We start from the raw sequence: 68,440 nt of genomic DNA on the forward strand, positions 1-68,440 counted from the left end.
CGTGTGGATTAGGCCTACTGGGGATACCACGATAAAAAAAACGCGCCACGTACTCTACCTCATGGTGGTGTGGAAATGAGTTTTTGGCACAAACGAATGTTGAAGTAGACTTTGCGGCGCCCGTACGCTAAAACTATTAATTTTACTGGGCTAATAACCGTTTTTGAAAATTTTCGAATTTAGGGGCCCCAAACTTGATTTGCGCCAGGGCCCCACTGAAGCATAATCCGCCACTGCATCACTATAGTGTCAAAACAAGCTTTCACCCCGGTAGACAAAGATGAAATAAACCGCGTTATCAATGAAAATCATTCAAAGTTACTAAATGGTCACGCAGGTATCTAGGCAACGTATCGAAGAGTAAAAGAAAATTATTTTTGGCAAGGTATGAAAGGCGATATACGAAATTTTATTCACAAATGTAAGGAATGTAATGAAAACAAAACAAATCGCCATCCAATCAGAGCACCGATGCAAATAACATCTACCGCATCTAAACCATTCGAAAAAATCTTTTTAGATATTGTCGGTCCATTACCCTTAACTGTAACAGGTGATAGGTACATTCTCACACTACAGGACGATTTAAGTAAATTTTCGTACGCCTATGCCATTCATAACCAGGAAGCAGGAACAATTGCTGATAAATTTTGCAACTTCGTTTTTAAGTTTGGAATCCCATCATGCATCGTTACCGATAACGGTACCAATTTTACATCACAGTTACTGAAAGAAGTAAATAAACTATTCAAGGTTAAACATGTAACAGCTACTCCATATCATCCACAAAGTAACGGAGCTTTAGAAAGATGTCATTCAACACTAAAAGATTATCTAAAACACTTTGTTAACAAACAACAAAACAATTGGAATAAATTTCTCGAAACTGCAATGTTCGCATATAATACTCGCATACATTCGACAACCCACTTTTCACCATACGAACTCATTTTTGGCCACAAAGCCACATTACCTAATGCAATTAAGGAAAACCCAAAGTTCAGTTATAGTTATGATGATTATCACAAGTATTTAAAGTTGAAATTAAACATATCATTTGAACACGCGAGAGAGAATATAATTAATTCAAAACAACAGTCGAAAAAACAATACGATAAGAAAGTAAATGATCATAAATTTCAGATAGGAGATTTTGTATATCTAAGAGATAACCGAACGACACCCGGTCTAACAAAAAAGTTAAGTCCAAATTTCAAGGGTCCGTTTGAAATAGTTGAAGTTCATGACAATGAAAATGTTAGCATTAAAATTAGAAATAAAAATGTACGCTACCATAAAAACTTAATTAGGCCCATTGTTACGGATGAAGATCCGAACTAGTCTTCTGCACGTAGTTTGGAGTTGGATAATTGCCATCGCAAATAGCAAACCTAACTATGCAATCACTCCGTTAAACAAGTCAGGCATTTTCTTTGAAGATTTAAGCATTGTATAGCCATTCTGTCTCCGTCGGATTTTCGGGCGAAATTGAATAAAATCCGAACATTACAGTACCACAAATTACCCGTACAAATATATATCGGGAATTATTACAAAATCTGCGACACGCCCGTGGTACTTGCTAAAGATACGCTAGTTTTTGTAGTCAGGGTTCCTTTGGTAAATAAAGTAGACTTCACCCTATACAAAATGATCCCAATTCCTCACCAACTCTCAAATCACACCTTTTTTCACATTCGAATTCCGTACATGTATTTAATGACAAGCATTGCGGGTGATGAATTTGTGTTGGGAGCGAGTTTGGACGGTTGTATTAGCATTGAGAAACGATCACGGATATGCGAAGGCCTCTCCATCCACCACAGTAGAAATGATGCACCCTGCAAAGTCCAGCTTAGAAACAATGAAACTCCAGATAACTGTGAGGTACAGCAGGCTCGAAATCACGCACCGTATGAGTCCCACCAAATGGTTATACGTGTTCACCTTACCAACTCGTGCAGTAGTAACCTGCGACAGGCAGGAACCAGAAGAGTTCAAACTCCTAGGATCTGGGTTGCTCAAGTTATCACCACATTGCAGATGTTATACATCAAGAATAACATCGACAATCATAGAAATGCAAGAGCAACTCAACCTACAGAAATGTAAAGTAAACTTTATTTAAATATGACAAATTATTAATTTCACTATTAAGTTAATGTGAAACATCTACCTCTTCTAAAATAAAAGGCTATGCCAACTCCTAAGGGGGAGGGGTGTTATGACCCGAAGTAACTTTCATTAATTTTCTTGTATTTAATTATATTTTTACTTAGTCTTATCTTATATTTAGTCTAAGAACTTTAGTCTATGTTTAGTCTAAGACCTTTAGTTTATGTTTAGTCTAGGAATTCCTTGTGCGCCCTAATGAAACGGTCTTTGTGTAGGATGGCATATATAAGCCATCAAATTGTAAATAAGTTCTGTTCATTAACCAGAGGCCGAAAGACTGGTTGTCTTCATGCCAGTACACAACATAAGTTCAATCATAAGCTCTGCCTTAATAAATATCATCCTAATAGTAAAAACATATTATTGCCGTGCAACCAAGTGGTCATCTCCAAAGGTCCAGCAACATCATCCCGCTTGGCAGCACTCAACATCAGAGCGGCTTTTCGTGAATCAATTTAGAAACATAAACTCTCACAAGATTTGTAATGGGATTTGCCCTTGCATATCCCTACTTTGGTGCTGCGGGGGTACAGATGTTACAGTCCTCTGGCTACTTCGTCGCTTCGCAAAATTTTGATATAGTTATTCACCTCTCTGGTGTTTTCAACATGCTTGGAACTGGTAGAGTCCATGTTGATGTCTGATGAAAATGTGCATGGTGTTAAATACCTTGTGTTGTGCTTGCTCAGCAAGAACCTGGTGTACCTTTTTGCTTGTCCGACTTTCCTTGCCAAACTGTTGAGGTGTTGCTCAAGTCTCATGATATAATTCTTGCTAATGTGTTTGGCTGTTTCGGCAACAGTTTCGGTGTTGGTGTAGTTGATGATAATTTTCTGGCATCTGTCCATTATTGCTGAGCCCCAGAGTTGCAAACGGTATGTCCAGATCGGTTTCAATACCGCTTTGTAAATGATTATCTTTAGCTCTGTTTCGAGTTTGGAGTGCTTTTGTAGTAACCAGTGGAGCATTTTGTACACGATAATTATTTGGGTTTTTTTGTTGTAGATGTGATTTCTCCATATGAGCCTTTTATCCAAATGTATACCGAGATACTTGAGGCTGGTGTTAATGCGAATTTGAACGTTGTTAATGGTGATAGGAGGACAAGTTTCTTTTTTTAGTGAGAAGGTTTTTTGAGTGAACATAGTTTCGTTAAGTTTAATGTCCCATTTAGAGCACCAATGTGTTATTTTGGTTTGGTGGGATTGGAGGGTTTGCCGGATTTTAATGATGTTAAGGTCCGCTTTCCCTGTTGGAAGGTCGCTGGTAAAGAGAACGTATAGATTGGGACCCAGGACACTTCCTTGAGGGACACCCGTTTGAATGGGACGAGTTGTGCTGATGTGGTTGCCGTATTGGACTTGGATGGTTTGGCCCTTGAGGTAGCTGCAAAATAGTTTGTGATATTTTATTGGAAGGATATAGTAAATCTTTTGAAGTAGTCTATTGTGATTGACTTTGTCAAAAGCTTGAGCTACGTCTAAGAATATACCAGTGCAGTATGCTTTGCTTTCCAGCGATTGCTTGACTTCGTTAATCTTGTGGACTTGCTCGATAGTATTGTGCTTTTCCCTGAAGCTAAATTGGTGCGTAGAGATTAGTGATAACGCTTCGATGTCTTTTTTCAGGTATTGGAGGAGGAGTCTTTCGAAGATTTTAGATAGGATTAGAAGTAGACATATAGGCATGTAGGAGTGACTTTGATAGGGTCTTTTTCTGGCTTGGGAATTAGGATTACTGTCGCTTTCTTCCTTTGCTTTGGCACGTAGTTGAGGCGGGTGATGGCATTCATTAGGTGTAAGATACCTTTGTACCCTTCCAAGGGTAGTGATTTGATGGATCTTCCTGTGATTTTTTCTGGCCCTGGTTCATTCTTGATCTTTATGGCATTTATTTGGTTTGAGATGTCTTTCAGCGTGTAGATTATTCGATCGGTTTTGTTGAGTGGTCCTTGGCCGTCTTAGGGAGATCTTAGATTGTATTTGGTTTGAAAGTGTTTTCGAGAAAGTTGGCGAATTCTTCGCTTTTAGATCTTTCATTTGTTAACTACATTCCTTGAGCGATCTTAATGCAGAGAATGCTAGTAATGGTTTTTTGGACTTTCTTACTCTCTTCCCAACCGGATTGTAGGAATCTGACTGATGAATAAGCTGGGAGAGTGTGTTTTGAATTTTGTGGTTTTCATTCTTGCTTTACTCCTGCTTCGAGTCTTTATCATGGTGGCTAAAGAAATGGATTCTAGGATTAAGCCTGCTAGATATTTAACACCGTTGATCAGATCGTCAGGAGTGTCCACTTTGATTTTGGGGCAAAATTTGGTTTTGAACACTTTTTGGAAGTGTTTCCAGTTAATCCTGGTGGAAAGTTGTGGCGTCTGCTGAGTAGAGGCAGCTTTAAGTTCAATTATTGTAGGTGAAGGGATGAGAGATCCATATGTGGTTTAGCCTTTAGTCTGATTTATATTTTTCGGGATCACAGAGTCGAAAACATCAGGAATTATCCATCTGTCAACTTAAGTGCAACTTAAGTTTTCCTTGCGCATTACTTCTAATAGCTCCCTACTTCTTGGGTTGGTTAGACGGGATCCCCATTGCGGCGATTTTGCGTTAAAATCCTCTGCCATGATAAAGCGTGTGCTGAAACAGTCAAACATTTTTTTTAAAGTGCTGGACCTTTATAATGTATTTGGGAGGGTAGTAAGTGGAGATGATAGTGAGTGTGGGTTTTGTTTGGTACTTTAAAAGGGACATATTTCGGATTTGGTATTTAAAAAGTACAGCTGTCCCTCCACATGGTTTATTTTCTGGGTGGTTATTGTAGTATACAGTGTATCCAAAAGTCTTGAAATTACCTTTTGAGATGAGTTTCCGAGATCAGCATGACATCTATGCCCTCTGAGTTTAGAAACAGTGCTAGTGTTTATGTTTGATTATACCGTTATACCCTTGGCGTTCCATTGAGCAATAATGAGTTGGTTTATCATGGTTTGAGTAGTTTTGATAGAATTTTCATTTGCTGTTTTTGTAGTTCTTGCATTTATTGTATGGAAGTTGTGAGTTGTTGGATTGTATTGAGTATCATCATCATTATTTGCAATTGATTTTCTTCTGCGGGAGGTTGTTTTTGGTGGGGTTTTTACTGCGTTCGCGTATGATGTATGATGGGTTTTGTGCTGAGATAAGTCAGGTTTGTGGTTTGGGAGTATTGGGTAGGTTCGAGTTGTAGTAATATATGTTGTTTATAAATGTATTTTCACTGAGAGCGTTTTTCGTCAATTTGCACTGGTTTGATTAAAGAATCTACAATTGTTTCGCCGGTGAGAGCATCGTCATGACAATCAACACGTCAAATACATTGTTTAAATACTATTATCGGGTTTAAGTTGGGTTATATTTTGAGAAGAGGGGATTTATTTAGATCTAACATTTCTTTTATGACCTGTACTGCGGGGTTCCCAAATGACTTGTGTATTTCCACTACTTCTAATGCATTCATGAGCGCGCCTTTATTACACTTGCATGCAATGGAAAAATTATTAAATTTTACGCGGTGATTAAGACATGAAGAAAGATGGTGGAATTAGAGTCGGGTTTTTCATGTTCTTGGAACCTAAGTTGAAAATTTCTACCAGTTTGCCTTATATATCTGGAGTTGCAAAGCTGGCAATCATACCTATAAATACTTGAATTAAACATTTGGGAGACCCTATCTTTGTTGTTGAATAAAATGGTTCTTAATTTCGAAGTTGCTTTTTGTGCGGGATAAAAATTGAGTTGTCTCAGATAGTTAATAAATTTCATGTTGCCTGACGAATACCGGAGAGAGAAATAATAGGGATTTGTTTCATCACCTAAAGAATTGAAAAATGATTTCCTGGCTAAATTTTCTTTTGTTTTATAAGTGATGTTGTCTACAAAATTATTATTGGAAGCAATTTGCTTCAATGTATTCCTTTCTTTCTTAAAATTGTGTTCAGGTAGGGAGAGGCTTAGGGCACGGAATATTAGCGATTTGAATGTAGACACGTTGCATCGGGCAGTAAGAATCGAACAGAATTATGTTATCTGAGAATGTGTCTTTCCTATTTATTCCGAAAAAACCTACAAAGATGTCATCTACATATCGGTGCCAGAATACGATATGTTTTTGGGATGACGGATTATTTAAATTTTGAGTGTTGTCTAGATGGCTCATGAATAGGTCAGCGAGTAGTGACTAATATAGTGGAACCTCGATAAGATAAACCTTACTAAGTTCAAAACCTTTGTAACTTAATAATTTTTCTGATTTCTTTCCCTTGACAGCATACAACCTCTATTACTTAAAGTAAGAAACCTCGGTAACTCAAAGAAATATTTTGAACATTGCCCTTGATAACTTCAAAAAAATATTTTTGTAACTTAAAGTTTTTTTATTGAGCAGCTCTTTGATAATAATCTCACTACGAACCGATAAACAATTATTTACACCCCGCTTTAAGGAACACAACCCCTCAATCGAATTAAATAAACAGATCAAACAATATCCCTTTTTCACTCACATTCCCGAAATCCATGAACCTCGTTACATTAAAAATTTATATATTCCCGTAACCTCTCTAACTTCAACTCTCGATAACTTCAAACCTTGATAACTTAAATTTTTAACCGCTTTTCTTAAACTTTAACTTATCGAGGTTCTACTGTAATAGTATTTAAGCAATATCTTTGTGCCGTGTTGATTATCCCGACGATACCCTCACCAGCTAAACAATTGTAAGTTCTTTAATCACACCAGTGCAAATAGACTAAAAACGCTCTCAGTGAAAATACATTTCTAAGTTATAAATGTTGCATAACCCAAGTATTCTTGAATAGTTGTAGTTGGTGGATAAGGAAATGGTTTCGGTGGGTGCTGTTTGCCCTTTGTCCTGTAGGAAATCTACAGTCCTTGTAGACTGGGTAGCCGCGGTAATTGGCGATATGATTCTTCCCGCAGTTGCTACATTTCTTGAATAGCACGTTGGTGTGATCGTTTGTGCATTCGGAGTTGCTGTGGTTGCAACAGCAAACTATTAAATAAACAATTTTCCTCTGGTTGTTTTAATAAATCTGTAAATCTTTAGAGTACGGCACTTACCTTGACACAATAAGAATGTCAAAAATAATCGAATTTTTAAAAAAATATTCACATTTAAAAGTACAACCCTGGTAACTGACACTTCAAAATAAAGCCGACCCTGACTATATCAATCACGGCGCGAGCGTCCTGCATATAATTATATTGAACACTCGGATGAGTTTAAAATAAAACGTTTATTATTACTTGTGTTTTTAATTATAATTTGACAAATGTCTTATAATACTTGACTTATCTAGTCGAGTTGCTAATAATAAGTGACGCTGCTTTGCAGTGCGCGCCATAAGTAGTCGCGAAGAATGCTGACTCTACAACTTAGAAGATTGTTGTCTAATTCTATAGCCGTTTTGAAATTGTTTTTCACTGACGCAAAAGCGTACTGTTCTGGATTTTCTAGTAAGCACTTGTCACTTTTGGGATTTTCAACACACAACACTTCAGTTTCAATTTCGTTGCACGATTCGTCCGTCCACATTTCTTCTGTTGCTCCAATGAGGTGGTACTGCGGTGGTGGCACAAGTACTTGCATGTCGTCGTTAGGGATCGGATAAATTTGTTGGTATAGGTAAGTATGTTCTTTGATAATAGGGTTACACAAAATGCATACAAATGTTTTTTTGTTTGAGATTATTTTAAATTTGAAAAATTCGAGCAATTCTAAAGGGTGAGTCCGATCCAACTTCAATAATTTGTTTGGTTTTTTGTGTTAATGCAAGATGATTTGTAATATTTAATAAATCAGATGTTGATATTAATTCTAAATTGAAGATATCGTTAAAAGCGAGACTTATTGTTCGTTCGATTGATTTTAGGGTTTCCAGAATTTGTAGGCTTAAATAAATTTCATATTGTAAAAGAGAGTGCAATTCATACTCGTTTTGAAGATTTTGAAGTGCTGCGAAAGAGTTATTAATGTTGCTTTCGAATATATCCAAATTTTTAGCGTACTTGTCAGTCAGATGGTTGGCGAAAGATATACATATGTCGATAGATTTAATAATTGCATTTTGATTTTTGAAAAGTGCGTCAAGATTTTTGTTAATTTCTTGAAGATTTTCATCATTTAAATTTCCGGTTATGAACTTAATTCCCGTTCCTAGTACGTTTGCAAGTCCTCTTTTGTTTCTTTGGTGTAAATTGAATTTTGTTAAAGTATCCTCAATCTGTTCGCAATTTGATTTCAGAATGTTCATGATTTGCAACGCATTATTGATGTTAGCTGATTTTAACTCGGCTATGTATACATGACTTAACAACTTATGATACTTAGATTCTATTTCGCTAATATTAACATAAAAATAAAACATATGGTATCTATTCAAAATTTTGGCTTTTCCATGATCATCTAATAGCCAACCGTTCGTTTTAATCGGTTCTACCTGAAGGGCCTGGTTGCGGACTGCCAGGATCATCAAAGTCCTGCAACGTAAAATATTTTTTATGTCGTTTTATTTTCTTTTGGTCTATGTTTGTTGGTTTGTTAGAGTTCTCACGAATCCCTTCAACTTTATTATTATTACTGATTCGCGTAACATTCAGTTTGTCAAAAACAGGATCGGCTTTTCTTATTTTTTGTCGTCTGATATACTCTTCTGGTTCAATCGTTAGAATATCGTTTTTATTTCGTTCATTTTGATCATTTTTAGTCGTTGTTTTCTTTTCTAACTATTTGTGATATAACAACTCATAGAAAGGTAATATTTCGTCTTTTCTCCTGTTATTATAATCTTGATATTAAGTTTTATCTAATTCAAATTGATGAGCATTAAGATTGTCATAAGGACTATATAAAAGTGAAAATGATGTAAATCATGTAAATGAGTAAATTGTTTGATTGTACATTGTTATTCTTGAAATCATTAAAGCTTGTGAGGTGTCGTTTTTGCTTTTGAGCTATGCAATTCTGATTTTTTCAAGAATTGTGGAATAAAAACGCTTTAGCCGTGAATTCGAACTGGGATTATAATTTGTGGTAAAATGTAAATCAATTTGGAAAAGTTTGCAATATTCCTGAAACACGCTGTTTAAGTATGGTTATTGCTGTTAAATCAGAAACATAATAAGCTTGTGCGTATTTTGAGAAAAGGTCTATTATGGTAAGAAATTTGCTTTTGTCAAATGAGAAAGTGTCAATATGAATGACTTCGAATGGTTTTTTAGCAGGCATCGGACCTAACATTGGAATTTTGTAAGGTTTTCGTTGAGAGTTGGCTTGAAGACATAACTCTTCATAACTTCCTCCTTCAGGTGATTTACGGTTTCTGTCGTACCACTGTGATTTTGCATGTGGTATTTCTCAACGATTTTATGTTGATTACTAGTGTTTGTAATGCCTTGACAAATCGTGTTAGATTTAACAATTTTGAGTTCGTCATTCGCCAATTTCTTGGCAGGCTTGTTTACGAGGCAGGCTCGTAAATGGAATTTCTAGTTTTTTTCTTTAAATTAAATTCCGTAAAATGTATTTGGAATTAAATATTGCTGCTAAATGTTTTTAAAAACTTCTTCTTCTTGTCCTGCTCTTACCGTTGCATAAAAATTTTGTTTGTCAAATGTTTTTGATATTTTTACACTGAATTCGTCAGCTCTATCGATAATAATGCGATTCATGAAACAATTTACGATTACACTGGAAAACAGCATGTCTGTTGCATGAGATTTTTTACATGAATCTGGATAGTTTTTCCACGCTGATTTCGAAAATATATGCTGTATTTATGTAGCAGCTCTAGTTTTGGAGTTATGAAGTGACAGGGTTTTTCATTGAAAATGCATATAGTTTAAGTTTAAAAAAATTATTAGATTAATTATTCTGAATGAAATTTCCTTTTTTTGGATTTTCTAGAGTGAGATGTATTATGAGTACTATTTTGAATGCTCCAAGAATAATCAGCCATCATATGTTCATTTCAGTATCCCTGATACCTCGCCTCCATAGTGCAAACATCCTGGTGGAAGCGCTCTCCTTGTTCTTCGCTTAGGTCACCGAGATTTTCAGGAAAATGGTCTAGATGGCTGTGAAGGTAGTGAAGCTTGATACTCATGTTGCATCCAAGCAGCTGGAAGTGTATCAGCAACTGTTCAACGTGCTGAATGTAGCCGTCAGACTTCCTATTGCCCAAAAAATTCCTCACTACCCAAACAAACTCTTTCCATGCACATTTCTCGACAGCTGACATATGGTTGACGAAATTTTTATCATCTATCAACTTCCTGATTTGTGGGCCATCGAAAATACCTCCTTTGATTTTCTCACTACTCAATTTTGGAAACACTTTTACAATGTATTTGAAACATTCGCCATCTTTGTTAAGAGCTGTATCTCACTAACTAGAGCTGCTACAAAAAATCTAAGGGTAGATTTGAAATCAGCGCACCCAAATTAATAAACAGCAGTAGAAAAACTTCATGCAACAAAAAAAAAGTTTTATTTTGTTGCCCTGTGTTATCATTTCAACACGTGAATGAGCATCTGCGACTAGATTTTCTTTTCCCTTTTTATAGTTAACTTCGTAATCTAATTCTTCTAATTTAAGTCTCCATTTAGTCAGACGTGAATTTGGATCTTTAATGGAAAATACCCATACTAAAGGTTTGTGATCTGTCTCAATCACGAAACGTCGTCCAAAAATATAAGGTCGAAAATGTTTTGTACACACGACAATAGCAAATACTCGTAGTTCGCGTTCGATAGTTGAATAATTTCGTTCAGCGGAATTTAATGTTCTGGAATAGTAAGCAATTGGTTTGTTATCTTGAAATAGTACACCTTTTAGCACCTCCTGTATTTGAGGCGTCGATGGTTAAACAAAGAGTTTTGTTAAAGTCTAGATAGGTAAGTATTGGTGCGTTACTTAATAAATCTTTGCATTTTTGAGATGCTTGAAGATACTCTTCATCGTCAATTTGTATTTTTGAAATTTTCTTAAGACATTTTGTGAATGGTTGAACTATTCCTACAAAACTTTGAATAAACCAACGATAATATCAGTTCAGCCTCAGAAATGACTTAATTTCTTTTACTGTCTTTGGTATTGGGTAATTTTGAATAGCCTGAATTTTGGAAGGATTTGGTTTGATACCTTCTGGTGTTATGACATGACCAAAAAATTGAACTTCTTTTCTTAAAAACTTGCATTTATCTATTTGTAATTATTATTGAATTATCGTAATTTTTCAAAAATAATGCGTACGTGTAATAAATATTTATTCAAGGATTTTGAGAAGACGACGATGTCGTCCATGTAAATAAAACAGAATTTATATAAGTATTCTCTAAAAATATGTTCCGTAGCTCTTTGGAATGTACTTGGTGCATTTTTTAACACGAGCGGCATGCGTAAAAATTCAAAATTACGGAAAATGCAGTTTTTCTATGCCTGGGTCCATTTCTATTTGGTGAAAACTTTGAGCTAGATCTAAAGTTGAGAAATAGGAACATCTTCCTAAATTGTCTAGAATTTCCTCTACTCTTGGAAGTGAGTATTTATCTTCAATAGTTTTCTTATTTAAGTTTCTGTAATCTATGTCAAGGTGCCATTTCTTTTTCCCCGATGTGTCTAGTTTTTTATTTTTAGTTTTAATTAATTAGCAATAAATATAACATTTTGAAGTTTCACTTCTAGTATACCCACACATAATTTTTAATAATTACGTAATGAAATAACTAATATATGAATAATTGTAAATTTGTCAATCTCCTTAAATATTGCATTATTATTCATTGTTTTTTAATAAATATAAAAAAAAATTAAATAGTGAGCATTTGTCCATGTGCGCAATTGTCCGTGTGAGTAAAAGTCCTGTGAGCAATTGTAAATGTGAGCAAAAGCCCTGTGAGCAATTGTCCGTGTGCGCAGTTATGACTGTGGGCAATTGTCTGTGAGCAGTTGTCCTGTGAGCGATCGTCTTGGGGGGCAAATGTCCGGGAACCCTTCCTCGCAGGGGTAGATGCCCTCGTTTTAGTAAAGTTTATGTCTTCGAAAGTGAGACACTCTGGTGTAAGTGGAATCGGTCAAAGATTTGATAATCACGGATTTTTTTGGTTTAATTAACACTGCCGTACCGATTATCCTACCGGCTGCGCCAATTATATTGAACACTCAGATGAGTTTAAAATAAAACGTTTATTGTTACTTATGTTTTTAATTATAATTTGACAAATGTCTAATACTACTTGACTTATCTAGTCGAGTTACTAATAATAAGTCACGCTCCTTTGCAGCGCGCGCCATAAGTAGTCGCGAAGAATGCTGACTCCACAACTTAGAAGATAAGGCGAGATGCGCATAATGTAATTATATGCCACTTGTAACTTCAAGTCTGACGGATGCGATTGCGCCCATTATTTTATAATATTATAGCACTGATCTGTATAGGTACTCTCCAGTGTTGAGTATATATATCCGAGTATCTTTCCAAACCTATTTTGGCACATCCATCAATCCAGGGCAATATACAGATAAGTGTATATAAACGATATTCCTAATAAGCTGGCTAATTTCAATAACTTGAAGAAGGCTTCACTGCTTTACAGTGTCGTGATAGCAGACCATTTTCATCATAACATAAATGATCTGGCACATAATGTATATGATTACACCAGTCTACAGCATTTTTGCGCACGGGGTACATACCTTATTTTTATTACTTTAATACTTAGAAATAAGAATAAGAACAAAACAACGTTCTGAATTTGCTTTTATGTGTACAAAATGGAAAAACTCAAATCAAAGAACATACATAAAAATTGACATAGAGATGATTTATTAGAAGGTACCGAACGCTCATTTATGATCTATTCTTATAATAGAAGTTTTAAAACAGAATCAACATATTTAAAAATGAACAGCTTTACTTTTCCTGTTATGTTCAGTAGAAGTTTCTCTTATTAACCCTCAAATATAGTCCCCCATCATGCTTTCAGTTAAAACCGCTACAACTTCGTACAAAGCAAATATTTTCGATTCGTAATCACACTTTTTTATATATATTTGATAATCAGAATTAATTAAGTAAAACCCATGGCCAGAAAATATTTTTTTGTTGACCGGTGTTATTTGAAATTTCGCGCACGTCAACCATGGCTTTGTGTTTACAAGTTTGGACTGGACAGCTTTTTAAGGTTATTTTCATCCGTCATCTAGGGAAATATAGGTACGGTTAAATGCTCCACATAAAAGGATTTTGCCCGGTGATAGGTACTTCGGATTTTAATCATAGTTATGGGTTATAGCCTGGAGTTTGCTATGCATAGAAGAATTGTAAGATATAGGTATGTAGTATGCTAATGTATATACCAAGTAATTTATGAATTTTTTCTGTTTTTAGCGCCATTAAAATATACTGACTGAAGTGTTTTTAATGGCAGGTTATTTGTCAAGCCTAGAAGTGAAGGTTATCACAGATGGTGAATCTTGTGAAAGCCCACCAAATAGTGATCTTGGTTTTACGGATGACCTTTCAGGATCTGAGTATGCTGATGTTCATATAAAATCTGAACCAGAACATGGTTCTGACTGCTATGAAGAATCTACAATAAGTTATGGCTATGAAAATGAAACAGAACATGGAGATAAAAGCAGAAAATTCCGAAGTTCCATTGACTTGCCACAAGTTATCATTAATGGCCATGTTATGGTTCCAAAGACACCTCAAGAAATTAGAAATAATTTTATATCAAGCAATACTGGACAATTTCAGGTGACTTATATTTATAATAATCATTATTTAACTAATTATTTTAAAATTAATTTTCAGAATAATAGAAATGATGGTGTGGGTCAAACGACATTGCAATCATGTAAAGCTGAAAAAGGAGGTTACAAAAAAAATAAATGTATAGCCAAGCACAAAAAAGTTAAAAGAAAAATACGTTTTCCCCAGATAACGGTTAATGGTGTTGTTATGCCGCCATTGATACCTCGCAAATTAAGTATTACTCAAGAACCTGCTTGTTTTATGGGTTTTGCAAGTGGAGGTATGCAAACCCCAAACTACCAAGTTGATACAACACCATCACAAGAACCAGGGCCTTCAAATATTCGGATTCCCACCAGTAATACTTTGTCATGCCTAGAAAATGTAGAGATCAAGGAAGAATTTATGTACTAGCAGTTTATAATCAAATATATACTTTGATTAATATTCCAAGAATATATCTAATTTTGCTCAACCTAGAAAGCTAAAATCTTCTGCACCAAAAAAAGCATTAAGTTTACTCTTATTCCTTCAGACATAAAATATTACTGCTTTACAAAGTATAAAAGTTTGTGTAAAAAATTCTTGATAACATTAGTTTTATGAGAGGGCTGAAAGGGACTTCTAATGGTCAAAATAGCTATCTACATCAGGTTTGACTTGACTTTTTTTTTACGTCCCGCTAGAATTACTTTAAAGAAGTGGTGAGAAAATTTTCAGTTTATGAATATTCTACAATTTTACTGTACATATGGCAACGGTAGTCTCTAATCTCAGGTGTATATATAACCTGCAAATTTTAAATAAATAACTTAATTCTTCTGTGAGTGCAATCAAAAATATGAACACAATGCTAAATTGTTCGAAACGATTGTATTGCCAACGAGTAGCCCAGGCACTAAGAAGTAGGAAATCAAGATCACAAAAGGAACAGGTATATAATTAATACTTCTGTAGATAACTAAAACATGCATCTTTGTAACTTTTTAGGTGCAAAGATTTATAGATTTTAAACGAATAAAAACCCAAGGTGGTTCTGGTGGTAATGGTTGCATCTCATTTCTTCATTTATGGAGCAATGATAAAGCTGGTCCTGATGGAGGTAATGGTGGCAATGGTGGTCATGTAATTCTTAAAGCAACCCATAGCATAAAGGACCTCAATCATGTGAACACTGTGATCAAAGGTACTGATGGTGTGAAAGGTTCCAACAAAGATTGTGATGGAGAGTGTGCAGATCACTTGATTGTTAATGTGCCAGTTGGGACCATAATCAAAAAACAAAGATGGCACTATTATTGGAGATTTGGATAAAGAGGAGGTCATGTTTGTTGCTGCAAGAGGTGGTGCAGGTGGTAAAGGTAATCACTTCTTTACCACTGACACTGAACAGTCTCCTGAGATCTGTGAGTATGGTGCACAGGGAGAAATTATGGAATATACTCTGGAATTAAGAAGTATGGCCCATATGGGATTGGTAAGTGTGCATACTGTAATTATCAGATTCATAATTGTTTTATTGATCAATAGATTGGTTTTCCAAATGCTGGAAAAAGCACATTACTTCGTGCAATTTCACGTGCGAAACCCAAGATTGCACCATACCCATTCACCACATTGAAGCCTCACATTGGAGTAGTGCAATATGAAGATTATGAACAATTGGCTGGTAAGCAAAATCACCAAGTTAAAGGCTTTGAAAATAATGTCATATTTTATAGTTGCTGATTTACCGGGGCTAATACCTGATTCGCACAAAAATAAAGGTTTGGGTATACAATTTCTTAAGCATGCTGAACGATGCTCTGGACTGCTATTTATAATAGACATTTCTACGCCGCAACCATTAGAACAGCTAGCAACTCTTCAATATGAACTGAAATCGTTTAGTTCTGATCTTATCCAGCGACCACAACTTATTGTAGCGAATAAAATTGATCTGCCTGGTGCCGAGGATAATTATCATGAACTTAAAGAAAATACGGCATTGGAAGTGATACCAATTAGCGCAAAAGTGGGAACTAATGTTGGATTATTATTGCAACGACTGAGACAAATGTATGATAATGAAAAATATTCAAAATAAGTACACGAGCGTAGATTTTTAAATTTTTTATCTTTTCGAAATTTTAGAAATTGTTTCTGGTAAATGTATATAAATATGATACGTACTTGTAAAAGTAACAAGTATCAACCAGCACTTACATGTCAAGTTAAAATGCAGCTGGTTCAGTTGAGTTTGCTTTGCGCGAACTTCTCTGCCAATGCCAGAACCTCAGAAACGCTACCAGCATTACTACCAGAAGCCTGAGCGGCGTCAGGCTTACCACCACCCTTGCCACCCATCGTCGGTGCGACTGACATCACCCATTCGTTTGCTTTCAATCCTTTCTCTTGCGCTGGTTTGGGAACGGACGTGAGACAGAAAATTTTATTAGTGTCTGGATCGACACTGACGAACATCGCAGCTGTTTCAGGACTGAGCGTCTTTACTTGTTTGAGAGCAGAATCCAGCGCCTTGGTGTTAGAGAAGGCGTTTAATTGCTTAACCAAAATAGGCTGGTTGGGTTTCTCGGTAACCAAATTCTTGATCTCCTCTACGACCTTATTAGCAATTGCAGCTTTGTCGGCGCGTTCTTTATCGTCTAAGGTCTTCTTCATGTTCTTCAACTCGTTGCGGAGTTCGTCTTTGCGCCAGTAAGAGATCGTGGCATGGGAGACTTCTTCAGTCAAGCCTACGATTGACTTCACTAACTCTTTATGTTTAGCACCAGCAGAATCGGCTTTGATTGCGTTTTTAATGTTCTTTAAATCGTTGTCCAAAACTTCATAACGTTTCAAAGCTTTGGCAGCTTCCGGGCCGGTTAGGGCAACAATACGCCGGATGCCCTTGGCGATCGCTTCCTCGCTAGAGATGACAAAATCACCGATGTGGCCAGCGAATTTTAAGTGCGTACCACCACAAAATTCAATTGATGTATTAGCTCCAGCCGGCCCTGAAGGATCAGCTTCAAGTTTTTCAACAGGAACACCAACCGAGACAATTCTGACCGGATCAGGGTAGGTTTCTTCAAAGACAGCGCGCAAACCTTTGATTGTTTTTGCTACCACCAGGCTTGATTCTTTAGCGAACACCTCGTGGTTTTTACCGATTAAATCGTTTGAGCTCAGCTCGATGTTTTTGACCTGCTCGGCAGACAGAGCTCCTTTGTTGGTAAAATCAAACCGAAGACGGTCGGGGGCTACCAGAGATCCCCTTTGGTCTGCTTCGGTGCCCAAAACTTTACGTAGCGCGTAATTCAAGATGTGCGTCCCAGTATGATTGTTCATAACTAGTCTACGGCGAGAGTCATCCACATGTAATGCAACTTTATCGCCTACTTTAAGTGTTCCCTCGATGTTACCGATATGAACAACATATCCTCCACGAACCTGAACGTTCTTCACAGAAAACTCAACCGTATCATCGCCCACTTTAACCATGAAACCAGTATCAAATATTTGACCACCTTGTTCCGCGTAAAAGGCTGTTTTATCCAACAAAACGCCACATTCCATTCCAGTGGTGACTTCCTGAACAAACTGCTTATTGTACCTCAGACCAATAACACTGCCTTCGCAGTTTTCGAAATTGTATTCAGCATTGACATCCTGTTCAGCCATATATTTATACTTAGGCGAGTCATCTGTAGCCGGCACGCCTTTATTCTGCAATTCAGTAATAGCATGCACGTCCAAGTTGACAGTGTCTTCCACACCGGTTCCTTTACCTTGGGATGCCAATTGCGCTTCTTTCTTAGATTCCTCATACGAAGGCATATCAACGGTGAGGCCCTTTTCCTCAGCCATTAATTGAGTAAGATCAACAGGAAAACCATAGGTGTCGTAGAGTCGCCAAGCGACATCACCCGGAAGTGTTTTGTTATCACCCAGCTTGCCAATGGTCCTGTTGAGCAAATTACGACCACGCGAAAGGGTTTTCAAGAACTGCTCCTCTTCTTCGTTAATTGTATCGATGATGGACTGGGGATCCTTGCGGACTTCAGGGAATGTTTCACCAAGGATTTCTACCACAGTGTGAACAAGTGTTGAAAAAAATCCTGGCTTTGCGTTAAGTTTTTCAGTCGCATAACGAACAGCACGACGGAGAATACGACGTAGGACATATCTATACGAAAAAAAAAAACGTTGCTGATATTATTAAAAACGTTATACCAACTATTACCCTCTTCCAGTGTTATCGGGATTCCCACCATCGCTAAGTGCAATGGTTAAAGTTCTAGCATGATCAGCCAGAACTCGATAAGCCATGTCAATACCATCGGCATCCGCATCCCCAACGCGTCCCTGATAAGCTGGAGCGTTGGTACCCTTCTGAATAGCGTCGAACAATGGACGGAACAAATCGGTGTCGTAATTAGAACGTTTCTCTTGAATTACAGACACCAGTCGCTCTAGACCCAAACCACAATCAATGTGCTTCTTAGGCAACAAATTCAAGCTACCATCAGATTCTCTATTGAATTGGATAAAAACCAAATTCCAAATTTCCAGCACATCTGGATCATCCATGTTAACCAAGTGTGGCACATCTCTCCCACCAATTCTATCAAAATGCAATTCTGAGCATGGACCACAAGGACCAGTTTCTCCCATCTCCCAGAAATTGTCTTTCATATTGCCAGGTATGATGTGAGATGGAATGATACCCAAATCCAACCAAATCTGAAATCATTTTGATATACAATTATTTATAAAAAAATATATATATGAAAAAATACCTGTTTGCATTCCTCATCAGGTTTCAATCCAGATTTTTCATCACCACCAAAATAAGTAACATACAAACGGTCTTTAGGAAGTTTAAAAACTTCAGTCAACATTTCCCAAGCCCATTTACAAATCTCCTTCTTGAAGTAATCACCAAATGACCAATTTCCCAACATCTCAAAAAATGTATGGTGATATACATCCTTGCCTACATCATCCAGATCATTATGCTTGCCACCAGCTCTAATGCATTTCTGTGTGTTCACTGCACGAGTCCATTTAGCCATATCACTGTTTGGATCAACAGTTCCCAGAAAAATGGGTTTGTATTGATTCATGCCAGCATTGGCAAATAGCAATGTAGGATCATCCAGTGGAATAGTTGATGAAGAATGTACATAAGTATGTTGTTTATCTTTGAAGAAATTGATAAATGCATCTCGGATCTCCTTTGCAGACATTTGAGAATTCATTTTAGCTGGAACAACAAGTTGGGATGAAACAATTTATAAAAGAAAGTTTGCTCCTGATGACAACATATGGTAACTGACATATAGATAAACTAAATCTTTATTGGCCATATATCTAAGAAATCATAACAAGTAACTATTTAATTTCTCTTAAGACAACTTTGAAGTTAATTTTTTATATGTGAGAGAGTACTTACCGGCTTGAACTTTAACCTGACGTTCGAAGATGACTCAATTTTTGTTTGGATTGTGCAATGTCGCAATGTGTATCAAACACGTGCCACGCGTGAGCGCAAAAGGTCGGTAAGAGAAAAGAGTTTCGGCACGATTCACGATGTGTCGAGCTAACCAAATCCAAATCAAGTAGGATTCAGTTAGATATAGGCAACTTTATATACAGTATAAAAATTATTTCAAGTAGATATTATGTACTTCAAGTAATTGTCTGCGTTAATAATTAAAGTAAAGCATTATTTTTGATTTTGTTTCGTTTGTTTTGCTTTCATTTACATCATTTAGGGCAAAAATTGCATTGTATGGTAGTCTTTAAAATAAGAATTTAACTAAAAACTCATCAAATGTTTGCAAAAATAAAAACAATTACAAAAAATAAATATGAATTATCTTGTCATGTCTTATATAAAAAATTACTTTCCTATTGGTGGCTTATCAAATTCTAATTACAAATAATCTTTCGAAAAAGTTGACAGTTTCTACGAAGTATATGGCACCAACCAATAGGCAATTTTGATTACTTACTTAAGTAAATATTGAATTTTCCAAAATGTGTTATCGCGAGTTTTTGCGGTGAGCTTGGGTTTATTTATCATTGAGTGTGTCATACATCCTCCAGAGTGGTAACGATATGATAACTTTATACTTTTAATTCACTCAGAATACGCGTCGAAGAACGATCACAGTCAGCATGGCGCATTTTGCAAATGCCATTAAGATCTTGTCGGCTTTTGCTCTTATAGTTTCAATATGTAAAGCAGATTTCTGCGATAATAAACAAACGTGCGATGAGTGTTTAAAATCAATTGAGTGTGCTTGGTGCGTAAAAGAAGATTCAGTAAGTTGCATTACAAATTCTAAAATTATAGTTATCAATTGTTTGTCAGTTAAGTTAATGCCTACGTTTTTGAGTGTAGTCTATAACAAGTTAATTAGGTCTTATTTTACTACTTGAGACACGTCTATTTTTAGAATTTAGGAATACATTGTTTTAACAAAACAATAATAGGGAACAAATGCGACCTAAATGATATAATCAATCCTGCACCGACAGAAACTATCGATCCAAATAAAAATCAAGACATTCAAACTTCCATGAAGAATAACAATATCGTACAAATTAAACCACAAAGCATGTCATTAAAGCTACGGAAGGATGAAGAACATACCATCAATTTTAAGTACGGACAGTCCACAGATTTTCCAGTCGATTTATATTATTTAATGGATCTGTCTGCCTCGCTTAAAGAAAGCAAAAATAACTTGGCTCGAATTGGCACCGTTTTAGTAGAAACAATGCAAAGTATCACACGAGATTTCAAAATTGGATTTGGGAGTTTTGTTGATAAAACCGACGCACCATTTATTAGCAAAAAAAAGGACAAGTAAAGTCCAATTTAATTAAATTGGAAGATTAATAATAATAAATCTTTTTTAGAATTGAGCATCCTTGTGAAGAATGCGCAAAAGCATATAGTTTCAAAAACCATCTATCTTTAACTGACAATGGTAAAACATTTTCAAACGAAGTAGAAAAAGCAAAGATATCGGGTAATCTTGATGTGCCCGAGGGTGGTTTTGACGCACTTATGCAAGCAATAGTTTGTCACGAAGAGATTGGCTGGAGGAACAGCTCTACACGTATTATTGTGTTCACAACCGATGCTGCATTCCATGTTGCAGGTAAGTTATACAATTTTGATGTTATGTATATAATGGCTTTTAAATAAAATAATACGTTTCAGGGGATGGAAAGTTGGCCGGTATAGTTATTCCAAATGATGGAATGTGTCACATGAAAAACAACGAGTACACACATGCGTTAAAGTATGATTATCCTTCGATTTCGCATATAAACCATGTTGCCAAAGAACACAACGTTCATGTGCTTTTTACAGTAAAAAAAGTTGAGAAACTTTACAAAAGTCTGGAGAAAGTCATTGATAATTCAAAAGCAGTAGGTTTGGATTCGAATGCAATTATCAACGAAATTCAAAATTTTTATAGGGTACGCTGATAAAAATCTTATTTTCTTTTAAATTTATTAATGTATATTATAGAATATTTCAACATCAGTCAAATTTACATCGCCGCAATCTCAAAATGTTCATGTAACATTTGCGTCCAATTGCAAAAGTGACCAGCAATTTGCTAAAACTATCGAGTGTTACAACGTGACTGCCGGTCAAGTGCTAGATTTTCAAGTGAAAATAAAACCGACCAAATGTTTCGATGGTGAAGAAATTATTCGTATCAAACCGAGCACCCAAGACTCCACGCTTGAAATCCGTTTATCGGCAACATGCAAGTGCGAAAACTGCGGACCGGATGTTATAAACTCGCCTAGCTGTAACAATCATGGCAATCTTCATTGTGGCGTTTGCGAGTGTGCCAGTGGGTTCAATGGCAAAGAGTGCGAGTGCGACAAATCTTTGAATGAAGATTTTGAAAAATTCGACGAATGCAAAGAGGGCAATAATACCGAAATTTGTTCGGGGCGTGGTTCTTGTCGTTGCAACGTTTGTAATTGTAATTACCATCGGAATATATTGCAATAAGATATATTTTAAAAGTAATGTTTTAAGGTGATCGGGATCAACGTGGAATAATTTCTGGTAAGTATTGCGAATGTGATAACTTCTCCTGCCCGAAATCAGGCACAAATATATGTAACAACAATGGCGAGTGCATATGTAGCCAATGCAAGTGCAATCCCGATTGGAGTGGAGACGCGTGCGAATGTCGAAACGATTTTTCAACTTGCACCTACGATGGTAACGTGTGCAACAATCACGGGACATGTAAATGTGGTAAATGTATATGTGAGAAGCATTACTTTGGGCAGTACTGCGAAGAATGCACGACCTGTTATGGTGGAAAGTACGTTAAAATGTCAAATGTCTGCCTATTGCTGTTAATTGCTGTTTTTCGTTTTTATTTGTACAGATGTGACGAATTAAAGCCTTGTGTGGAATGCAAAGTACACAACAAAGGCAAATACAAAGATGACTGTGACATCAAATGCACACAGTACACAATCAACATTGTTGATTCAATCGACGACGAGGAAGTTGACGATTCGAAGATTTGTAGGTATATTGAAGAAAACTGCAAGTTACTATTTACCTACATATACGAAAATGATAAAATTATCGCATCGACGTTGAAAGATCTACAATGCTCTGAGCCAATCAATCTTGCTGGTAAAAACCTAATCGATGTATGAATAATTCCATATTCATAAATATGAATACTTGCAGGTTTGATTATTGGAATTATTGTTGGCATTCTGGCCATTGGAATTATAGCGCTGATTGCGTGGAAGCTTTGGATGAATTACAAAGATAAAATCGAATATGCCAAATTTGAGGAAAGCCGAAACCGCGCTCGATGGGAGTCGGGCGACAACCCTTTGTTCAAATCAGCCATCACCACATTTCAAAACCCCACATATGGCAAGCGCCAGAGTTCAATATATAAGAGAAAAACTCAACAATCATAATCAACTAAATCACACGTATAAATATCTACAAGAAACTTTTAACCATTTTATAAGTATTTTCTTATGAGAGTAGTATGATCAGTCATTTTTGAATTTTATTTATTTTAATAGGACTTATCAATAATTGAACAGTTAGATGTATTTTCTTTGGTAACAAATTATTACAATTCAAAGCCCGTTCAATATAATACACAATTATTAAATACCTTTCTATTTTACTTAACTAAGTTATCAGTTGATTTTTTACGACTTTTAATAATAATAGGATAATTCAAACTCCTATAAAACACCATTAATTATAATGACAAGTAGTAACATAAATAAAACGAATAGTACTATATGCCATAGACTTTTCTGTATAGAAATATTTACTAATTTAATACTAGAGGGTAAAAATCAGAATAAAATATATAAATGCACATCAATAACAATTAAAAGTGTATAAGGTTCACAGTTACACATCAGACATGACAAGAATAAATCATTTACTGCCTGTTGACAGCCTGTAAGATACGCAAAATGTAAATGAACAAGTTGATTATGTCCATATACAGGTTGATGGTCGCAAGAATATACTCTTCGGGCGACAATGTCTCCATCATCATTTGCGTATCGAATACGATAAACAAGCTGAAAAGGAATGCACCGCCCAAACCAATAAGCAATTCGAATACATTTGATTGTATGAATATTTGTAGAAAACCGCCGACGATTAAAATGCAGAGCCCAGCAAATAATCTGAAATTCACATATATTCAATTAATTTCTACTTAAATATTTCAACTTTTGCACTTACGCTGAATGCATAGACGAGAAGTCACGTTTCGTTTGGAAAGTGTACAGTGTTAAACCAGCTAACACAGTCAAAGTTAATAGTAATGCTTCAAGAACGATTGCTTGAGAATAGAAGGTACAGATTACACCAACAGAATATGCTTGGACCACAGTCTAGAAAGAAATATCAGTAAAATAGAATTAAACATTATCATAGCATGACAGTTTTTCATAAAAAATAATCTTCTTTTAACTGATTAATAATGTTTTTGTGTCATATCACATAATTTGAACTATCCTAAAACTTACAAATGCAGCCAACAGGATCAAGTTCGTAGGGGACTCCCGACGTTTCACAAAAAGGGCAAATAATAGAGCAAGACTTCCAAACATTGCAACCATCATTAACCAATCACTGAAAAAATTGAACATTTACCAACATTGCCATCATTTGCCATTTACAGCATTTAATCAATTTCTAGCAATCATCCAATTAACATGAAGACATACTTGGTATGAATGAATTCCTTAATTGGAGGTGTGAACATCATGACACTAGCCACAATTACTGTTATAAATAATTGGATGCTCAGTAGACCATAAACTTTACGAATAAACCCCAATCTCACAGCCTTAGTTGCTTGCAACACATTATTTCTGTATGCAAAGTCATCCTCAATTCCATCCTCATATTCCTTTCCACCCTGTTCTACATCCTCCTGGTTGATGATCAACGGCGCCGTCGCTGATGTATTCATTGTTGTGCTAAAACTATGTACCCTGGATTTTAGAAAAGCTGTTTTACTTTCTTTAAATATATTGTGCAATAACAGTATGTTTATAGACACTTAATGCACATGTATTAGTGATGGTATCAAAAACAAGTTGATTAGAGGTAACACAACCGTACCAGTGTTATCTATGTACAATTTAGTACATAAGTAATGAGTTGTCACGGCCACGGACCCCCGTGGAAACTTGAATTTTTGTTAATTTTATATATGTTATCAGTGACGTTTTGCCATTAACGGTGTTTGCTATAGTGTTTACCAACGTTGTCAAGTGTGTCAATGTCATATGAACGTATTTGTGGAGCGGGTTGAGCGTATACACCATTTACTTCAGACAAAAATTATAAATTGCTTGCTAACAATAAAAAAAATTTGTAAATTTAAATATATACCTGTTATAATTTGAGTTTTTATTATTATTAACTGTAATATTTCTCAAATGTAATTGAAAAATGCTATTGGATAACTTTTTGTGTGAACTAGACATTAGAAAGATTAAGTCTAAAAATGTCATATTCAAATTGAAGTATGTTTTACTTCATTCAAAAATTAAAATTAGTAGTTTAATCATGGTATTAATAGTTTTAAATAATTATTAGTAATATTTATTTAAATTATGTTTATTTACTTTGCTCGTATAACTTTAAAGTGTAGAACGAATTGTGTAAACGTTGCAGCTCAGTGTAACTGACAGTACAGCCAACTATTTCACTATAAATCACTAGAGTTTAAAGCTATCATGCAAACTTTCAATTGCAAATTAATAATGGATCAATATTTATGAATGAAACTTGACGTGTTAATACTAAATAATCAAAACGTACTAAATACTTGGTTTAGAGTTAGAACATTGTAGACTGACTGTTCAAATAAGAAATCATTGGGAATATTTCATATGGTTATGTTATTTATTATCATATTGGTAGCATGCGTTTTGAAATCATTTTCATTGGTTCATGGCAATAATCAACCTCCCCCTGTCTCCCCATACACCGCTGCAGCCGGGCGTCTTGTGTACTACAAATCCACTTTATGGCTACCGATGGCTTCGTAGTAAAGATCAGCCGCCAAAATATTTACCTGTGAGATAGAAAGCGTATTCTGAGTGAAGGAACGATCAAAAATCTTTGAAAATGCCGAGAGTCAAAGCATCGCCGAAGAAGTGCATCAAGTCGAATGTGCAGCAGCCCACAAACAACTGGTTGTTTATGCTGAAGGGTAAGTTTCTTTTTGAGCTTTTCCTTCATGCATTTGCTATTAATTAATATATAATATTAATACAATTTTTATAATGTTTTTTTAGGTGAAGCTCTTGAGTTGTCTGAGCAATACACTGGCAGTGGAACTCCAGATATTGTTACATTACGACATCCAAACACAGGAGATACTGCAATATTTTTGTTTTCACCAGCAAATAATTCAGTTCAAGAGGTGCTCACATTCAGTGAGGGTAAAAGATCATGGTTTATCGATGATAATGTAAAGAGTGATGGGAAAATGCATTTGTCTACTCCAATTGATCCAATATTCTTAGGTAAAGTTTCATCTGAATTTCTTACTTATTTATAAATATATTAATTTTTTATTATTGATTTTAGTAATTTATTGGTTGTCATGTAATAACTTTTTTCTTTTTTTGATTTTAGTATTACCATATTTAAGAAAACACACAACAACACATGCAGTGCCATTAGATCAACTATTAATGGATGATGACTTCCCAGAAACACAAAGATTGCTCAAATCTAGTGGATTAAAATATCTCAATTTGATCGCTGACAAAAAGGTATTTTTTGTATGATAGTAATAAGTGCATTTAAAATAGTAATACCTGCATCAAATTGTTAAACATTGTTTGTTATTTTTTCAGAGTGAAGAATTAAATGCATTTAAATACAATGAAGAAAAGACATTGCTATGGCTAAAAAAGAAGACTGAACGTGTCGCAGATATTCTCAAACAAAAAAATATTCATGTTTCTGGAGGAGCTGTGTCAGCTACTTTCGTGAAATCCAGCAAGAACGAAACCCAAGACAGTGATGCGTACTTACGTTATGCTGCGGGTATTGTCTCCGAGTACTTAATGGACGATCTGAGTCAGAAACTTTTCAAATATTTAAACCTCCCTGAAGAAGCGCAAATCTCTTTAAAGAGAAAGAGCATGCCAGGTGGCGAGCCAGATTCGAAGAAGGCGAAGACAGAGGAGGAGAACAAAATCGGTTCGTCCAATGTGCTCGACCTGAGCAAACCTGACGGAAAGCCGGCCAAGCCGACGAATACAAGTGCCAAAGAAAAGTCCAGAGCCAAAGCTGCTGGTGGTAGTAAAAGCATAACTTCGTTTTTCAAAAAGGCGTAATTCGCCCAGCCGCCAGTACAACACAAACACTAGATTTTATGAACATTCCGTTTTATTAATTATTACTTTTTATATGAATGTAAGTTTTATTCATGTGTTCGATTTAAACAGGTAAGGAATGGTGGTACCGGTGAAACAGTATAGCATTTCGATAGTGTAATGTTAGAAACGTGTAAAACAACTTCCAACTTGATTATTGTGCTCTGTACGTTTTATACTCAACTCAAAAATTACGAAATGCTAGGCATTGTACTTAGTACTGATTGAATCTCATGTTTAAACCTACTCTCGGAACGGAAAAAGCTGATGAGAGCACCGCGGCGAATATTTTTACACTAATGAACGTTCAAGACGAGTGATGGCGGAACACCACAAACTTGTACATTACTTGTATCATTCGAAATGTTCCGTGTGTTTCATGAGCTTTCCTATGGTGTGTGTTTCTCTTAATAGGATATAATACTGTAAGACTTGTAAGACATTGTAAGATTAGCAGACTGAAGTCTACTCTTGCGCTCGCAATAATTCCTATTATGTAAACGAAGCGACTGTTTTTTTTTTTATTCCAATGGTTTTTGAAGCACTGTCATGACATTACATGTTCCTCTTTGTTTTATTACTGTGAAAACTTTTAGAAGAAGTTTATAAACGCGTTTTTCTATTGTATTCATATTTTTGATATTATTTATGGCTGTTTACTTTTGTACAAGGATAACTTTGAAATCAAAAAAGCTTTGATATGCCTATGTTCAAACTTCGAATACTTAATAATAAAAAGGTAAATGAAAAGCAACTAATACCTTCATATGAATTATTTTTTGAAGGTGCGTTTGATATTCTAATTTAAACGATAGCAATTTTATATTTCAGTGTGCGAGCGAATTTCGAAGATTTAAATACAAAAACCTCAACGTGGAAATAAAAAACATTATATATAAATTTATAAAATTTCATTGTATAATTATTTACCAATTTAATATTTTCATATCACTTTTCTAATTATCATAAGTAGTGTTTATTAGGATTGTACGTATTTCTTATTTTAGATGTACACTAAGCGCATGTTAATGTTTCAATCATAACCTCATAGTTTGACGATTTCGTTGGTATCAGTTCTTGGTACAAATTTTTAAAGGAACAGTTTAATCAAAGCATTCTATAATAATGAATGAAGTTAATACAGATAATGAACCTGGTACGTCCACAAATAAAATTATGAATATTTCCAAGATTAAAAAGCAACCAAAAAAAGGAATTATTTACTTGTCTACCATTCCACCCTTCATGAATGTTACCCAAATCACTGAATTTTTCAGTGATTTTGGTAAAGTTGGAAGAGTATACTTACAACTAGCTGATACAGGTAATTTTTTCTTAAACCTATTTTTTAGAACTACCATAATTTGTAAAATTTTAGAACCTAAGCCTGGAGAAAAGACAAAAAAACGAAAAATTGCTAAAAAGTTTACTGAGGGATGGGTGGAGTTTCAACGCAAATCCGTTGCAAAAAAAGTCGCCACATTATTAAACAACACACAGATTAGCAATCGGAAAAAATCGAAACATTATGATGTTATGTGGAATATGAAATACCTATCCAACTTTAAATGGACACATTTGCATGAAAGATTGGCATATGAAAAAGCTGCAAGAAGACAGAAACTGAGAACAGAAATTGAATTAGCTAAAAAGAAGACTAACTTCTTTACTGTTAACCTGGACAAGGGGAAAAAGAAGAAACCATTTGTTAATAAGGAACTCCAGAGTGCAAATACAAAAGCAAAGAATCCAAGAAGTGATGAACAGAAGGAAGATGACACTGAAAATAGATCAGAGTTTTTGGAATCATTATTCAACTAATAAAAATTAATAAAAAATAACTCAACGGACTTACTTATATTATTTTTATTAACAAATGCTTTTAAAACATAGTTGAGGTATAAGTTAATTCTATTTTATTGTTTTATGCTAATTTTTTCATCTACTTTTGAAGGTTCTGGTTTGGTATGTCTTCCTATGATTTTGTTTCCTTCTAAATCAATAGCAAAGTTATGATCAATTTCTGAGCTAATTGCCTTTTCAATAGCTGCATCAATATTATCCCTAGTGATAAATGTGTGTGCAATTGCTTTCTGTGACTTGACAATCTCCTCAGCCTGCATAAACTTCTCTTGGTTGATTTTCTTTCTTTCAGTGAGTCGCTGCTCGGCGATTTTGATATCACTCTCCAAATCCTTGGCATATCTTGCCTCTCTGACTTTCTGTTGGTTTTCATTCCATTCATCATTGAGTGCATTACATTTTGCAAAGTCCTCTTCAAATGCCTTCTTTAACACTTCTGGGTCAACAGTTTGCATAGTTGCTTGTTCATATTGCTTCGTTAAGTAACGGCGAATGCTTTTAATTTGTGTACGGTAATGGTTGTTTAAACGTTTCATTTCTTCGGTTTCGATTTCTGGCACAACAGGACGTTCTGGAATGCGAAAAATTTTGCTTTTTGCAATAGGAACCCATCGTGGTTTTCGCCATCGTACAGATTGCAAGTTACTGAGTGGTTCTGAGGTAATTTGCAAAGTTTTGGGAATATTTTGTGCTAAGCGCAACATTTTTGAGTTTCTTAGATAATGTTAGACTAGCCTAAACATAGATAACCTAAAAACTAGCATGTTGCTAAAAATCGACTGTCAAAATATTTATTTGAATCATTGAAAGAAACTTTATGAGATAAAAACATTGACATAATAAGCTACATTTAATAGAATATTATCATTAATTTAAGACAATTTTAATGAAGATATTGATTGTAAATACAGCGAACGCTTTGGAATTGTGGACGCTTAGCTTAATTTCTTTATGACCTTTGTATATCGATTTAAAATGACAGTTCTGGCGATTTGACAGCGCTGCTGACAGCTGACTGTGTTGTTAGCGCTAAGGTTCCTGGAATCTTACTGCTTAATTGGTGATAACTTGCACAATTTATTAATATCGGAAGAAAAAATGAATAATTCAAGCAGCCCGGTTACAGGTAAGCAAGTTTATTTTATTATACTTCCTAATTTATACGTAACTATCTTGCACAATTCCACCCAGTATTCGTCACTGTTGCATATTATCGGGTCATTATCTAAAAAAACGAAAAATTCCTGCGTGGCTGCAGCCAGAAACTGCGTTGGTGCATGAAATAATTATTTTAGTTGCTGACATGAGCTTAAATTTAACATTCAGTTGCAATTAAATACATCAAAACCATCTTCTAAACAGGAATTGCCAACGAAATTTATCGGAATTAATTTTTAAACACTTCAGCCATGCGGTCATCGATCGAATTTATTATTTATATTGTTTTCGGGAAATGATGGGAAATTGTACGTTTTGTACATGTTTTGAGCTCTTTCCGCTCATTGGCATTCTTTTGTCGGCCTATTAGATTACTCAGAGCGACGGTGGCTAGTTGAAACTCTTAAACCGGTCATAAATTTACCGTTACTTAATCTCAACACGCAAGCAGAAACGCTGAACGCGAATAAAAAAGACAATTCCGCGGCATGCAGCGAGTTTGAGCGCAGTTTGCCGTCGCCAGCGTGTTCGTAGCTGTGCGCGGCTCCAAGTTACGCTAGAACGGTTGAAACAATTGCAATCTGCGATTGATAGTCTCAGTTTTTTGTTTTTGCTACATGTTGCGGCTACAGGGTGAAAGCTAAAAGAAAGTACCAACGCGTTCGTCGAGCGTGCATTCGCGCGTTTTCAACGTCCTAAACTCACAAGCTGACTACTACTGACTACTTTAGTGTGCTTCATGTGTGAACAAATGAATTGCCGAACAACTCCAGCAGCTGTTTTATTGTTTCTGCTTGTTTTGTGCGTATAAGCCAATCACAATGTTTGAATAAAATCGATTGTAATGTCAGCTAAATCGATCGTCTGATTGGATTGTGTACGCCTTGTGATATGTGCTGTGATACTGATAATAATAATAATGAATCAAACAAATGACGATGACCCACCGAGCCTCGAATATATCGAGGATCCATATATTAGTCCGACGGCGATCACATCAGAAACACCGAGTTTGGATGAGCTAGACAACTTCGAGTATTTGGATCCCAACGAGTTGGACATCTTCGACCTGCGCCAACTTGACTTCGACGAACTAAACGCTAATAGTCTCACATCTCTCAGTGGCAACGACGAGAGCATCAATGTCGAGGCCGAGTTTTTTAAAGTCAAGCGCGCCAATGCTATCATACGCGCTTTTTTCAAAAACGATTTTAAGCGTAGTGTACGTGTTACTTATTGCGACTTAACGAAACCCTATTTGGCCAAGTTACCGAAAGAGAGTAATTTTCGCCGTTATTTAGATATTAGTAAAGGTGATGGTAAGAAATCTCCTATGCAAATAGCACTTAAATTCAGACTTAAACGTAAACATGTATGTCATTTAATTTTATTGGTGTTTTGTAATTGTAGAAGATGCGTTTGCTGCTGGAGGTGATCCAAGGACATACGCTGATGGTGACCTGACCGAAGAAGAATTACTAAAGAAGCAGGAAGAATGGAAGGCGGAACTTGCTCAAATTGAAGATGAAATTGCGACGCTACGAACGGTCCTTGCAGCTAAAGTGCGGCGCAGTGCCGAGCTGAAACGCAATCTTGGCATCACCGTATGGAAGGAAGTCAGTGAGGACATCAATCAAGGCATTAAGAATGTCAAAGACAGCAATGTGTACGTATTCCTTTCGAAGCCATTCGATGTTCATATTATTTAGATGTTCATATTATTCTGATATAGGTTTATAATGTTTGACTTACATGTGGCATTTGTTTTATAATTTTCTCTTTTTCTTTCTTTGGGTTCGGTTTCTTCTACAATGTTAATATTCAGTTATCAAACGGTTGAATGTAAAGTTGGACAAGTTACGAAGGCCGTGACTGATGCGCCAATGTGAGTAACGTTTATGTTTGTGTTTTGTTTTGCTATATTTAAATGGTATGGAATACGTTGTGCTGGAACGCTAGAAGTAATTTACTGTGAATTGCAGTTATCAGAAGACGACCTCGTTGATTGGGGGATTGACCGCCGGCGTGACCAACAAGTTGGGTCAAATGAGACATTCGGAATCATTCAAGTCCTTTGAGGAGAAAGCTGCTTCTGCCATGGAGTCGGTTAAGGTACTTTTTATGTTATTTTGTTTATCGTACATTTTAAAGTAGTTTTTTTCTTTTTTTGATGCACTATTAATTTATGTATCATTACATATTGCAGAGGAGATTATCAAACGCAACGAATTAATTAGTATAATGTAAATAGTGAGTTTTATTATGGGTTGAATAGGGGATATTAACATAGCTATGTGTTTCACTAACATGCATAATTGATTTTAACGAATGTTTTTGGCATTTATTAAAGTTACGTAAATTTGACTGAGCAAACACCAAATTCGTTATGCTCGAGTATGGGAGAACAGGGTCACCTGTTAAAGAATGAACTTAGTAAATTGCATCGGAATGCTGAGTTTACAAAATATTTGAATACTAAAATGCCATATTATTGTGTTATTCAAATTTCATAACCGTTTGTGGAAAATTAACTTTATTTCAAAATTGAGTGCTGAATCTTTTAGAAATTTTTGGATTAATATTTGCATAATATCATAAAACTACTTTATTATGACAAGGCAGTTTTTCACTTTTATGTGATTAAAAGAGAATGCATCGACCTGATAATTCTAATAATTGTGTGTATTTGTGTTATGATCTAATATATTTAGATTCCATCATTCTAATAATTGATGTTTGCATGTAAATTTCTAGACAAAAGTTGGCAGCGTATCACGTTCGGGTTCTCAGCAGAGTTTGAACGACATTAGGTCACGCTCTGGCTCCATAGCCACCAGCCCAACGATTCCAGAAGACAAGCCTATCGCCTAAGCAAAGGCTCCGTTTTGAAAGATTGCAATCCTCAGTTTCGTCAGATCGGAGTCGACACCAGCCAGATTTACCTGATGCAAAAGAATATTCTCGCACCTATATTTTACTAATATCTATTAACAGATAGAGGATAAACGGTGTAAACGATGCAAGCGTGATTTGAAAAGTAAAATTGCCTTACTACTAACCATCCGGTGGAATCATCTATCACAACCCAATCAATTGGAAATTCAATTATTTTCTATTCGAATTGTGTTTGGAAATACTTACAACATTTTTTGTCTGGTTTGTTATCATTATTCGTACTTATTTATCCAAAATTACGTTCTAAAATTATCAAATAATTGGTTATTGCGGGCTAAGTATAGATACTACATAGTGTAACCGATTTGTTTAGTGTTCCTTTGTAGAGTATTCCGTCTTGGTTTGCATTATCTTTAAGTAGGTTGTAAGTCATATATGTAATTTAGATTTTGTTAAAAATTTCAAAAAAAAAAAAAGAATTATGACATTAAATGATTTAGTGCATAAGTTTATTACGACCCACCGTACACAAATATTTATACATTTTATTGTTAAAAGCCAATATTAATCTGAATAAAATGTATCCTATGTGAACAGGTATTGTTTCGTACAGCAGTTGGAACGGAAGTATTATTTTACGATAAATGATGCGATAGTCATAGTTATGAATGAATTGCTAACAAAACAATAAATATTACTTTCCATAAATGTCAGCATAGTTTTTTAATACTGAATTTTATAACGGACAAATATTGGTATATATTTAAATAAAAATATTACTTAAGAGCGCGCTTCAAAGGGACATTTGCTTCAGCAGTACATATTTTTAAATTATGGCTTACATTTTTAAAATATTGGGAATATTTCAAAGACTGCCTCTAAGATGTAAAATAAATAGTTCTGAAAGGGTTTATTATCCATGCCAGTTATTTATGAGCTTTCGACGAGTATCATGATTTTTACCTGTGACGTTGAAGGTGAGCTGGTGACCAGCAGGCTCCAAGCTGTTGTACTAATATGAATGTAAATATTTTGTAGCTATTACTGTATATTTCCTCTTCGTGTCTATATTAATTCTTTTACATTCTACCAATCTCAATATCTCCTTATCTCGATATATTCGGCTGCTCTCGCTCTCTTAGGATCTCCGAGTCGGACGACTCTACGCAACTCTCAGTTTGTGCTTCATTTCTTGTTATAATAAATCTTGTTTGTATTTCAACTGTGTATTTCGTACAATGTACCCCCAATAACACACAATTCTTTAAGTATATGTGCCAATGTTCGTTTAATATTTCCGTAGATATACCAAATCTGTCAAAAAAATTAATGGTTTCACAAACTTTATTAAACACTGTAACATGTTACACCACTCTGTGGCATCATCAGACAGATGAATATTAAAATTAGAAGTGCAATATTAAACTATAGATATAAAAATTTAGTAATACAAAAATAAAGGACTGAGAAGAAGAACAATAATCCCTTCTGGTTATAGTTGTTAATCTCTATAGATTTCAGTAGATTTCATGCTCTTTTTTACACCTATGTAAGATTTTATAATTAGGATTGAATTTATGATTATTTTTAATCAATGTTCGCGTACGATGATTATGTTGAGTTGGTTTTAAAACTATGCGCGTGTTTAATGTGAGCCTACATATATTGACCAGCGAATACTTTTGGGCAATCCCCACATGTTAGTAAAGATAGTATTTTTATGTTTATCAAGAATCGTATTTTTGTTTTTGGTTAAACATGGTATAGGTAGACATTTTGAAAAAATTATACCTTTATTAAACATAATTTTAGTTACATCTAGAGGACGGTATAAAAACTAAACATTACAATGACTAAAGCTATCAGTTAAGTATATACAACACATGAGGATAAAAGCGTTAACATTTCGATGTATTAACTAATCTTCTTTTTGGCTGGTTCAGGTGACTTCATCGCTTTGGTTTTGTCTTTGCGCTTGAATATGCTGTTCTTGATGTTGATGAACGGCGATTCGAACAGCAGCGTCATCAGTATCGACACTCCAAAGATCCAAGCCATTTCGAGAATATTCAACTGCAAGCATACAATGAACATGGTTCAAAACAGTTCGCAATTCAACAGGTTAACAAATTTCGTTCACAATCGTTAAAAATCCATCATTATGTTAATATCTCTGTAAAACTATTATAACAATGGGTACATTGTTTAGAGATACTTACATTTTTCTGAATGAATTGGTACTGTTCGGAATGGCGCGTCGTGCCGACGTTGAAGAAGAATATTGGGAATTGTGTCAGGTAGACGGTGTAACTGATTTTCGTCCAGAGTCTGAAGTATGGGAAACTGAATATCCTGCCCATCCGACCTATGCACACAAATTACAATTATAACCTTGATGATAATCTAAAGTTGTTTTAATTTACTTTGATATCCTAAGTGGGAGGTGAAGATTATCCAGGCGAATGTGAAACACCATAAAATTGGTGCGAAAGCCGCATACCAAGCAGCATGAACAGGTTGGTAGATGTAATCGATGCTGCCCATGAATGCTGGTCCAATAAAAGATGCCACGAAGCTCACCAACGCAAGGATATTTCCAATATGAATTTGTGCCTGTTGTAAAAGATGTGTTTAGATATCTTTAACCACATATGAGGGAGTATTATACGAGATTATTATTATTATTGTGCGGCAAAAGAAAGGGGAGGGGGTTGCACATTTCTTGAGGCATTTTGCATAGGTGATCAAAGAGATGAACTTAGACCCTGCGACTGGCCTGCTTGACCACTCACACCACTTTTATATTTGCTGGTAACACTGTGGAAGAAGAGGGACGAGGTGTAGGAGTGAAGGTACATGTTAATCACAACGTGTTGCGCATGCGCCTCTCACTTTATGAAAAGGGCTTATTCGAGATAACATTTCTTGTATGTATATTTACCGGTTTGAGAATAATGTGCTTTGAATTTCGTAATAAATATCCCAGAAAAATCCCCATTATGTACACGGTTAGACGATGCGGTGGTAGAATGTACATGTAATCCGCTGTGTTAAACAGTTGCTCAATCCTACACACATCCGAAAATAACAACTATTAAACATTTCATAATTATGGTAAATCGGTGTATTAGTTAATAAATTGTATCATAAGTAACTTACGAGGTCCCAAAGTGGATGTAATTAGATAACTTCATACTGTTCGTGATATAATATCGCCCGATCGTTGAAAGCGTTGCTATGGTAATCAGCGTGAAGATACCGCGTTTTGGCCATTTCCATAACAGCATGATTAAAAATGGCGAGAGGAAGAACAATTGCGTGTCGATTCCCACATGATGAGTATGAGTTAAACACTAAGTAAAAAGTAACCGTCTAATAAGTTTCTCTTACATAGAATAACAGTTATTAATAATTACCATGTTTTTAAAACCAAAGTAATTGTGAATAAACATTAAATTTCTCCACCAGTATTGTTTGCAAATGTCTGAGTGGTGTGTGACCACAAGATTCCACATGGGGCCCGCTGCGATGTAAGGCAGGACAAAGGTGCAGAATAAAATTAATGCACCTAATGTAGGGACGATGCGGAATAATCTTGCGGCATACTCCTCGATAATACTGATTTTGACATTTCGTTGTAGACGACCCACAATTGAGTAAGTGGTCAATGTTGCCGACAACATGAGGAATGGGTCAGTGTATAAACTTGCTGCTCGACCGATTACAGTCCATGGTTGGCCAATTGTCTGAAAGTAAAAAAGGTGTTTCGGGAGTTTTGGTACAACGCAACATAATTAAAACATCTTAAAGCGTTTCCTTTGACTTATGAGCATTAATCACTTTTTCGTAATTATTTACTTCACATACGAATACCTATTTCGATTTTTAAATTTAGCAGAATGTGATTATCCTTTATTCTTTTGTCCCTATGATCAAACATATCCGTTAATATAAAAATGGAAATATGTTACGATTCATTCGTTACCAATTAAATAGTTTTTGATTTTATCTTCGAGTTTTAACTAATTTCGTCAGAATGCCTATACACAATAATTAAACTTTAATGTATATATTAGTCATATCCAAAGTGAGTAAAATATTTATTTACAACACAATTTTAAAAACATATAATTGTAAAAAGAGAATTTAAAGACGTTTGATATACGGATTGGAATAAAATGTAACAGTGCAGATTGGATCTTTGAATGTAGCGCGCGTGTATACTATTTATCCGTGCTGAATCCTACTCCGCTTCATGCCCGCCTGATCCGCGACGGGGCAATTTCCATCGGAACAGACGCTGCGCGAACGCACGAGAAGCCCCCGTACATGACGACGATTCGACAGCGAGTGCTCCGTGAGCGTCGCCGTTTGCCACGGCCGTTCGGAGTCCGGGAGTCACGAGCGACCGTGACGACACGCCGCCTGCGGGGCGGCATCGGCCGGCCCGAACGACGCACGAATTACGCTCGCAAGCGCGCTTATCAGCCGGCACACGCCTCCCTTGTGCCATGCGTGGCTCCCTTTCGCGCGGTCGCGGCGGCCGCTAATTAAGTTTTGTTCTGGTCACGTAGAGGCTGTGGGATGCGTCTTTAAGCGTTTCGGCGGCGCAACGCGCGATCAAAACCGCGCCGGAGACGCGAATTCGCCGCGTTTTTATCGCAGGAGAACATGAAGTGCGCGCGGTTTATCGCGGCGTTAGTGCACGAGTGGTACAAGCGTAGTTCGTCACACCACACTTTAGATAGACATATTTGTACTATTGCATTTCATGCGCGCCTGATCGAAAATCGGACGATTTGCGTCTTCCGTCAACATCCAACGCGTTCTTTCTACGTACGTAGCGGAGTCGTCGTACGGAGTACCGAACTCTGCCGAACCACGTGAATTCAAGTAAAACCAGATTGAAACAAAATAAACAACTTGTGTTTGGCTGGCTGTCTATATGTACCATGGTGTTTATTTAATTGCCTACAACACGTAGTATGCTTGCACAGAACAGCCAAGATCAAGTAATACAATGTTTTTAAAATTCCTATTATTCTACCAGAAACTGCAATAAATTTTGATCATATGTATTTGTTTAAAACATGTATAAACACAGTTTTGTTGTTCGGTGCTTTTCAAAATAAATATAAAAATATATTTATTTATTAAAATACAACGTGATTTTGGATTTGCAAGTTTTATTTTTAAGTTTTACATGTTTCACCCTGAGGGCATCTTCAGAAACTTTTCAGATAAGTAAAACTTATGTAAAACTCAAAAATAAAACCTGTAAATCCAAAATCACGTTGTAATTTTAATAAATAAATATATTTTTATACAACATGGATTGCGTATTCGACATAGAAAATAATCAAAATAAGTCATAACTCCATATCAAATTATACGCTTTTCAATGTTTTTAAAATATATGTATTTATAGCAATAATGCATATTTGGGTACTTCTTCTGCGGTGGTTAATATTTTTCTTGTTTGAAAGAATTTTCCGCAAAGTACCTACAATATTTATAAATATACTTGGAACTTTTTGATTGGGCTTATTTAGTCCTTAATATTTTCTTGGGAAATAAAAAATTCTACTTTAATTAAACCAAACCGACTTCAATTATATATACATTATTCCCGAACCAGTATTTTATGGAATTTGTCAATTGCGAAGTATTGATACCAATTGATATCCATTGTGCAATAAAACGGATGAAACAACATTTTTCAACTTTTTAAACACTTTAAAATTTATAAAAATTTGCTAAAGTAAATATGCAAACCGAATTCACCAAATATCTAGACAAAGATCAAAAACTTATGATATTCAATATAGTTTTATAACTTTTCTTATTACTAAATACACATTTTATGCAAAATGTATATTAATTCTGGTGTTAGTAAACGCTGAAAATCCGTTGTTACATATTTGCTAAGCTATGGTTAATTTTGCATTCATCTTTACACTCACCTCGCTCATTTCAGTGCGATTCACGTACGGCAGGAACAACAATGCCATCGATTTATGCGACAATAACAGCATGATCGCATTGATAAATCTGATGCCGTGCACCGCCTCCAAATCATTTCCTTGGCGTTCAATGGAAATCATGGATAAAATGTTCTTTTTTAAGGAGAATGCCACAAAAATTTCGTCTGAATAAACAAAAAAGAAAGCATTATTTCTTGTGTAAACAAGAAATTGTGGTATTATGTGCCGATTTAAATTGATATGATCTTATTGCTGAACAGTTTATAATAAACTCACTTTTGTCGGGACACGTGCTATAATGATCATAAGCTGTCGCAATGAAAGCAAAGATCAGATATCCGAGAAAGAATACACTATAATGTAAAAAATAAAACATAATGAAACAAGTAAAATGTTATACATTACTATCAACATAACAACGAAAGAAATTCAGGTTATTTGAATTGTTGAGGTTTTTATTTAATGAAATTCATATATTAATAAAAAAAACAGGTTTTTAGGAATTTCACTATTTTTATTAAATGGTCATTTGCCTTAGGATGGCATTGTATGCGAAAACACATCGCAGTAATTAATAAAAATAGTAAAATCCCTAAAAACAATGTTTTTGTATTAATAGATAAATTTAGATTATGCTTGAAATTTTTATAGGTTGTTATCCACTAACCTCCCAAAAATAAATCCATAATTAAGCTCAGTCTTAGGTCTCGACGAAGTGCACATATGCGCATCGACTTCCATTTTATATTCCAAATCCGTAGGGCCCAAGATGGCGTCGACTGTCTTCCGGAAGCCAAGTTCAACATCCTTGGCAGTGCATTGACTCGGTGTGCACATACCCCAGTTGATGCTAGAGAATCGAGGTACTCGATGACCAGGCTATACAAAAAAACAACACAGCCTAATCAAGTGAATTTCAACGAAAGATAGAAACTGTATAAAATACGCTGAGTATAATTACATCTCCCAATTTGCTTTTGAAGCTCTGATGTGCATATAGACGATTATGAACCGCAGACAGGTAAGGACTGTGCGGTGTCTCGACCTGAATCGCTGCCAGGCAATACTGGCCATAGATTTGCTCTTCACTTAATTTTGACCACATGCACAAATCAAAATCGCCCAGTTGATTGACGTTACCACTTAATAATCCGGATGGTAGTTTCGCAGTCGCGTCGTACACTGAAAAGTAAACATTGGATATTTTAATGTGCTGATGCTTTCAGTCTAATTTAGTTGTCAATTTGATTTAGGACTCATAATTTAGTAATTGTATCAGTAATGATAAAAATGCGGCCCTGGCGTTTAAGTTAATTGCATCTTCGTGTTTTGAAAATATAAGTATTTGCTTTTGGCAATATCCAAATTCGCCACACAAGAACAATCAATGATGTTTTTATTTTTAGCATTGTTCCGCGTATTCGTGATGATTCAGTTTCATATAACATATACCACATACCTCTTGTATTGCAGTAATAGTAATAATAATAATAACGTGGGCTTGAGATGTGCCGGTAGCTTAGTATAATTAATATATTATTGTGGTTTTTACGATGTTTGCTCGACGCTTACATGCGCACTGCTCACCGTGCTCACTTTTGACCCACGAGATTCAGTATACGATAAGTTTTGCACATACTTCCTAATGCCCACAGCTGGTAGTTCCTCAAGTCAGTGACGAAACGGTGACTGGCCTTTTGGCAGTCCTCGCTGACTCCTTCGACCGTGCTCAGGTCAAACGGCGGCGAGGCACCCAGCAGGAGTTTTGTCAGCTGCCTCATGGTCATTTCATAGTCGGGATCTGCAATGAACAAAAAACAAAGAACATTTATTTATGTTGAAAACCTCAGACAGTAGGTACATAATTATTGTATAAAACACGCGTTGGAAATTTTAAGGAAACATAAATTGTGCGTGCGTATTTTGCAGGATGACAAAGTACAAATAATTATTATGTTCTGAATGTTACGAGTATATGTCTCAAAAATATGAATCATAAAAAACGTATAAACTTTTATTTCGTAAGGTGTTAAAAAGGCTGAATATCTACGTATTCGATACTATTTTTATTTTTATAAACCTGAGAATAATGTTATATGCGCTTTAAACATTTTGAAAGTTTTTGGTTCAAATGTGTGTAGAGAAAATGAACTTATTTCCAAGAAAACTGGAATATCTATGAAAATATGCCATAGACAACATTGTAATTCAATTGTTTCATAATTGAAGACAAATTAATTCCTCATCGTATAAGCTTAGTGATTTTTAAAGATTTAGGTATATTGTTGTAAGAACATGAAGTAAAAAATCTGTATTTTTAATATATTGCAAATTCTCTATTTACCTACGTATTATAATTGATAAACAATATATATCCTTTCAAAATATTAAAGCTTATTTATAATTAATCTCCAAACGTATAATTACATATAAATTGATATACATCAACTAATTAAATCAACGTAATTAATTACACGCCAAAAATAATTAAGTATAATTCGATTGTTTCATAATTAATTTAGCCAAATAGTAAGTTACACACTACACACCTATGACGCTATAATATTACATATCGGATCAATGATATAAGCTTTTCATAACATTTAACATGATTTAACGTACGTTTAACTGTGTCAAGGTTATTCCGTCTGACCGAAAATCGCTTTTGATTACACACGCGAGTACCAAACTTTTTGTTGGCCAAGAAAAGAAAATATAATATTGGTAAAGAAATTCAAGTCGGCAATTAAGGTTAAACTGTTCGATATTTCAATGCAAGTTGAAACAAAACCAGTATGGTAGGTTAAGAATAAAATAATTGTGGATGTAATGAAACTGCAATTTTAGTAGATTATAGCTATGCCAAAGCCTTGCAGTGATTACACGGTCAACATGAATGTGAAAAATGCAAATTACTGACATTATCGGATGTGGCATTTGCGAAATACTAACAAAAAGTGTACAAAATATCAAGACCAAACAACAAAAATTACCAACATTTAGTAGAATATTTAAAATATTCCAAAAATGAATCATACGTATGTGGTAATTATTGTTGTTATTTAATTATTACAATAATTACATCATTCATAACAATTATGGGTAACGTTTTAATTATTTCGGTATTTTTTGTTGTTGTCTTTGAAAATTACCTTGCAATTTATATCTTTACCTTACAGTTTTGACATTCATTGGAAACAATCATGCGCATCGTCGTAAACCGAAGAACAATCTAACATCGTTAGTAGACAACTCATAAAAAAACAACGTCGGTAAACTTCCCTTCTGTTTAGGTACGTTGACCATACGCACACACATTAACAGCTTAATTAAAAGGTGTCAATTGCAATTTACGTGGTGGCCGTATGCAAATTGATGCTGGTATAGTGTTGAATTCTCATAAAATTGCATTTACGACTGAATATAATTCAGGTAAACGTTAAACATTGTACATGTTTAGTGTTTACTTTAAGGATATTAATGTTTTCAGTTTTTGCACTTTAAGGCTTATACAATTAAAAGTTGCTTTTGGACTTTATTGCAGAACGCATAGATTTAATCCAGGGTAGTGAATAGTTTAGAAATAGCAATCAAAAGAAGATTTTAATGAAGATTAATGAAGATTTCGCAAAAAAATTGCGTAATTATTCGTTTTTTATTTCACTAGGTGGATTGATTCGAATTGTATTGCAAACTGCTATTGGCTAAGATAATGAAATAAATAATTTATAGGTGAAGATGTAATTTTGTGGCAGGCTGCTCACAAATTGATCACTATAATTTGTTGAGTGCTGAGTCATTTGGCTGAAATTTAGTACCGTTATTAAAAAGTTTATTACAAAAAACTCATAAACTTGCACTTGGCTATGATTAAGCACACCATAGGTTGTATATTGACGATAAACGATGTGTGCTGAACAAATATTTAATGCTTTTTACTGTATAAATAATTATTTGCCCAATTTGATTTTTCAACACCTCAAGTGTTTGTTAAATTCTGTGTTAATATTGGAGAGATTAAAATTATTATAAACTACACCGATAATTTCATATCTCAGTTTTATTACTAACTAACGATTGTCCGTGATTTTGTTTATGTAATTACTATCTGCTATGGGACGACAATAAAATTCACAATTTCCATAGTTTTTCCACGGTTTTTAGACAGAGAAAGTGGAACTTTATATACAAACGGCAAAAGCCGTGAGTAAAGTACCATAATATACGGGGTGGAGCTTGCACCTGCGGATTTGCCTACGCTGCAGCACAAGACCATATAAAATGTATTGCGCCGCCAAACATGTCAAACAAGTCAAAGCTGCTGCTTATACGTAAAACAGGCGCTGCTGCGGCTCCTGCGAGCACGGCACAAAAGTTCAAATACAAAAACCTAACCGTGGAAATTCATTGGAAGCAGAAAAAAATAGTGTAAGCATCACGTGACTAAACATTGTTAAACCCTCGATCAGCGGCGTAGCGTGCATTGTCGGGGCCCCGTATAAAATTTTTTTTTGGAGGCCCTTATATGGAGGTAAAGGTTTTTCCTTACACACTTTGGGGGCCCCCGTGGCGCGGGGGCCCCGTATAATTGATACGGCAAATACGGCGGTAGCTACGCCCCTGCCCTCGATTGATTAATATAGTCCTACTATTTAGTATCAACTCGATTTGAATTATATAAATAAGTGCACATTTTACATTTTTGCAATTATAATTTTGCTAGCAAACTTCTACCTGTTGGGCCAATTTTGAAGTTTAAAACGAACGTATATACCTACATACTTTATGTACTCGAATATACGGATAGATAGATATATAGACTGAATGTATGCCACATTGGTTGATAGTTTACTCTTTTTATGCTCAACTACATTGTATCAATACGAGTTTTATTTAATACTAAATAATCCAAAAATGTTCTTCTAAAATTTTCTTTGTAAGTACACATACTAGAAATGCAATAAAAAAACAAATATTACGAAATTCGTGTAGAAATTCCCAAAACTCTCTTCAAATACGCATAAAGTGCACATTTTGCACGTACATATGACTTATTATTTACATGCCAAAAAGATGTCGCATAGTCCGTCCAATACTCAAATAATACGCTCAAAATCAATAAATCAAACATTGCGCAAATACACAAAGACGTCGTTGTTGAATAATTGCAGACTGTACACGCTCATCTTAAATTAATTTATTTACATTTTATTTCCAAATGTTCGAGAGCACACATCTATCCACAGACCATAACCGAGTGTGTTACCTAACCCAGGATCTCGGTACAACCATGAACTCTTCGCAACTCTTCGTTGCGAATGAATAAACCAGTATCGATATAGTAGATAAATAATGACATGCACATAATGAATAGATGCGCAAGAAATAACATACTTTTAAGAAGATTTCATTGGCGTCATCTACTACGATGTTGATGTTAATGTCGAGAGTGTGCGTCACGTGCGCGATAGTTGTGATCATGATATTGCCCGCTGAATGACTCTCACGTGTGCAATTATTCAATGGCCGAGCCTACTAATTGTGCAAGGTTAATGTCAATTAGAAGAGAATTATTAGATAGAATGTGCGTGGTTACAAATATCTGAAAGTTGTTGATGAAAATTATAACTTTAAACGAAAACATTTTATTTTTTAATGTGAAAAACTAGTCCGATATTAAAACACTCACTAAAATATTAAGCATACTCATAGATTCCACAGAAAATTGGATAACACTTAACTTTTGCATCGTCGTCATTTTACACATTTATTGTGTTAAAATATTGTTATAATATTGTAATTGGCACAATCTTCAAAGTGTAAAGGTTATTTGTGAATTAGTGAATTTTTTCTGCTATATGTAATATAATAGCGCAAGAGTAATATATAAGTATTACCTGAATAGGCGAGAGTTTATTGTACAAATACAAATCAAAACATGTCTTGCTTAAGTGACATTACAAAACTCATGGGGCGATGTTAAAGTCAAATGTTGTCTTATTTGGCGTAAAATGCTAGAGAGGTAAACCAACCTACCAATTATTATTATTATCAATGTGTTCAATTTGTTTCCACCTTGAGTATATATATATGTAAAAATTATTTATTATTTGATAAATGAATTTTTCTACTCGTACTTCCACCATTAAACCGCCAGTTTTTACATCGGTTTTGAAACACAAAAAGTGGTACTTTAAACAACAGCGAATTTTAAATTTTCGAAATTTGCTCGCACACTACTGAGGGCAGTAGCAGTGTCTGCTTTGACTTGTTTGATATGCGGCGTAGAGCATTTCATATGTAAATATATGAATAAAGCCCGTGAGTAAAGTACATTACTCACGGTTTTAGCCGTCCGTGTTTAAAGTACCACTTTTTGTGTCTAAAAACCTGGAAAAACTAGCGCTATAAAGGAGGAAGTAAAAAATATACTATATGCTAGAAGACATTCATTTTTCGAGTTCAAATAAATAGTCCCAGGTAAAGTAAAAAATATTTTATCTCTCCATTATCTTAAATGTGTTGTTTTAATTGCGAAATTAATTACATGCTAATATAATGCACAATCACTTAATAAAATCCAGCTGTATAATTTACTATGCGAAAGTACGTATAGTGTATTGTATAATTTGTTTGCTTCCGTGTTTACCTGAAACTCAACTGCAATTTAAATTCATCATAACAACAATCTAATTATAAGAGATCAACGAAAGTGCACAATGCAATTTACTTCCACTAATGTTTGCACGTAATGCCTCTCCTCAATCATACTTATTCTTAGAAGCGAGTAGAAAACAAACAGACCTTGATTTAATTTAGCAATCAGCGTGTAATCTGACGAACGAGCGTTTAATAGACACCACAAGCGTGCAGCACTGGTAAGGAAAGTAAAGACCTTCGTAAGCAGACTTGCACACATTACGCATTATTGCGAATGTGTACCAAGTCTACAGTGAGAGTAATGTAACACACTTTGTTTTTTCTTCTTAAGTGTGAGTTAGTATGTCTACGATGCCGAAGCGACAAAATGTTTGTTTTAATATTTTTGTTGTTAATATGCTAAGCACTCAATTTGTCTGTGCAGTAAATAACTTCTAACAGCGTGGTAATCGTCTAATCGGTTACCGGGGGCGACTTCACACTTTTTTGCTTGCAACCTTGTTGTCGCATGTTGATGTGGGAATCGGAACAAGAACATTAAAATCAGGGGACCATTTATGTTTAATTAATTTTAAACGTTTTTGACTTGAGCTAATTGTTTAACGATTGCAGTTTTTATTGGGTTTGTAATTAATATTCAGTTGCAGCGACTTTGACATATTTAATTTTCGTTGCAAAAATTAATTGAGGCGTTTGAACTATTTAAATGGTTAATTGCTTTTAGTCATTACTAGTACACAAAAAATATGATTTATACGATAGTTTATATCATTTTTTTTTTATTTTCCTTGAAGTAACCCTAAAATTTTTCATTTATTTATCTAAATAAAGTAATATTTAACATTTTAGTCCACCAATTGATTATATAAAACAAAAATTTTACTAACAATCTTTACTGGTTGTTACCAGAATTATTGCACATATAAAATATTCCCAAAGAGGTGTTTTGTAAATTAGTAAATGATTAATTTAATTAAATTCCAACTCTTATTTTCGTATCATATTTCACGTAAAATTAAATAAATATAAAATGGGTAGTTGTCAATCTCTTTGAAAGAAGTGATTAAAATTTAGAAGATAAGCATTTAAAAATCTTATAATACTTAATGTACACTTAATAATGAACCATTTAATCAAATAAATTGGTATACGTTTAGTTATAAACAAAATAATAAAGTCCTGTAAATGGGAATAGATGCAAAATGAAGTTGTAGAAGTTGACAAATGAAACAATATTCTGATTTTCTTAACATTTATCAACAATAACGGAATAGCAGAATTGAAACAAATACTTTATCTAAATTTTTGTTTGTTTATTATTACTAAATCAATTTTTTGTTCCACTTCTTTAAACACCAATTATTCACTGTAAATATGCAAATAAATGTATTAACGACCCATGATGCAAGATTGAATGTAGATTAATTAAATGTTCGCTAATTAATTAAACAGCTTGAAATGTAAAAAAAATCATATTTCAGCACCAAATTTATTATGGCCATAAAATTTGTCATAATATTGAGGCACATTTTTACAATTATTAGCAATGTTGTAGAAAACAATAAAATCGACAATAATGACGCCATTAAAACAATAGCACTTATAAACAAACGTACAATTATTTATTTGGTGAATGTTTATTGCTCGTCAAGTGGAAATTCAATTACGCCAGTACAAACATGCGTACAAGTGCGGCTGTAATTGCAATTATTGCCGCACGCAAGGACAATGGTAATTCACGAGCGTCAACTAATGTGCTTGGCAAACAAACTGTCTTCAGTGTCAAGTTGTCAAGTGTTAACGTATGCATTGCGTAATTAGTTTTTCTTATCACATAATTTTCCGATGCGATTTTAATCAATATTTATGGGTGATGAATATGCCGTAAAAGAAATGAGTTACTTAATAAACGATTATTATAATTTCAAATGATAGATGCTTAGTTGAATTATTCAATACATTTAGTAGATGTGTTTAGATGAGAGCAAACTATATATAATTTTTGCTAATAATTTATTTTCGTGGTTATTAAAATACTAAAACAAAATATTATTATTTACGGTATCAGTTGGTATTTTTATATTTTAATATATTTGCTGTTAATTTTATTTTATTTCAAAAAATCCGATTTACATATTTTTGATTTACATATCCGATTATATCCGATTCATACAGGATCAAAACATTTTTTGGTACTTTACTTAACTAATTTCTGTCTTATTTTATGTACCATTTATGTGCTCAGTCCGTGAATAAGATTTTCCATTTTAATTTTTAAAAAATGAGAAATGCTAGTGATTCACTTTAGCTTGGTTTGTGTTAATGAATTGTAACTATGATTGGATCCCTATATAATGTTTCTTTTCTTATTTTGCATTCTTAAAGTTATAATATGACAACAAAAATAGGCTCAAATTTTATTTAACCTTTGCCAAAAAGAATCTTAATACCATAATTTGTAAAATTTATTTCAGTGGACTTAAAGCATAACAAATCAATCACCAAGCTTATATTCATATTAATATTATCAGTGTAGAGTTGAAAATTGACTGTTTATTAAATTATTAAATTCTTTATTATTAGTTTAAACCGTTGTTTTTTTAATGTTATAATGATTCGCATTTTACAGGAAAAGATTAAAAATATAGGTATATAAAATACAAAAATATTTTATATATACGATAAACACTTTAACGATCAATAACATAGAATTATTAAAAACAAGCTACAATAAAATTTGATATTAGTATCATTTTATTTACGCATTGTATTGTAGTGGCTGGTTAATGATTGAACGGTTCCACATTTATTAAAAAAAAAACCTTGGCATATGATTAATTTCTTTAATGTTTTCCGTCCATTCACTCAATCATTTAGCCCGAACTATAAAATATCGAAACTCGGAACTGATGTTTCCACTTCCGCATCACCGATACGATCGAAATTCCGCAAACAGCTTAATAGTAACACATTAAAATAATTTCCCATCTGTACTTGAAAATATTATATTAAAGCTTAAAAATCGTGAATCATTGATAAATGAAGAGTAAATATTCAACGATAGATGGGTGTTGCCGGCATCAGTATTTCATTTTGCCTTGGCATACTACCTAAATTTTTGCAGACATTGGCCGATGGCCACACGTAGGCCGAAGAAATCGTTTATATGTGCTAATCGCACACGATCGGCAATTTATTTCATTCAGTAATTAAAAGTTAGCAATTAATATTACTACTGCACACGAAATTAAACCCGAACTTTTTATTCGTTTTTTATTTTACAATTTTTGTGGAGTTTTTTTTTTTAAATTCGTTTAAATATGTATTACAATTAATCCAAATTTGAAATTCCACTAAAAGAATATATTAATAAATTAAAAGATTATAAATCAAAAAATTTGGTTAAAATATTTGAATAATAAGTAGAAATGCCTGAAAATCAACTTTGTAGATTTTGATGGCACCGGCGTTGATCAAAATCATAATCGCATAATATTTAAATTTTGTTCAGATGTTAATATTTTACTGCCCAAAAGATGAGAATCCATTAAGTACCTTATTCCTGGCAAAAAAGTGAATTATTGTCGAAAATGCCAACAACTCCGCGAAACACTCGTGCAATTAATTATCAGACATATGGAATTTCCTGCGAGGCATTAAATCCGGCTCCAGACAGACTAGCTGTTTCGGTTTTACGAAATTAGTCATAAACTCAACACGTATAATGATTTCAATAATGCTAAATTTAAACTTAGGTTAACCTTAAATATTAAATTAAAAACTTCCAAAAATGGTTATAAATTTAGTTTGTCTAATTAGAAGACACATTAATTATTTGTAGGTGAAATATTTCATCAACGTATCAAATCGTTTGCGGTATAAATTAACCTTCAATTAAACAATCATGCAGCGTGTAAATACATCGGCAGCCGCACGTTGGTAATTTAAGACTGCGAATAGTAATTATCTTGTTCACTATTAACAGTCAATGAGTTTTCAGCTAGCGTTAGTGGCATCTCTATTAATCATACGAGCACATGGAACACGACAAATGCACAAGCGGCACACACTTTGCATGCGTCTTCAAACACGCGGTGTTCAAATATGCAGGCGTTGATTGTTACATACTCGAATTGATTTGCATAGTAAATGTTTGCGAATTATTTCTACAAACTACTAATGTCCACGAGAACGGTAGTTAAATTTTATTTAGAAAATCATAGGAGCACCTGTTGAAGATATAATAACAATTATTAAGTATTTACAATTTGATTCATGTTTGGAAAAATATTCTTGCTATTATAATGTTTTCTAACCGTTGTATACACGATTTAATATTTATACATTTGTCCTTTGCATCTTTGCTTTTGTGACATATTTTTATGTTATCTTATAGGAACAGAAAATGTTCTAAGATTAAATTTTTTTTTTGGGAGTTTTCCTATTAAATTAAATTTTAAAAATAAACTTTTTTGTGTCAAATTTCAAATGGCTTTGCTAACTTTGCAATAAGTCCACCAATAAAGACATTTTTGTTCCACATTTTCATTTTTAAACAAACTTTTAAATAAAAATTCTACATAATTTTCATGTTTTTAACACAAAAGGATGAGTAACTACGCAAGTCCCATGTTTTATTTCATAAAGAATTCACTTTTTGTATTTTTAAAATTCCATATACCTATTAATACATAAGACTTCAAAAAAAAAATTAGGTACAGAAAAAAACGTTGCGCTTACAGCCGTTCACTCTACTACCTCATAAAAGAATTTCGCTCCAAAAATAGAAAACAGTGTTCTCGATAAGGTAAGGTCATGTTTGGTGTAATCTACCTTGTTGTGATCGTCAAGTGCAACAGTCCGGTGTTGTTAATCATTTTTTAAAGCATTTAGTTGAAGTTTGCTGAAACAGCTCAATTGAATATAAATTTTAACATATTTCTATATTTTATTATTAATTTCCTATTTAAATTCACTTAAAACAACTCTCGCAATAACTTTACTAATACATACATTACATACATTTATTCAAAATTTGCCTAAATTGAAAAAAAAATTACCGCTTAAAACTAATTTATTTTGATATATTTAAGATTCCTTTGACGTAAATCACAAAAATGGTTGCTTAATGTCGCTTGACACTCAATTTAAATATAGCTTAATTCACAGCATGACGAATTAATAATTCCTAGCAAATAACTATAACCTATAGTTCTTTATCCTCCGACTCTTTTGTAAGTGTAAGATTAAGATAAGCACATGTTCACAACTTTGCAACTGTTCACTCAAAAAAGTTTTCTGTGTTGTGTGTGTGTATGTTTGTAAATGCAAATCACTTCCATTGCTTCCAGGTCGGAGTGTCGCAATAGCAACGCACGTTTGCGTTTGCATTAACAAATTCGGTTTCGTTTTTTATTTTACTCAATCTCGATCTCTTTAAATGCTGCCAGCCAAAGATTTAAGACAACCTGCGCTCGCCGTAAAACACAACTGGTGTTGTTGGCGGTAATACGTGACTTGTGATATGATATTGGTAAACCGGCTTTTTTCAGTTTTAAAAAGCAACATACGCATGATTTGCGAGGTATATTAAATTTATAATTTAAGTGACATATTGCGACAAGTGTAACCTTGTCCTCTTGTGCTATTCGAAGACATCTGTGACACTGCGCCCGCATTGATTCGTATATAATATTGATTTGACGAAATCTTCATTTTGTGCGTTTTAAATTTTAAATAGAGAAAGTAGCTTTTGCTGAATGCATACATCTGAACATTTTTGAGATCTGGCAGACTACGAAATTACGAACAAGTTTACAACAAGCTAAGGTTAAATAATATTGAGTTAAATGTATTAAGAATTAAGATTAGCTTATATAATCAAACCTTATAGCAAGTTTTTGTTAATGTCTAGCTAATACAATTCATTCAAAAATCATTTCATTTATGCTCAATTTTTGTAAAAATTTAATTATTTATTAGAAAATTTTTTGCTCATTTTAGTATGCATATGCTAAATTTATCTGACCCCTTGAACTCGAACTCAATTAAATACAAAAATATTCACAAATTGATGTTATTGATGAAACTGTTCACTGGATACATAAATTTCCGCTGATTTTACATTTTTGCCCTAAAAACTTTAGAATAATGATGTGAAGATTGAAACCAAAATAAAAAATGATATACGTGTGTGGTAAAAACTGCATGTCCTTGAGCCACATTAACCCACATCGGATTACAAAATTTAAATAATTATGGTTTTTGTGCGCGCGCCTCTTTTCTAACAAATTTCGTTTTTATTCCGCGTAACTGCAGGCTTCATATTCGGCTACCACTTTCAAAACGTTTCAATGGATTTAAGTAAACTTTAAACTCGGTAGTGTTGTCACTGCGCAGATGGGCGGTAAAGATTTGAGAAGCAACTTTTTATTTAATCGTCAAGTATGAACCGAATAATGCAGTGTTGGTTAAGTTGAACTATTGTTAAATACAATGTGCACCTGTGGAGATATATCGTCATAGTACATATCGTCATACTTCGTTAGTCTTACATTTGTAAAGTTTGGTAATACGGAAATTTAAAATAACATTGTTTGTTTTCGCTTTTGAAATTTTCTCACATATAGAACCGGCCATGAAAATAGTTTTATTGTTTACTTTATGTTTTTTTTATTAATATTTTATTTATCATGCAGTAGTATCTTTTTTGGTCATTTGGAATATGAAGAAATCGATTTTATCAATGATCGAATACGTACCAACACAAAGCACTATTGATGATCTATATTTAAGTCAAGTGAATTGATAGAGTTATTTGAGGTTATGTGCTGGTAACTTTAAAAAGAGGTTATTTACGTTGATAACCTCAAAATCACCGCATAAAACAATACACTTGTATTATTTTTGTTTCGTTAGTAAAAGTACTAAAATTTTGTAAAACAAATAAGTTTCATTTCAAATTAATAATTCTGTTTTGACTTATTATAATTTGAATCGTAACAAATGTTTGAAAAATTGTTTGTCAAGAGCAAAACTGTATTCGAAATTTAAATTTATAAAACCCATCAGCCTATTTCGATCAAAATCAGTTTTCACGAATTGACATGCGTTATATAACTCCTGGAATTGCAAAAATAGCGTGTATTATTCATTTCGCATATTGCACACATTTGAATGCAACAGTTGCATTCGTGAGCAGACATCACACGTTCAACTTATACAACGCTTAACATTACCAAACGCGGTTTACCATCGCGTATGCCAGTGCACATATATTTTAATGCGTGCTCACAGTCAATTAACCACTCAATGTTTGATTAATGTGACACGCGTTGCAGATAAACGGTCGCTAACACACATGAGACAAAGAAGTGCCAATATCGTGTTTTTACTAAACACGCGTTGATCTAAGCGCATTACGTCTGCCCGTCGGCGCGTGTACTTCCGGATGTACTTTGATGCACGATGCATGTATGCCACTGCAATCTTTGGTTATGTCATCGTTCACGGTGTCATCAATATAACGCAATTGAGTACTAGTACTCGTGCAGCTATTCAAAGTCATTTGCTTTTGATGTCGCACTTTTCTGCATAAATGTAAATTTGATATTGCATGATAAACGTTTTGCTGTTTGCGATATCATTGGAGCGAAAAGTGTTTGATTTTCGCATGCAATCGGACCGAAAAAACAGCTCATGTTGCAAGGACGAATGTCTTGCAAAACAAATGTTTGGAAAATACAATTTATTAATAATAACTGTTGCGCGTATTGCACGTTTGCTCAGAATATTCTGATTTATGAAATACCGAATACTAATGATCCTCAACTTGGTTAACTTGCTATATATAAGTGAATGACGCCTTTCGCCAATTCAATATTTTTAATTGATACTGAGTATGAAAGAAGTTTTAATTTGACTTTAAATACAATCCAGAAAATACATTTGAAACATGCAGTTTGATGCATTTCTGGTGCAATTGAAAGCCAACATAACCTAAATCAATTGATATATCTCACTAATTCGCAATTAATATTGTAATAATTTCACAACAATTTTGCGCCGTGCTAAAAACGAAACATTTCTTGTGTTCAATACACCACACGAAATGTTTGCAATATTCCTGATAGAATGAGATGAATAATTAGCCAATCATTTTATACATGAATTCACGAGTCACTTTTTACGTCATATGGCATGCTTATTATCCAGTGTCTATGAACACTTTTTTTAACGGCGAGTGTGAACTTGTCACTACTTTACAGTTTGTTAAAGAATGATTTCAATAACGAGATCAGTCAGAAAATATTAGAAACAAAATTCAATAATGGACAACTTGGAAAAACTTTTATAATCTTTTTGTTGAATATATTTTTGCGTAAACAAACTGAATTACTAAATAATTGTACTTTTGAACTTTCCAGTGTGAATTGCTGATGTTCTGCTGACTCAGGCGATCGACAAGTCGAAAAAGAGCACAAAAAACACGCCCATGTAATTTTAAGCAAGATGTGCAAAAGTAATCCGTGGTGATAATTTCGATTTCATGAAATATCACACAGCACTCACATATTAGGTTTTGCAACAGAGATGTGTCACGAAATCGTAAATAGGCGGAAGTTTAAAGTCGAAGATTTGGTCCATTACTTTCTATTTTTCCAAGTTTTTAATAGATATTTAGGTATTTGGAGTAGTGCGTAATACTGCTGATTAATTAAGACCTCAACTATGTGTAATGGGCGTGCTACCATTTGGCTTTTAAAATTGAAGTATAAATCATATCGAACTCGATAATACCGATACGTAAACATAGATGTATATTGATTTTTATAGTGGCACGCTTTTGTGTCTTTTTATTAGCCAACAAATACGAATATTGCTAATGTGCAATTAAACCGGCTGACATAACAGTTTCGACCCGCCGCATTAATTTGAAGGCGTCCTTTCCGCTGGTAAATAACTATATATGTAATATTTTTAACACGCATGAAACTTTACAAATAATGAATCGTAAGCAATAATATAGGTAACACCGTTTAACTGCGGATGAAATATGTTGGTTAAATTTTATTTTTGAATTATATTTAAAAAAGAGAATTTTAATTTAAATGCATTGAAAAAGTCTAAGGACAAATACAACTCGAAATCAGAAATAGGATAATAAATATACATTCTTTAATTTATCGCTGCATAAAATTTGCATACACTTTGACATATTCAAGGATATTACATGTTACTTATAGTTTTAATGTTAGATACAACAGAGTGATTGTTTTGTTATTTCCGTTTTGCTATTTCGATGCATTCTTATGCGCAAATGTTGCCTAAATGTCATTTTTGATAATGCTGGATATAAATAACTTTAAAAGTCACTTATGCTATGGCTGGGCAATACTATCAAGACCAAATTAATATCATACTGGAATAATTTTATGTTCAATTGCTGCGTAAAAAAGACAAGAAGTCTTATTCCCATGAGAAAAATCGACACTAAATGCACAACATGGTCATTTAGTTGATAAAAGTGAACATACAAGAACTTGAAGAAACCGACCTTGACGCAGCGCAATGCAACGAGAGCAAAAGTGCAATAAGATGTACGCACGCAACAGGCTGCCGTAAGCAAAAAACATACAAAAAGGACAACCCGTCCCCGGGGCAACATCCTCTCATCCACGTTCGCCACTCACCATTCGCCATGCAGTCGGTGAGATTCCGCATGCATAATTTCCCTTTCATCTGGTTGTCGATCTCCAGCTGCTGCTCCAGGTCGGCGATGATCTGCAGCTTGCCGAGCGTCTCGTTGGCCGCAGCGGCGATGAAGTACGAAAAGGCACTCTCATTGGTACTGGTTTTGTTGAGCATGCCTAACACATTGATTTTTTCGCTGATGAGTCGCGCTGTCGTCAGTGAATCCGTCTTTGCGCACACGGCGCTCACCAGGAGCGCGCATATTAGCGGCACACGCATTTTCCAAACGCACAAATGCAATCAGGCTGCAGGCCGTAAAAATGAGAAGTGAAGCGCGCCAAATTGCGCTAGAGTGGCATTGCACTTTTGAAATGGGAACGAACACAAACGGCACCTGCACTTAGCTTCGATTTCAAAACGCCGAACGCGAAACACGCGATGTGTGCGTATGGGTACGCGCCGTGTCGGTGACGAAAGATCAAAAGAAATAATAAAATAAATAAAAAAGTTTAACAAACGGCGCACGGCGAGTTTGACTTTCGATTTCGTTCCGATAGAGTGTTTGGACGGAGTTGCGGGACTGATTCGCGGTGGTCTGTCGGCTGGTGTGTGGTGTCTTGCGCGAGCTGACTTACAATGTGACTTGATACGTGGTACGTGGAAGCGGCGCACGTTTTACTTTGCCGGTGCTACTAAGTAGGGGATGGAGTGACGTTGGCCGCGAAATTGATTCGTGTGAAGCTAGAAGCATCCATTTTCGCGGTTTTGTAAAAAAAGTGTAACTTGATTGATCAATCATCAATTATCACTTAAATTTTTTTTTCATACATGTTAGGGAGCTAAAGATTGCTTTAATTCATCGTTAAACCATAATATCATGATCTTAAAAGTATTTAAGAAATAAAAGTAAAAATATTTATTTTGAGATATTGACGTATTTAACAATAAATGTTTCTACGCCACTAAAAATTGAATTCCCAAAAACTTTGTTAATCATTTATCTCAATATATTTGGAAGGTTTTTTTGTGATTTTAACTCTTTAGCATACCTCTATTTAATTAACAAAAAACATATTTCTATGATCTTGATTATTCTTATATATTTTTGTATATTTGTTTCGCTCAAATGTTTGTCAACTTAAATTTTTTAAATAGAGTGTGGTCCAATGATTTATTAAATTTCTTAAGCAAACAAATATGTACCAAATTAAACATTTTAAATTTGTGCTAAAAACAAAGCTGTAAATTTTAGGGCTTTGCACGAGAGCGAGATTTATCTCGTCTCGTACTCGTCTCGTAAAAGCGAGACTAAATTTAATTGCTATTTCATTCCAGCAATGATCTCAGATCTTTCTCCATAATTTTTCAAAAAGTTGCAGGTTCTGCTCCTTGATCATTGTCATTTTAACATGTTGTAAGAATTCATTTAATAAATTATATACAATGTATAACTGTCAGAAATCAGCGTACGTATGAAACTAAATCTAAACTAAAACTAATTAAATTAATATAATTTGATTTTGATTAATTTATAATCTGTTAAATATTCGAAATTTATTGCATTATTAACCTTCAATGGTACATTGATTTAATTCAAATTAACACTCTTCTGATAGCATAAATGAATCGATGCATTTATATAAATCAATGGCAACGAGGAAACTATTAAGCAGGTTGACATTAAGCAAGCATGCTCGCCCAATATACATTTTATTTTAGATATCTACATAATATATCAATTCGAAAGATAGTCATGTATGCACGCTTTATGCTTTGATCTAAACACGCATTCATCGTCACCTCGTCACTTAACTTAAAGTTATTCCAGGAAAGTAAAATATTTATTGGTTTTGCTAGCTTTTAATCGATAACATTCGCAATGCATTAAATAAATTGCAAAAAATGTTTATTTTATTCATCTTTATCGTTTTTGTGAGTTGCTGTCTTTCTCTGGGTTGTGTTACACTTATATGAGAAAAATGCACGACGTCTGTCAAAACACTCTCATTTATCAAGTGCTTTTTACACTTCTCACGCATTTGTAAAATCACAGACATGTTAATGCGGTTGTGAATCACTGCGAAAATAATAAGAAATAATTTAAACACTTCAATGTAGATGACTTGCGGGTTTCTTAAGAGTATTTTGTCCGTCATTATTGATCACACTAATGCTTAACAAACGGGATTGCCAATTTTTTTATGGAACTTCCTATTGAAGCTTGTTTTTTGCGGCTTTTAATGGTATGTATTTAAAACCTTAACGGTGTGGTTGGAAAAAAAAATGTAAGTTTATTCATCAGGTCAACCAAAAAAAATATATTGTGCAATATTACAAAAATTGTACAATTTCTAGAAAGTTTAACATGTAGGATCGAAATATTGCAGAAAATAATTTTTTAAGAAGATAATTCAAGGAAAGCAACAAATGTTTCGTCTTAACCGAGGTTAAATAGTCTAAATAAACATAACGTAAATAAGATCCATATTTGTCGAGTCATAGTCATTAACAAAATTAATTTACATTTTGTTTATGATGAAGAATGATTTAGTTGTTTTTAGGTGATTTTTTAAACATCATATCATCAAAATAGAGTAGACAAATCAAATAAAAAACGTAAATTTAATTTAATTACACATTAACATATTAATTACTACGTAATAAGATTAGAATATCACGTAGTGTAATATAATAATGAAGGCTATTTTTCCAATATTAAATAATAATTTACGTTGTAAAAAAATACAACTAAACTAAGCTGAATGGTGAAGTATCGAAGAGTTTAAAAATTGGCGTGAACGTAATTCAATTTTACCTACATTTGTAACACACTTATTACGCCACATACGAAATCATCACTTTATTTATATGCAAGACAACTGAATCTGACCGTAACAGAATGGTAAATTCCGCTAAAACAAGTGAAATTTTGTATATAGAATAATTAATCTTTTAGGTGTATAAGTGAACTACGTTGAATTATTACGTCGCAAATGTGAACGAGAACCTACATGGGCGGTGACGTAACAATTAAGAAACAAATTATTAGTTGAAAATAACGAAATAGTTGTGTACGAAAAAAAGCGCCGCCAATTAATACTATATAAAACATCAGCGGGTTGCAGTGTGTGTGGGTGTGAATGTGTGGGAAGGTGGTATGTGGTAATAAACAAGTGTAACATCAATTAGGCGAAAGTTCGATGCCAATAAGATGTTTTATTGCTTGCTCGGTGTGCATTGTCGCGACGTCGAGACGTTTGTGCGCTGGGTGCATACCAAGCAAGGGTATAAATAAAATTCGTTTAATTATTATGCATTCCTTGTGTGGGCGTGCTTGGAATGATGAGAAATCTGGAAAAAACACTGATTTATTATCTTACCGCCCCGATATTTGCATCGGCATGTTATTGTTATAGATTATTTGTGTTTACATGGAAGTTGTTTTATTATAAAATACTTCAAAAACCTGATTTGATTAGAAATGGATGTCGTTAGACTTTTAGATCATATAACGTTTTTTATTGCAGATTATCTGATGGTTGCGCACGACTCAAAAACTGTTCGATAAACGAAGTAAATTAGTCGTACGAGTGAAAGTTTTTTTCGGATCGAATTTGAATTTTTGTTAATGTTTCTCCAGCCTGCCGACAGCGTTGATTCGATATACGTGGTTGGAGTAAAATTAGCCGATAATTGTAAAAACAGGAAGTCACGATTACGATTAACCGTAATCAAATGCGTTTTGCTTAATTGCGTTGCTATCGGCCTTCAACTTGTTGCTTTTACTTAAGAAATTTTCTTATTAAAGTCTCATTACCTGTAGATTTTTTAAGTTAAATTTTTATTCCTATTTATTCGGTAAGTACCACTGTGTGCGGAAAATTATAGACGGATTGTTTGATGTAAATAGTTATTACACAATAGGAATTTTCCATCAGGCAATGTCGCCAATCATATATAATTTAGGTTATTATTGTTGTAATGAGTTAATCCACAACGTATTTTCTATTGTATTGTATACCTATCCGTTTATGTGTAATTAATTCCTTTGTTTTAAATTTTGTTTGTTTTTGCTAGTTGATATATATTTTACCCAAAAAACAATTCATAACATTAAATTTGTATTCATTAAAGGATCATTGCAAATAAGATAAAAAATTATACCAAATGATGTTTTTGAACATTTACTATAATTGATTAACGCTCTATATGTTTACCGAATAAAGTGATTAAGTTGTATTTTGGTTGGCTGAGCTTAAAATACACTTTAATGGCCGGATGAAACACAATAAAAAATCACTTTGACACTCGTTTAGATAGAAATCTTAAACATTTTCTTTACTTTGCCGTCATTATAAAGAAATATGTCTTGTTTGTTATTCTGGCAAGGTAAAAAAATAAGCATATTTAGCCTGTTTTAATAATTATTGTTAATGAATTAATTATATAGATGAGTTTCTGCTTGGTTAAATTTTATATTTAACACGATATCAAATATATTCAGATCGAAATAATGTCTTGGCTTAATGTGACCATTTTATGGATACGTGCCCCAATTAAGATTGCCATATTTGCATTATTTTTAACCTATCTAATTGATTCCTATATAGATTTTGATTATGATTTTAATTTGGATTTTTAATTTTCTTTATCATTTCTTAGGAAAGAAATTCATTATTAAAACTTTTTGTTACTGAATTTGCAAGAAAACATAACTCTAAACACTTTGAAAAACAATAGTTTTACGAGAGGGTGAGTATTAATACTAATCAAAAAGTTAACACTGTACTGTACGCTATACCCTCAGAAGTTATCGTTCTGAAAGCGATACTTTATTAAAACCATTCCAAGTCATTGCAAGTATTTATCAAACCTGATGTAGTACTTCGACCATTTAAATTCTCGTCAGCACACCTACTGGTTTGACAAACACTGCATTGCATTGACTTGCAATGGTTTTAATAAAGTATCGTTTTCAGAACGATAACTTATGAGGGTATAGTGTACAGTACGGTGTTTACTTTTTGCCTACTATTATTTCTAATAACTTTATTTTAGTAGCATGTTGTTGTTAGGCTATTTGTTAATATATTAATCATAGTTTCTATTTTGATGTTCTTAATTTATCATGTTAAAAATAAGCAATTAAAATTTGGACAAATTATATTTTACAATAAAAAATAGTGTGGACAGATTTGGACCGAAAATAACTTTAAAATAATTTAAAAATCGATTTTAGAGCAATTCTTGTGGGTTTAGCGAGTTGAAGGGGTATGCGTTGTGAAGGTTCAGTAAACTATAATATGACCGCGAGATACTAGACATAAACGTATTATTTCGCATATAATACACCCAAAAATCACAAATAGAATTATTTTTGCAGGAACTGCAGGATGGTCTTGCTGAAAACAAATTTCCCAATCATAATTTTTATATTTATGTCAAGTCAAAAAGACAAAATCGATAATAAAACTTTGTGTTAAACACTTTCATATTAGGCTTAGAATATAATTAATGAACACCACAATTAACATCGTCATAATATTGAAATATGTAGTATCAACATTTAATTAAGCGCTGCATCAATAATGCATATTTGTAAATGCATGATCGATAGGATAAGATAAAATTTGAATATGAAAATAATTAAATAGAGCACTTCTTTTAATTTTAATCCTTTTCTGGTTGCAAATCAAACCAAGCATTGAGCGGCTGTGTCAAGCTATGCTCGCTTAGGTCGACAATAACCTGGCCCAAAACATTACTGCTTGAGTAGAACAACTGCTTTTGGGTGCAGATAGTCACTTCCAGCTGAAGACTTGCTAGCTCAGCTTGGGAAATTAGGTACTCGAATGTTTCGTCGAATATCGGATTGCAATTATCCTTAATAACCTGAATTGAAATACAAATATAGTACAAGAAATCAGTATTTAAATACTTTTGAGTTCGCTTACGTTTGTTTTACGTTTGGATTCTTTGGAGCGTTCGGGTAACAAATACAACTTCACATATGGATCAGGAATACTTGAAGGATCCTTCAGTGGTATGTTACTGTAAAACGTAAAAAAATTTATAAATAATGTTTCTGTCGATATTATAATCCATCTGCTACTTACGCAACTTTGTGCACCACAACAATTAAACGTTGTCTTTGTACGCTGTAGCGCAATGTCATTTGAATTCTTCCCAGTCCATGACCACCAGCGGAACTGATAAATAAAAATGAATGATTTAAATATCGTATATTTAAAAGTCATATCAACTCACGAAGTCGCACTAGGAGTACGATGCAATAAAGACATTTCTTCAGGCGAAGAAGACAAATTTGGTCCTCTGCTTTGTTCAAAAACTTCTTCCGCCGTCTCTTCGGCGGTATTTGACAGCAAAGGTTGTGTCGATCCACTCACACTACTTTCAGATGGTTCACGTGAAACTGATACTTTAGCAGGGCTTGGGGGTACTAATAAGAACAAAAATTAAACTAAATACTAAGCGCAGCAAAAATTTATGTTATACCTGAAGCAGTTGATGATTTAGTGGAGCCTTGTCGATTTAAAGCAAATGTATCTTCTTCTTCAACATCAGGACTCTTAAGAATCTATTTTTAAAAATGTCGAGAATTTAACTTATATATAAATAATTAATTTTCAAGATATATTACCCGCATATGCAATGACATGACAAGCTTGCTCTCAGGACCACCTTTCTTCAACCCAAAAGGTTGTTGTGGTACGGTTAGATTGACCTTCTTCGAAAGTGTCGTCAATTGGTATACCAATTCGCCCATCTCATTACCCGTCTTTTGATCCATGACTTTAAAATACATCGAGTCTGATTCTGGATTAGCGACCATAAACGTAAATCCTTGCTCCCATACGGGGTCTGTAGTGCGCATTATAACGCCCGTTTGCTGCGTATTCTTGCCTAGTGTAATCATCAAATACGGATCTGGCTTCGTTGAAGATCTAGGTTGCTAATTGTTCCAAAATTAACACACAACTCAAACTCGCATTTAAATTTATGACTTACTGGCAACATTTTAGCGGAATCGACGTAGAGGCAAAGAATAGCCGTGTGCATTGCAGTAACACGCAACATTTGTGTTTCAGCCAAAGCCTAAAATACAAATTAACGTTAAGATCGTATTTTTATAAATGCAAATCCTGTTCGTACCGCCTTGAGATCTGTGTAATCCGCACTCAATGACATCCAGTACAAACGCAAATGTACAAGTCCCTTTGTTGCTTGCTCCAATGTAATCCACTATAAAATAATCGTTCGGTAAATGTTTATTCAGTTTCAAGTAGGAAGACTTACTGTGTCTTCACGTCCCTTTGACGCAATATTAGCAACTTCGATTGTGGCTCTAAAATGCAGAGTGAATTTAATAACGTACATAAATCAAACAATTATGTGCATTAAGAATGATCTGCAGACATTGCGAAGGCAACAGCCAACAAAAACTAAGAAAATTAAGTATTTAAAACATCAATCATTATCAAACTTGTAAATTAACACTTTGCAAACGCAAACGTGAAAGCAATGAGTTAATAAAGCACACACACATAAAATGAGACATTCGTTCCATCAACCGTCTGCTTCTATACAAGAATCTGCAATCTAGAAAGTCGAAGATATTGAAAATAAACAAATAACAAATGAAGACACATGAGCTGACATATGACGATTAAGTAAGGAGCACGTTGGAGTATACCTTCCCAGTTTGTCGTCGTTTGGACCATTGTCATAGTCAAACAACTGCATTTGCAGTTTCATTCCGGAAGCGATATCCACAACGAACTACGCACAAGAAAGAAATCAATATTTACAATAGACCACGGGTCGGTAATTTTTTCATAGAACCCCAAGGCCCCAGGACAATTAGTGTGTTATAAACTCAATATTAGTTAAAAAATCACTGTTAAATTACAAATTAGTAATCGTTTGGAATTTGTTAGCATCGGCACACAGATTGTACCTTCCCAGTGGATCATCATTCATGGTACCGGGTAGACCTGGATCCCAGTCCCACAACTCAATTGTCAACAACTGAGCCTCCCTCGAACTAATGAATGCCTATCGTGCGAAAATTACACTATTACTAAGTTTGCTTAGTTAAATTGTAAACGTCACTTCACAGACTTGGAAAAAAAACTAAAGAAGAAAGAAGAAAAGTCAAACCAAACAAAAGTAAAACTAAAAATTCTATTAGAAAGCACCGTGCACGGCATTTGTTAAGCGTATTGTGCGTTTCGCATGAGTGATGAGTTGTACCTGATGCAGATTTGATAACTAATTGACTGTTTCCTCTGCGTGTAAGTTTGTTTTTTTTATGTGATGACTTACCTGCCCAAAGGCTCATCGGCCCCTGTATCGTCCTTATCCCACAAATGCAGCGCAACGTGTTGACCGCTAGCATCCGTTACAATAAACTAATACATAAAATAGTAAAGTATTGAAAGTAACAACAGGATTGAAAATATAATATACGACATGGACGAGTAAGTAATTGAGAACATTGTCGCAGCGCTCGATAGCCGTAAGTGTGTGTGCTCAGCTCGATCAAGTAAGCAAAGCTGCACAATATAACGAAAATAGATCAGTCTAAAAGTATTGCGCCAAAACTCATAAATTAAGTGTCTCATTGTCGTGTCTAGGCTATTGTGTTGTTGTGAATTGGAATGTCGACTATCAGACACATGCAGAGCTGCATTATTATCTATCATTTCTTAAAAGAATCTCAAAAAACAAACGCGGCGTCAATCAAAAGAAAATTAAAACGCTTCTCACCTCGCACCAATGATCCCACTTCGGGTCCACAGTATTTAAAATTGTCTGTGTGCGGAATTCCTGTGCGCCAACCGTAAGTACTGCGTACGGATCTGACTTGCCCTTGCCAAGCAAGCCAATGTCCTTTTTCATAAGGTTTTTAGCTTCTATGACATGAACACGTAGCACTCCTTCCGGTTCAGGCCGCTTCAAGTCAATGACTTCGATAGCATCGCTAAGTTTGATTGGGAATTTGTTCGGTAATACCATCATTGCAGCGACTTGTTCTACTACAATTCTTCGTAAAATATCACTGAAAAAGCATAATTTCAATTAAAAATACCTTCAAACACAAATTTTGCACTCATTACCTAATGCCAGGCATGTCAAGAACATCAATTACACCGACTAAGTTAAAGTCAATGGACGGGTTATTTAAGAAGAACACTTGCAGTCCGCCAATTAGAGGAATCGATGTAATCAAAGGTTTCATTACCACACGGAGCATTCCGTGTAACTAAAAAAAAAACATTTACATTGTTATATCACATCTTTCCAAAACTCAACATATATAAAAATAGTACATGAAAACCTTTTGTAGGCATTATCCTATAAAAAAATCAAACCAATAATTGAGTTTAGATTAAATTCCACAATTTCCTGTAGTCTGAGTCATTAGCAAATATCTAATGTTTTTTCGACTTAATTGCTTAGACTTATCAAACACTTAATTTAAAAATATTAGTTACAAATGTCAATAATACTCATTACAATGTGGATTCGCTTATATAATGATAAATAAAACAAATAAGATAAGCGTATTATCAATTGTCGGAACCATTGGCAAAAACTCACCTGGAAATCCCTAATTCCACCTTTCATTCCTGAGAGAATAAAGTTTATATCACAATTACCAGCATAGCTAAAATTAGAAATAAATAATTAATTAAATAAAATTATCTTTATCAGTATGTGCATATTTAATGTAAATATTTATTTTTGTCTACTCACTAAATATCCAAATCCATTATAATTTCATTACGAGCAATGTGTTTCTCGTATACCTTGACACCTCCAATACGAAACGGCTGGAATCAAAAATTCATAAACTTATAATGAAAACCTTAATAATTTACTTGGATTGCTTACAATATCTCCCAGAATGATGCGTTCGAACTTAAATCCGTTAAGCTTGTACCCCTCCAAGCTTTTGCGCAACGCTGGTTCGATCGACTGTGTTATTAATGCTTTCACATACGAATTTACATTTGGCCAACACTGTTTTATGATCTGAAATAACACATAAAGGTATAAATAGATTTGCTTAACTAAATAAACTTTTTTTAAATAAATACCCTATTCAACCATTCAGTCCTCTCAATGTCTGGAAAGAAAACCCAAGCAGGCAAGTCATTGATTCTTGCCAGAATGACCTCTTTTTCATTAGAGGTAGCAACAGCTTTAGCCATGTCTCTCTTAATCTTCCCATCACGACGCCACTGATCTCTTAATACAAGGAGTACAACTGGACCAATCAACCAGGCAACAGACCAATTCATGTAACCACATAAATAAACTGTCCCAACCAAGGCAACCTAAAAGTAATAGATATTAATTAATATGTGGTAGCCAATAGACCATAAATAAATTGAGATTGATTGATCTCAATTGATTCAACACATTTAAATTTAAATGTGAACTACATATTATGTAGGTCCATAGTAAATTTAAGTGAATAGTAAAATTAATGTTTGTTTAGACTTTAAATTTAAAAAAATTGAGCATATGCCAAAAAGACAACCACATCACCTTTTTAATAGCACTGAATAAAAGTTCAGTGGTGGAACTGCCAGCAGCATGGATGTGAACATCTTTTTCTTCTTCCTTACTTTGCACAGTCATAGTGTCTTGACTTTCCTTGTTGGACTACAAACAAAAACAAAACGCAAAAAATAATTAGTTACGTGAGACTAATGTAGGTCATGAGCTATAGCTACATTCATGGTCGTGTGCAAGATGCAGATGATCCAAACTGAAAATACAACTGAACGCAAATCTGTGGAAAACAATAATGAGCGTTGAAGCTGTGCGTTAATCAATGAGTGTACCCGGCTCTCGATAGACCACACCTGCTCAAACACCGATAAACATTCTAGCAACAAATGAATCAGATGATGTCACGATTTATTTTCGTCAAAACACATCACTGATCACCAAAACAAGTTCGCGCTCAGCGAGAAGCTCGATTACGTGCTGCAAGCGCACAGGCCGAGACTAAACTAAAGGAATGTGGCGGAATGCAGGGAACAAGGAGAACTCGTGTGGGGTGCGCGCACTGCGCACTTGCGGTGTTTCAATTTCTTTTTAATCTTACAAATAGCGAACGCGTTTAATGACTCGTTCGCGTTGTCAACCGAAAATACGATTTCACGTCGGGTATGTCGGAGTGCCAACAGGCGGAGTAATCAATAATACGCATTTGCGTAATGCGTAGTACTTAGCTAGCCCAGCGAGTTTCAATTGAGTTTTATTGATGTTCACATTTCACACATTAGTTATTAAATCGGTTAGAACGTTAGAACTGTAATGTAAATGTGGCGGACGAATCATACATTTTACGATCAACAAAGTTATCCATGCACACTTACCTCGTAAAATATTTGGTGTTTTCTTATATCACGAATTATCAGTTAATGCATTCCGAATTTTATGATTAATATAGTTTACCATGAAATGCACGCTTCCAATACATAAATTGTAACGATTCGACTACCTCGAAATGATGTTTTTAAAGAAACAAAATACGAACATCTTCATGTAATCACAAAAAATAGTAGCAAATAAATTCTGTCTCCTTTCTGTTTCTAACACTAAATTGTTTTTCCTTTTTTCCCACAAACAAGATAAAAATATGAATATTTTTTCACTCCAACACCACTATGCAATTAAGACTGAAGCGAGGTTATAAAATAAAAAAATACACATTTAGACAAGATAGTATATTAGTCTTGATTATGTCGATAATGTGCATCTTAACAATTAAAGTGCCAGCTTGAGCATCAAATATAGAGATCTATGCAAGTCCTGATCCAACTAATATATTTTTTAAATATAACATTGTGTTGAAACAACGGACCAATTGCCGCTCATTTTAAAATATATCAATTATTCATACATTCTATTAAATTCTCTTCCGTGACAGCTTCGAATGGAATGAACATGTGACACAAAATATGAAATCAATTCATTAGCTTGTATACTTATTTAGTTATTTGCTACTTGGTACCGCATTTTACTAACGACTAGACGTAATCACATTGTGTTCTTAGAATTACAGAGTTTTACGCACACAAACATATAAATGTCCTATCACATAGGAATCTCACAAATTTTAATTTTTTTGAAAAATTTAACTTTTTTCCTCTTTTCTGTTTTTTTTAAACGATTTTTGTGCTTTTTCACAAAGGATTATAGTATATCTAAGGCCAAATAGTGTAAAATCATTGAAGGCAGTGGTAATTGATAGATTTTGGCGATGATTTGCCGCCGTAGCAGCCGTCTAATACGTATTCGGCACAGTTCACGCAAGTCCAGCGGTGAGGTCTTGACGTTTACCAAAAATTCGTAGATGCCATCATCGCCGGACGTCTGCAGTGTTTTGAGGTTGAACAGCAAATTACAAAAATCAAAGCCGGCGTATACTATGAGCCGAACCAGGTGTAAATCGCCTTGTTTTTTCGCCAGGCTTAAATTGTCGAAATAAGCGTGTTCATCTCGCCGATTTACATCGACGCCATATTTCACCAAAAGTCGCGCTGCCTCCAAATTACCGAGGATTATCGAATAAAATAGAACATTACCTTGATAACTATTGGCGTTTAAGTCAACATCATATGACAAGAGCAGTTGTAGAAACATCTCAAATTGTTTTGGGTCTTGTACTCCCTGAACGCAAAGATGCAGCGCTGTCATACCGTTTATTTGATTCACTGTATTTACTGGTGCTCCTAGAAAGTAATCATATTTATGTTTTATTTCATCCACTTGAGTACTGAACTTGTAAACCAACCGTTTTGTAAAAAATATCTTGCAATATCAAAATTTTTGTTTATACACGCCGACATCAACGGCGTATTCCCATGTTCATCTCGAATATTTACAACAGCACCATTTTCGCATAATAGCTTCACCATTTCAAGATTATTATGCCTTGTTGCAATATGCAACAAAAAATGTGAGTGCACTATCTTACTGCCTGATTTCAACAAGTTTCTACTTGTTCTAAGTAGATTGTTCCACACAGCTTTATACAAAACAGTATATCCCAAACACTCTTCATGGTTTAGTCTGGTTCCCTTATGAATAAGAACTTCAGCAACATCTTCATGTATATTATCAATAGCTAAACTCAATGGTGATCTATCTTCCATATCAAAGTTGTTCAAATTTGCCCCTTTGTCAATTAATAATTGCACAACATGCAAATGTCC

At 34.3% G+C, this 68,440-nt stretch overlaps 12 protein-coding genes across 21 annotated transcripts in view; 6 read left to right on the forward strand and 6 right to left on the reverse strand.

Moving 5' to 3' along the window:
* The first annotated feature begins 13,391 nt into the window (after positions 1–13,391).
* LOC135796754 (uncharacterized) lies at positions 13,392–14,439 on the forward strand. 2 transcript variants are annotated; one of them, XM_065308894.1, is made up of 4 exons: positions 13,392–13,567; positions 13,624–13,702; positions 13,760–13,995; positions 14,053–14,439. In XM_065308894.1, the coding sequence occupies exons 2-4, from the start codon at positions 13,657–13,659 to the stop codon at positions 14,404–14,406; spliced, it is 636 nt and encodes a 211-aa protein (XP_065164966.1). In that variant the 5' UTR covers positions 13,392–13,567; positions 13,624–13,656; the 3' UTR covers positions 14,407–14,439. The 2 variants fall into 2 exon arrangements, with proteins under 2 accessions (XP_065164966.1, XP_065164964.1); XM_065308892.1 differs by having other exon boundaries at positions 13,394–13,567; positions 13,624–13,995.
* A 162-nt stretch (positions 14,440–14,601) lies between these two features.
* On the forward strand, positions 14,602–16,101 carry LOC135796753 (mitochondrial ribosome-associated GTPase 2). The gene is given in 5 exon segments (XM_065308891.1): positions 14,602–14,926; positions 14,983–15,267; positions 15,269–15,469; positions 15,523–15,661; positions 15,714–16,101. Coding segments are annotated over 5 exon segments (1,083 nt in total). The 5' UTR covers positions 14,602–14,833; the 3' UTR covers positions 16,079–16,101.
* Positions 16,090–19,590, reverse strand: AlaRS (alanine--tRNA ligase, cytoplasmic). Its single transcript, XM_065308890.1, has 4 exons — positions 19,430–19,590; positions 18,774–19,240; positions 18,218–18,717; positions 16,090–18,160 (listed from the first exon to the last, which is right to left on the reverse strand). Exons 2-4 carry the CDS (start codon positions 19,233–19,235, stop codon positions 16,222–16,224), a joined length of 2,901 nt encoding a protein of 966 aa, XP_065164962.1. The 5' UTR covers positions 19,236–19,240; positions 19,430–19,590; the 3' UTR covers positions 16,090–16,221.
* Positions 19,591–20,073: 483 nt separating this feature from the next.
* LOC135795782 (integrin beta-PS-like) lies at positions 20,074–23,173 on the forward strand. The gene is made up of 8 exons (XM_065307564.1): positions 20,074–20,304; positions 20,439–20,851; positions 20,905–21,149; positions 21,212–21,474; positions 21,527–21,995; positions 22,052–22,346; positions 22,413–22,669; positions 22,727–23,173. Exons 1-8 carry the CDS (start codon positions 20,158–20,160, stop codon positions 22,966–22,968), a joined length of 2,331 nt encoding a protein of 776 aa, XP_065163636.1. The 5' UTR covers positions 20,074–20,157; the 3' UTR covers positions 22,969–23,173.
* Positions 23,051–24,814, reverse strand: LOC135795783 (protein lifeguard 4-like). Its single transcript, XM_065307565.1, has 5 exons — positions 24,653–24,814; positions 24,253–24,513; positions 24,052–24,157; positions 23,765–23,916; positions 23,051–23,706 (listed from the first exon to the last, which is right to left on the reverse strand). The coding sequence occupies exons 2-5, from the start codon at positions 24,498–24,500 to the stop codon at positions 23,454–23,456; spliced, it is 759 nt and encodes a 252-aa protein (XP_065163637.1). The 5' UTR covers positions 24,501–24,513; positions 24,653–24,814; the 3' UTR covers positions 23,051–23,453.
* Positions 24,815–25,332: 518 nt separating this feature from the next.
* Positions 25,333–27,682, forward strand: LOC135795320 (ribonuclease H2 subunit B). Its single transcript, XM_065306959.1, has 4 exons — positions 25,333–25,751; positions 25,837–26,067; positions 26,180–26,319; positions 26,404–27,682. The coding sequence occupies exons 1-4, from the start codon at positions 25,667–25,669 to the stop codon at positions 26,887–26,889; spliced, it is 942 nt and encodes a 313-aa protein (XP_065163031.1). The 5' UTR covers positions 25,333–25,666; the 3' UTR covers positions 26,890–27,682.
* Positions 27,683–27,803: 121 nt separating this feature from the next.
* On the forward strand, positions 27,804–28,778 carry LOC135795322 (uncharacterized). The gene is made up of 2 exons (XM_065306962.1): positions 27,804–28,252; positions 28,307–28,778. Exons 1-2 carry the CDS (start codon positions 28,054–28,056, stop codon positions 28,747–28,749), a joined length of 642 nt encoding a protein of 213 aa, XP_065163034.1. The 5' UTR covers positions 27,804–28,053; the 3' UTR covers positions 28,750–28,778.
* Position 28,779: 1 nt separating this feature from the next.
* mRpS26 (mitochondrial ribosomal protein S26) lies at positions 28,780–29,600 on the reverse strand. Its single transcript, XM_065306960.1, has one exon. It carries the CDS (start codon positions 29,493–29,495, stop codon positions 28,845–28,847), a length of 651 nt encoding a protein of 216 aa, XP_065163032.1. The 5' UTR covers positions 29,496–29,600; the 3' UTR covers positions 28,780–28,844.
* Positions 29,601–30,426: 826 nt separating this feature from the next.
* On the forward strand, positions 30,427–33,438 carry LOC135795319 (uncharacterized protein F13E6.1). Of its 4 annotated transcripts, none has more exons than XM_065306958.1 (6): positions 30,427–31,268; positions 31,360–31,615; positions 31,775–31,834; positions 31,932–32,061; positions 32,156–32,199; positions 32,704–33,438. In XM_065306958.1, exons 1-5 carry the CDS (start codon positions 30,869–30,871, stop codon positions 32,180–32,182), a joined length of 873 nt encoding a protein of 290 aa, XP_065163030.1. In that variant the 5' UTR covers positions 30,427–30,868; the 3' UTR covers positions 32,183–32,199; positions 32,704–33,438. The 4 variants fall into 4 exon arrangements, with proteins under 4 accessions (XP_065163030.1, XP_065163029.1, XP_065163028.1 ...); XM_065306957.1 differs by having other exon boundaries at positions 30,428–31,268; positions 32,156–32,192; XM_065306955.1 differs by lacking the exon at positions 32,156–32,199 and having other exon boundaries at positions 30,452–31,268.
* Positions 33,439–34,618: 1,180 nt separating this feature from the next.
* On the reverse strand, positions 34,619–55,829 carry LOC135796196 (O-acyltransferase like protein-like). The gene is made up of 12 exons (XM_065308127.1): positions 55,181–55,829; positions 40,468–40,629; positions 39,790–40,010; positions 39,496–39,707; positions 39,105–39,181; positions 38,808–38,992; positions 36,261–36,590; positions 36,004–36,197; positions 35,786–35,912; positions 35,268–35,457; positions 35,064–35,209; positions 34,619–34,917 (listed from the first exon to the last, which is right to left on the reverse strand). The coding sequence occupies exons 1-12, from the start codon at positions 55,458–55,460 to the stop codon at positions 34,759–34,761; spliced, it is 2,283 nt and encodes a 760-aa protein (XP_065164199.1). The 5' UTR covers positions 55,461–55,829; the 3' UTR covers positions 34,619–34,758.
* A 4,765-nt stretch (positions 55,830–60,594) lies between these two features.
* On the reverse strand, positions 60,595–66,305 carry Esyt2 (extended synaptotagmin-like protein 2). 6 transcript variants are annotated; one of them, XM_065308122.1, is made up of 19 exons: positions 66,080–66,305; positions 65,948–66,006; positions 65,760–65,876; positions 65,306–65,545; positions 65,100–65,240; positions 64,962–65,038; positions 64,806–64,872; positions 64,322–64,467; positions 63,972–64,263; positions 63,160–63,257; positions 62,499–62,547; positions 62,355–62,444; positions 62,211–62,297; positions 61,843–62,154; positions 61,698–61,779; positions 61,449–61,641; positions 61,298–61,390; positions 61,136–61,232; positions 60,595–61,073 (listed from the first exon to the last, which is right to left on the reverse strand). In XM_065308122.1, the coding sequence occupies exons 2-19, from the start codon at positions 65,951–65,953 to the stop codon at positions 60,852–60,854; spliced, it is 2,409 nt and encodes an 802-aa protein (XP_065164194.1). In that variant the 5' UTR covers positions 65,954–66,006; positions 66,080–66,305; the 3' UTR covers positions 60,595–60,851. The 6 variants fall into 6 exon arrangements, with proteins under 6 accessions (XP_065164194.1, XP_065164193.1, XP_065164197.1 ...); XM_065308121.1 differs by having other exon boundaries at positions 66,059–66,304; XM_065308125.1 differs by lacking the exon at positions 65,948–66,006 and having other exon boundaries at positions 66,059–66,304.
* Positions 66,306–66,934: 629 nt separating this feature from the next.
* Positions 66,935–68,440, reverse strand: part of LOC135796197 (putative ankyrin repeat protein RF_0381) — a 2,434-nt gene continuing 928 nt past the window's right edge. Inside the window, exons 1-2 of the mRNA XM_065308128.1 lie at positions 68,020–68,440; positions 66,935–67,957 (exon numbers count right to left, since the gene is read on the reverse strand). The exon at positions 68,020–68,440 is cut by the window's right edge and continues 928 nt beyond it. Coding sequence (XP_065164200.1) covers positions 67,419–67,957; positions 68,020–68,440 — 960 coding nt within the window. The 3' untranslated portion in view covers positions 66,935–67,418. The remainder of the gene's footprint in view (positions 67,958–68,019) is intronic.

The sequence above is a fragment of the Atheta coriaria genome, unplaced genomic scaffold (genome assembly GCF_025399875.1).
Source record: "Atheta coriaria isolate IRGN ID8LTWV9N9 unplaced genomic scaffold, Caltech_Dcor_3.1 hic_scaffold_7_pilon, whole genome shotgun sequence".
Lineage (NCBI taxonomy): Eukaryota > Metazoa > Arthropoda > Insecta > Coleoptera > Staphylinidae > Dalotia > Dalotia coriaria.

Excerpts from the sequence above, each read along its gene's own strand:
- LOC135796754 (XM_065308892.1), top strand. The coding sequence starts at position 13,657 with ATGGCAGGTTATTTGTCAAGCCTAGAAGTGAAGGTTATCACAGATGGT. Across the intron at positions 13,996-14,052 it reads GCAATACTGGACAATTTCAG|AATAATAGAAATGATGGTGT; the intron begins GTGACTTATATT and ends ATTAATTTTCAG.
- AlaRS (XM_065308890.1), bottom strand. The coding sequence starts at position 19,235 with ATGAATTCTCAAATGTCTGCAAAGGAGATCCGAGATGCATTTATCAAT. Across the intron at positions 18,718-18,773 it reads CTGATGAGGAATGCAAACAG|ATTTGGTTGGATTTGGGTAT; the intron begins GTATTTTTTCAT and ends AAATGATTTCAG. Across the intron at positions 18,161-18,217 it reads CCCGATAACACTGGAAGAGG|ATATGTCCTACGTCGTATTC; the intron begins GTAATAGTTGGT and ends TTTTTCGTATAG.
- LOC135795782 (XM_065307564.1), top strand. The coding sequence starts at position 20,158 with ATGGCGCATTTTGCAAATGCCATTAAGATCTTGTCGGCTTTTGCTCTT. Across the intron at positions 20,305-20,438 it reads GGTGCGTAAAAGAAGATTCA|AATTTAGGAATACATTGTTT; the intron begins GTAAGTTGCATT and ends GTCTATTTTTAG. Across the intron at positions 21,996-22,051 it reads TCGTTGCAACGTTTGTAATT|GTGATCGGGATCAACGTGGA; the intron begins GTAATTACCATC and ends TAATGTTTTAAG.
- LOC135795783 (XM_065307565.1), bottom strand. The coding sequence starts at position 24,500 with ATGAATACATCAGCGACGGCGCCGTTGATCATCAACCAGGAGGATGTA. Across the intron at positions 24,158-24,252 it reads AAGGAATTCATTCATACCAA|TGATTGGTTAATGATGGTTG; the intron begins GTATGTCTTCAT and ends CAATTTTTTCAG. Across the intron at positions 23,707-23,764 it reads TTCTCGTCTATGCATTCAGC|ATTATTTGCTGGGCTCTGCA; the intron begins GTAAGTGCAAAA and ends TGTGAATTTCAG.
- LOC135795320 (XM_065306959.1), top strand. The coding sequence starts at position 25,667 with ATGCCGAGAGTCAAAGCATCGCCGAAGAAGTGCATCAAGTCGAATGTG. Across the intron at positions 25,752-25,836 it reads CTGGTTGTTTATGCTGAAGG|GTGAAGCTCTTGAGTTGTCT; the intron begins GTAAGTTTCTTT and ends ATGTTTTTTTAG. Across the intron at positions 26,320-26,403 it reads ATTTGATCGCTGACAAAAAG|AGTGAAGAATTAAATGCATT; the intron begins GTATTTTTTGTA and ends TTATTTTTTCAG.
- LOC135795322 (XM_065306962.1), top strand. The coding sequence starts at position 28,054 with ATGAATGAAGTTAATACAGATAATGAACCTGGTACGTCCACAAATAAA. Across the intron at positions 28,253-28,306 it reads CTTACAACTAGCTGATACAG|AACCTAAGCCTGGAGAAAAG; the intron begins GTAATTTTTTCT and ends GTAAAATTTTAG.
- mRpS26 (XM_065306960.1), bottom strand. The coding sequence starts at position 29,495 with ATGTTGCGCTTAGCACAAAATATTCCCAAAACTTTGCAAATTACCTCA.
- LOC135795319 (XM_065306955.1), top strand. The coding sequence starts at position 30,869 with ATGAATCAAACAAATGACGATGACCCACCGAGCCTCGAATATATCGAG. Across the intron at positions 31,269-31,359 it reads AGATATTAGTAAAGGTGATG|AAGATGCGTTTGCTGCTGGA; the intron begins GTAAGAAATCTC and ends TTGTAATTGTAG. Across the intron at positions 32,062-32,703 it reads CTGCCATGGAGTCGGTTAAG|ACAAAAGTTGGCAGCGTATC; the intron begins GTACTTTTTATG and ends GTAAATTTCTAG.
- LOC135796196 (XM_065308127.1), bottom strand. The coding sequence starts at position 55,460 with ATGCGTGTGCCGCTAATATGCGCGCTCCTGGTGAGCGCCGTGTGCGCA. Across the intron at positions 39,182-39,495 it reads TATGGATTTATTTTTGGGAG|TGTATTCTTTCTCGGATATC; the intron begins GTTAGTGGATAA and ends TTTACATTATAG. Across the intron at positions 36,198-36,260 it reads ACTTTGGTTTTAAAAACATG|TGTTTAACTCATACTCATCA; the intron begins GTAATTATTAAT and ends CTTTTTACTTAG.
- Esyt2 (XM_065308122.1), bottom strand. Across the intron at positions 64,468-64,805 it reads GTGGAATTAGGGATTTCCAG|TTACACGGAATGCTCCGTGT; the intron begins GTGAGTTTTTGC and ends TTTTTTTTTTAG. Across the intron at positions 61,074-61,135 it reads AATCCAAACGTAAAACAAAC|GTTATTAAGGATAATTGCAA; the intron begins GTAAGCGAACTC and ends ATTTCAATTCAG.